This window comes from Melopsittacus undulatus, chromosome 2 (genome assembly GCF_012275295.1).
Source record: "Melopsittacus undulatus isolate bMelUnd1 chromosome 2, bMelUnd1.mat.Z, whole genome shotgun sequence".
In the NCBI taxonomy this organism is placed as follows: domain Eukaryota; kingdom Metazoa; phylum Chordata; class Aves; order Psittaciformes; family Psittaculidae; genus Melopsittacus; species Melopsittacus undulatus.
This window is the reverse complement of record NC_047528.1, coordinates 47134839-47206927: the sequence shown is the minus strand read 5'-3', so window position 1 is coordinate 47206927 and position 72089 is coordinate 47134839.

The window sequence follows — 72089 nt, the reverse complement described above, 5'->3', positions numbered from 1 at the left end:
TGAAAATACATCTGTTAATGAATTGATCTGGCTGAAGTTCTATGCAAGCTTTGCCCAACTTTTCTTGATTCCGTGACAAAAAGTTATTAAATCCTGAGGAGAGACTTTATACTCCCACATACACAGTGTTCATCATGAGAATGAAAAAAGACATCTTAAATGAAGTCATGGGTTTAAATAAATCCATGGGCTGGATTTATGAGACTGAAAAGATGAACTTGAAGGACAGTAACAATAATCTGCAAGCAAATGAGGTTTATATAATATTTACATGCATTCCTATCCTATTATGTTCTTAAAATAATTAAATATTTCTCCAGCAATACAAAAATTTTTCCTTTCTTTTTAAATTGGGGCGTGCTGTGGCAGTTAAATATTAAAGATTTAAAAAATTTACAAATAAAATCTAATTTTGTTCACTATTTAAATAAGATATTTAGAAAAAAAACAGTACTTATATACTTCTGTGCATACATAGAACTAATTTACGTTGATACTAATTTTTACAGCTTTACAGTAACACCTGTAGAAGACCCATTCTAAAAATGGCTAAAAATGTGAATGAAATGACCAGGATTCTTCCTGTATAAATCAGGCAGCTCCTTTATTTCTCCCTACTTGTTTGTGAAATAAGACTAAATCTCATCTCAAAAGCAGAAAAGTGATTTAATATTTTCATAGCTGGAAGGCTTATTAAGCTTTTCTGGTAAAAATTAAAACTGAAGTATTTCTTACTAAGACCAACCTAGTGAAAATTTCTCTTTGCTTAATAATAATGATCTTTCCCCATATTTCTACTAATTAAAAAGGTTAAAGTTTTGTGTCTTTTGCTGCTGTTTTCCCTTCACCCCCCCAACCCCCCCCCGCAATGGTAGCAACTGGCTTGTGTTAAGAATGTTGGATTTTCTTGTTTGTGGGTTGATTTTTTTATTATTACAATTTTTCCACAATTCCTTGACAAAGAAAAACAACATGTTTTTAAATTTGATGGGGGCTTTAATATATTTTTACCTTTTTTTGCTGTCTGTCCAACACTATGTAAATGTCCTTTATAACCAGGGGTATTTAAAGCTTTTTATGAGTTTGCTTTTAAAAGATTCTGGACTAAATTTTACATTGAAGATGCAACACTAAATTAGAGAAAACTTTATTTGCTGTGAACTTTCAAAATTTAAACTTAGCTTGCTAAGAAAGAAGAAGACATAAGAATGCAACTTAAATTTAGTCTGTTACAGCTAATATGATACCAAATTTACATAAATCATTTAAACAGTTACAATGAAGTGGCAAATACAGATCTAGGAGAAGAATGGATGTTCTTTTTGACCATGCCTTCCCTAAAAGATTTATAACCATACTTGCAAAAGCAATAGAAGAAAGGGGAAGATACCGAAGAAAATCAAGCTCTCCACTGTGCTAACTGCACATATCCAAAACATTTCAGAAATGAGATGCTGTAAACTGAAATAAAGCAGGAAAGCTTAAAAGCAGTGCACCACTTCTTCACGCAGTGGCCTTGGAATAATGGAAGGTCGACACCAGTGATCATCTGTCTCCATAATTTCAGTCACAATTGGCAAACACAATTTAGAAACTGCCAGGAAGTAAAATTGATCTCGCTCCCTGAGAAAGGAGATATTGGTCTCTTACAATTTCTTTACCCTACTACAACAACAAAGAAATTCAGCCACATCTGTGGCTATCCTTATGAAGTCCCAGCAACTTGAGCGTTAATGCATTTTTAAGTGATTTTCATCTACTCCAAACCGAAGTTTAAGAAATATGATACCTAGCAAAGAGAAACATAAAAAAAAAATGCATGCAATCATCTTTGAGGCTAGAATTGTTAAAAACTTGTATCTATACAGCACAGTTTTGATGACATTGAATACCTGACTTCTAGTAATATTATCTGATTTTTAGCATTGTATGACTTTTTTTTTTTTTTGCTACCAGCATGGTAAGACTAAACCAGGGATAGTAAGTGTGCATTCTACTGGAAAATAGCAGCTTTTGAAAAAAACACATTTATTTTAAAATAAACTAATTGAAAGATTATTGTCAACTGTTTCAATTTCCTGTTAAAAAGTGAAATTTGCATTAATGTACTTGAAATAAAAGGGAAAAATATCAAAATATAGAGTCTTATGTATATACTACTGAGAAAGAAGGAAGAGAGCAATGAAGACAATAAAGTTCTATCTGTTATTACAATAAAGTCAAGTAAACAAAATCATTGTGGAGCAATAACCATGGAAATATCCTCCATGATGAAAAAAGTGATAGAGATGGTGCTGTCGAAAGAAAAAATGAAATTAAAACCAACTACAACAAATATTTGTGGTGCACTAACCAAATTTTCTGTGTTGATATTGAAGAGAAATAAAGTGCAGCAGTTTTATTAGTTTAAAATTCACTAAATCAAAGGAAAGCCAATTGCTACATATTTGCATAAGTGATAGGGAGTATTCATTTAGAAAGGTATGTAGATGTTAAGATAATTACCAAAGAGAACAACCCCTCACAAATTAGCTCAGGAAGCTCTTTGCTAATGTAGAGTTCTTGAAGATTAATATTATGTAATACAGTGTGCATTCAACCTAATTTTTAGAAGCTGATCAGAAGAACTTATCTTCAGCTATATAGAAAAAAACACAATAGAGAAACCTGAATGTGATTTAATTAACAGAAGGCCTAGTCACAAGAAAGGCCAGACGGAAGAAAATATCATGGCACTAAAGCTTTTTTTGCATTACAGATAATGAAACACACCCTTATTTGATAGCTGTTGTTTATGTAAGTTCACATTTTCTTGCCATCAGATATTTTTCTAAACAACATTGATAAACTTAGCATTAGCTTATTTACAACAATAACCCAAGACAATTTCCTCAGTCAATTACTCAATTACTATCTTCATTTAATTCATTAATCTATGTCACTTCATTAAAAGGAAAGCTGAGTTATTTCAGTGTTATGCAAAATTCAATATGCTAAGAGTACCTACATTTTAGAAGAGTTAAGTACCTAAAATTAACAGCAAATTTCAGCTGTGCTTCTGTTGAAGAAATTAATTACTAATGGGTACTCTGTGTGACTTGCAATTTCATTTATTATGAGAGGATTTCAAATATTTATCACAATAATATTGTCTTTTAACAACCATTTCTACCTCTATCATCTTCCTTTTTTTTTAGATACTTATTTTGTGGCATAAATTAGCACCCTAAAATGCTTAGTAATCAGCTGATACCTATCCCAAAAAGTAAACTCTTCAAAACTGTCTATTTTTTGACTGCCAACCAATCATGTTGTGATTGTCTTGACATACCTTTTCCTGCATAGAAATGCTATACATGCAATTAGCAGTTGCCTACATACTGTGAAAAAAAGTCTCATTTTCATTTATGGACATAATATTGAATTCAGATGTCTAAATCAACAATAAAAGTAGTTTTCTAATTAGAAAGCACAGTCCCCAAGCTTCTGGAATCAAAATAATTTACTTATTCTAAAGAGAGAACCATATATTTTACAAAGAAATAGTTTAACATCTTGAAATGTCCTTACTGTGATTGTTCACTAGGAAACAGCAAGGGAAAAGAGAGACAGAGAAAAAAGAAAATAGAAAGAAAAAGAAAACTTCTAAATGCAGGAGGGCCTGTAATTCATTCACTTGTCAACAGCTTACTCATACTGTTAGCAGCATGATCTTGCTGCTTTTATCTAATAAGCCCTCAATGCCTCGTGATGCCCCTTAGCTACAAGTTCTTGAGGGCCAAGATGCCCTGCTGTGACTGGTTTTGCCATCTCCTAGGGTATCTGGAGGTGTCTATCCTAAGGTCAAGTAGAAACTTAACTAATATTTTGACTGCCTAGTTCTTTTCATATGCCTATGAATGAAGAAGTGAATCAACAGTCTGCAAAAACAGAACAACTCTACATTAGCACTATAGTTTATTAAACTGAAGAACAAAATCGTGACACAACTTTTCTGCTGGAAAAACAAATCATTCCCCAAAAGCAAACTGTGTGTTGAGAATTTTCAAAAATGCAATACTCTTTTTTTTTAAAAAAAAGGCATTTCACTAGCCTCATGATATCCTTTGTGGTAGTAAGAGCTTTCTTAATTCAATAAATTGTTTTAGCAGACTTGCAGACTTTACATTTTGTAAAGTAGTGTTTAAAAAACAAGGATATTCTGGTTTGTGGATACTCTTTCTTAAGCTGTGTTACAAATTACTTGTGTTTAGTAATATAAAAACCTACCTAAAACAACAAAAGGCAATGAAAGCCAAAGAAAGAAACAATATGATTAGTATATTCTGCCAGGGTGTCCTTAAGTTGTAATTTCTCTGGAGTTGCACTCTATGGTATCCTTCCACTGATGGAAGCCACTGATCTGGGAGTGTTAAACTCCAACAGTTTAGGATGAATCTCATAAATATGCATAAAGATCTGACTGTGGAGAGAAAAAAAATATGTGGCCACACTCTACTGAGTGGAATCCAGTGATAAAGCAAGAGGCAACGGGGTCAAACTGACACACACGAAATTATATTTAAATAACTTCTTTACTGTAAGAGTGACCAACATTGGAAGAGGTATTCTGCACTCTCAACCCATGGAGACATTAAAAACTTAACTGGATACAGCTCTGGCCAACCTTCGTTAGATGATCCTGCTTGAATAGGGGAGTTGTACTAGAAGTCTCTTCCAACTTCAGCTGTCCTATGATTTCATGTTTCTGTGACAAATATTAAAGAGAACTGAAAACACACTGAGTAAAACAAACTAAAATCTCAGACTGACATTTTGTTCAGAGTTAGAAAATGAAGCTGTAAATCCAGAGTCATTGCAGAATTTTCAAGGGGGGAAGTTTGCACTTAGACAAGAGGGACTATTCATCAGGGACTGTAGTAGATAGAACATGGGGTAATGGGTTCAAACCTACACAGGGGAGATTTAGGCTGGATGTAAAGAAAAAAGACACTGGAACAGGTTGCCCAAGGAAGCTGTTAATGCTCCATCCTTGGTAGTGTTCAAGGCCAGGCTGGACAGAGCCATGAGTAACCTGGTCTAGAGGGAGGTGTCCCTGCCCATGGCAAGGGGGTTGGAACTAAATGATCTTAAGGTCCTTATCAACCCAAACCATTCTACAATTCTGACAACCTAAATAACTATCTTTTATTTTAAATTTATTTTTTTCCATGAAGTTCACATTCTCTGCATGTCCTCTACTTCTGTAAAGACACGGAAATATAACAAAATTAAAAATATTTTGATTTGCTAAATCAAAATGCTGGTCTAAATATTTTCTAATTTTGAAGTACTTGTAGTAAAACAGAGTACTTCCAGTGACAACATTTTACAATACTTAGTCACAGGTACGGTGACATAAGTGACTTAACTTGTATGACTATGCATTAGTTTGCCACCTTTTATTATGATTGTCAAAATCCCACAAAATGTCACACTGGCTGCTTTTCTCATATGGCCCATGTGCCATAATAACTCCCTTCTTGTGTTCAAAAAGCTCCACTTTGATATCTGTTATGAACACCCTTTTCTTACTTCCCTTATTGCTGCTGAAAACTGCTCAATACTGTTCCTGCACAAAGTTTTCAGCCTGTTGTCCTTACACACTCTCCTTCATTTCTAGGTGCCTCGATTAAGTGTCTTTTGTGAGACACAATATTTGCCAGACAGATGCACAGTAACTCTGAACGCGCACTGGGATTTCGATTAAGTAAGAACTGAAATGTTAAAATAGTTTGAAATATTTCATAAGGCATTACATTGTTTTGATTCTGTATGTATTAAATATACAGTAAGTCTGTCTTTGCTGACTAGACCAGTAATGTAATGAGTATAGCTATTAATAAAATACAAATTTGCAAGAAAAGAAAGATCAATTTAAGGTTTTGCAGTCAGTTTGCAATCCACCCACCCACCCACGCTAATGTAGTGGTAGGGGAGACAGACAAAAGAAAGGGAGTTCCAAGCCTGTCATTTCTAGAAACAACTTTACTCGGTGGAAAAGAGAAGACATTTTTTACTGTCTGCTTGTGTGACTAAAATTGAAAGCTTCACAGGAAAAGAATATGTTTCTTAACTTCATGGAACACCTAAATATTCTGTGTATGCAATATCAAATTTTATTCACCACCAAAGCCAGTGACTCATTCCAATTGCTTTTCTTTTTCTGTACATATAGAAAACATGATTTTCAGAAGACTTACCTTCATGACCATAAGATTACCTCTCTTTTGTCTTCAAGTATGTCAGATGGTGGAGGTCAAAAGTTCATTTATATAAAGAAGTTTACATAAAATCCATACTAAATGAAACCAGAAGATAACACTCCTAATTTCCCATTTCCCACAAAACTTCACAGACTGCCGTAGAGGTTAGCCTGCAAAAGCACTGTTTGCTTTCTTTGTGTAAATTTTCTTTGTTGCTGTATCCAGTGTACTGTTGTAAGCCCTTTATGTTCCCACTGATAAAAATATTTTGCAAGAAGGAAGTTTTCTGCAGATGTTTGAAATAAGAAACAAGTAAGCAGGCAAAATAATGGGAACAATTTTAAATGTGAGTATGTATATCACTATAAGTTCATATATGGAGAGCTGTGAACTAATCTAGCCCATCCGGCAAGCTTCCAGCCAGGGAATCAATAATTATCCTGAAGTCTCAGCTCAGGAATAGCTCCTGGGTTTTCTTATTTACTCCCAACTCAAAGCTTAGGTGGGGAGAGTGAACTACTATTTGTACATGACTGCACTGGCACGTGCTGATGTACATCCACCAAGTGACTACAACAGTAGTGCCATTTTAAACTAATTGCAAAACAAATCCTGAAGGCACATTATTTGCAAACTACCAAAACATAATCCATGGATGGAAAAGTATTAAATACTGAGATTTGAGCTCTATTTTCTATTATTGGAAAACACAGAAAACTTCCTGATCTAAACCCTAATACAGATGAAAACTAAGAAACCTTTCAAATCCGTAATGTCCAGATTCTTTGACATGGTTCAGCCTCTGTTCTGTACTGCCCAGGTATATGTGCTCTATCTTCTCAGACTTTTCATTCCCTGTTACACAGCTCCCATGATATTGTCCAGCTTCATTGTTCCTTTTTCTACAGGACTTTTCTTAATCTGCTCTCCTAAACACTTCAGCATAGGTCCCCAAGGGTGAGTAGTATTTGCATTGACTTTCTTCTTTGCTTCTCTCTTTTGAGTAGAACTAGGAATCTGTCACAGTAATCTTGTAAAAAAAAAAAGGAAAAAAGAAAAGAGAGGATAAAGAGAATACGTAAAGCACATTAAAATTCAAGACCCTTAAAAAAATGTTGACATGGATTCAATTGTCACATGGCTGTACTGTTTGTGTGTCTGCCAATGCCCATGTGGATCATGCATGCCTAAGAATGGAAAAAATACATGAAAAAACACCATCTGAATACACTTTGTGAGAAATAGGACAAAGAGGATGTTGCTTGTTTGACATTCATGTCTACATAATACAATCAGAGGCAATCCTATGTACAATTTAATCCTGGATAATATATGAAGCGTTGGGAGTTCTGAGCACTACCTCAGCATATCTTAAGGGCAATGCACTCTGTACTGAAAATTTCACATATGCACACACTTCTGAAAGGATGTAACATTCAACATGACGTTATTTTTCAGAAGAATCTAACAATAATAAAGACAATGTTTGTAGAAGAGATTTTCCTCTGAAGTTAGGTCATGCTCCCGTTTACACACAAACCGTCTACCATACATGTATAAAACTGTTTTGTATGGAAAACACAAAAGAACTCCACACATGCTGACCTCTAAATACTAGAAGCAGCTGAGAAAAGACTAAGACTAATGTGCTTTTGGGAGAGCCTTGGGGCCAGATGCTATTTAGTCATGTAATGCTATGTAAGTATGGCATCGCTCCCAAGTTAACAAATCCAAACAACTGCCAGGCAGTATCTTTTGCTGTGCTGTATTATACAGACTTGCTGCCACAGCCCAGCATTCACACAGAGCTTGCTGCATTCAGTATGACAGCATAATCTAGGCATGCCTATGCTGAAAGATTTTCACCTTATTGTAACTATTCACTTACGGTCTCCTTGCAAAATATGTTCTAATACAGCCTTAAATCTACTTTTAAGGCAGGGTTTACAGTAAATACAGCAGGACTTACATGTTTACACCCTATTGATTTCAAGTAATATTGTCAATAATGATGTTAAAAATGTCCTAAGCTGGTGCTTGTCACTGTTAGTTAGATTTATTTTCTGCTTACAAAAAAACTCTATTTTGGTTGGAAACATTTAGAAATCTATTAGTGTGGAAAATTTTAAAACACTTAAAATCAGCAAATATTTTGCTGAATGCTTTTATTTTGTTATTACTGGAATTCTTTCTAGCAATAGTAATGTAATTTCCTGATTATAGCCAACTAAACTCAGAACTCTTATTAAAAAGAGACAGCCACATTAATTTTTTTTTAACCTTCTGTGCTCGCATCATGTACTAAGAAGTCGTTCACAAGGAACTGTACACATTCTACCTTCCCCTTAAAAAACTATATTGTCTGTTTAAACAACTTCATAAAAAAATTAATACTGGACTGTAAATTAGCTATATACATACTTAAAATAGAGAACAACCTAACAATTATATCCTTGTTTCAATTGTTTTTATCTACTTATATCAATGCATTTACACTCAAGTATAACATGTACATTAGGAAAGGCTAAACGGATGCCTTACAAGTACCATGAAGCATTATTAACGTTTCTTCTTAATTAAGAAATGAAACATGCTTCAGAGCTCATTCTGGTTTAAAACTGATTTTGCTAATATACAATTATTTTCACATCAGCATCTCCCAACTTGTAAAATTAGCTTCATAAATAGAAATAACTGATAAATACCTGTGTGAAAGTGTGTTTAGGTTTAACTACATGAAAGCACTAAAAAGCTTTGAAAAATAAGCAATTATAAATTCTTGTTCAGGTTACAAATTCAGAACATGTGTTTCTGTTTATACTAACTACAGCTGGCAAAGATATATTCAACAATCTTATGCATGTACCACTAAAGACTTTTACACACTACTTGTGCATAATTCAGGACATTCTAAATATACATTAAGAAGTCTGTAGTGATTTATGTGGTTCAAACTGTCAAATTTACTTCTGTATCTACATATATATGCATACACATACATACAGATATCTGTGTGTTCATGTGTAAGTATCTATATACAGGTCATAAAAGAATTACTACTTATTATATAAGATCCCAAAGTACAGCAATCAAAACAGTGTGGAGTATTTCCTGCTTTATGAGGTTATATGAAATATGAAATCCATTACTTCTATCATGCATAGATGCACCATGCACCTAACTGGTCCTTACTTTAACAACTGTTACTGCAATCTGTGACTCATCTTTTTCCTAGAATTTCAGGAGTAAGTTCTATCCTTCCCAGCCTCCTAAGCATGACTCATTCTATTTCCAATGTGTTCAATCCCTAATAGTATGCTTCATAAATTACATTAAATAAAGCAGCAAGCAGTTATAACTGTAGGGATTCAAAAGTTCAACATACATCTATAATCTAGCTGTACTAGCCTCTTTTTATACTCAGCATTAAACACTGAAATGTGATCAATATTAAAATGAGACTAATCATCCTTTTTAAGTGGCTGTATTACTGCATATTTTCATTTTCTAAAGAGAGGCTTGTGCAACTAGCTTAGAGACAGAAGACACATTTTTCTGATGTTTGCAGTAAAGCAGACAAATACTTTTGGAATAATTATCTTTTTTTTTATCTTCTAACCTTTTCAGATATGTATAGAAAGCAACAAAATACCTTATATTTTTTTACACTGTGTTGGTCAACTAGAACAAGGAGATACACAGGTGTCCTGATTTTGGCTGGGATAGAGTGATTTTCTTCCTAGCAGCTGGTACAGTGCTGTGTTTTGGCTTTAGCCTGAAAATAATGGTGACAACACACTCATGTTTTAGTTGTTGCTAAGTAGTGTTTATCCTGGTCAAGGACTTTTCAGTCTCTCATGCTCTGCCACTGAGGAGTGGAACAAGAAGACATGAGGGAGCAGAGACAAGACACCTGACCCAAACTAGCCAAAGGGTTATTCCACACCACAGCCCATCATGCCCAGTGTATAAGCTGGAAGGAGTCATCTGGAAGGCCCAGCAATTGTATGTGCATCACTTGTGTTCTTATCTTCCATTCTTGTGATTCTCCTCCTCATCCCACCTCAGGGAAGTTGGGGGTGAGTGAGTGGCTGTATGGTATTGAATTACTGGCTGGTTTTAAACCATGACAGCAGGTTTGGTTTGGACATACTATAATGGTACTTACCTAGCACATATTTGCACCTAAGGAGTCTACCTGGTACTATGCGTTGAGGTTTTTTTACCAGTCCAGTTTGACTGTCTCTGTACATCTTTGGCTGAAGAATTATATTCAGAATTACCCTGTTAAATGAATCAGATGGAAGAACTGTGGATGTCCTCTATCTGGAGTTCTGTAAGGCCTTTGAAACAGTTCTCCACAACATCCTTCTCTGTAATTTGGAGTGATATAGATTTGCTAAGTGGACTGTTTGGTGGATAGGAATTGGTTGGATGACTGTATCCAGAGGCTAGTGGTCAAGGGCTCTAATGTCTAGATGGAGATTAGTAACAAGTGGCATTCTTCAGGGATCCAGAATGTGATCAGTATTGTTTAATGTCTTCATCAATGACATAGACAGGAGAATTTTGTACACTCTCAGGAAGTTTGCAGATGACAACACACTGAGTGGTGCAGTTGACATGCCTATAGGATGCGATGCCATCCAAAGGGACCTGTATAAGCTCAAGAACTGTTTCCATTTCAACTTCATGAGGTTCAACAAGGCCAAGTGCAAGGTCCTGCAACTAGATCAGTGCAACCCCTGGTATCACAGGCCATGGGATCAAAGGACTGAGAAAGCAGCCCTACAGAGGACTTGGTGATACTGCTGGATGAAAAGCTGGACATGAGCTGACAATGTAGTAACTTACTATTCATTTAAATATTTGTTAAATATTATCCACTATGGTTTATGCATAGATGCTGAAGTACCAATGTGGTAACACTCACATTTGATTGGTCGTACTCCAGTCAGAACTACTAGCATCACACCTAAGACCAGCCAAAATAATATGAACAGGCTTCAGTGAAAAAGTGCAGTATTAGGGGAGAAGCATGGCAAAAAAAAAAGCAGCAACCTTATCATCTTCTTCCTCACCACTGCTGCACTGGAGAGACCATCCAGATGAAGATGCTCACCTGGGATCCGTCTCTGCTCTTCGTGGGTGGTCGGTGGAAAGAGTTTCCCTTTTCCCTTTGTCATTGTCTTTGCTTTCCCCTTTCTTCTTCCCTTTCTCATTTCCTCCTCCTTCTCTTCACCTGCCTCCCTCTCACTTTTTATTTTTTTTTCATTTTTTTCCCAGGAGTAACTTCAATAATTTAATGTCACTAGCTATGAACTCCACTAATAAATCTTTGTGTATGTGGAACTGTCTCAAGATCCTCTATGCAGCAACATGCACTACCTACAAGAAGATACTAGTTTTCCAAACCTTGTCACTTTGCATTTTCCAACTTATACGAAAATACACTCTTTTTTGGGGGTGTCTTCTACATCGTAAAATTCGTGAAATTCACCAAAAGAAACTTAAGGTCTTTTAAGGATCTTGGCAGTACAAATACTATCCTGGTATAAGAAACTAACTTGCTGTGATGCTAAATGACATTTAAACATCTGGAAAGATATTAATATACCTTTTCTTATGAAGAGATGGAACAACTTGTTTTTCATCATTCTTCCAAAGACGGACTAGTCATATTAATTTTTCACACCTGATAAATCTTTTGATAGCAGCAATAATTACATCAGCCCTCAGTATTCACTGAGATATGAAAAGAATGAGTATTGCAGCTGCCTGTCTCTATCAGCACTGAGGTGGCTGTGTACAAAGGAAAATTAAATTTACCAGCTCATTTGTTCTTAATTTAATAACTTAGATCATTGCAATTCTTCTGGTTATATTCTTTCTTTGAATCTCCTTCATTTAGTACCATCAGATTTGATGTACTCACAATCTGTTGTCAGGTTCATTCATGCTTATTTTCTCTGCTTATATCATTCAGACATTCAAAAGATTTACTGTCCTTCTTAAGCACTTTATATTTACTTACATAATATAGTCTCTAACATTAACAACTATCACTGCTTCTTATTTCCTCCCTGCTATCTGCCCTTTCTTTTTATCAACATGACCATTTTTAACTATATTATCTTATCTGGAGGAGATTCTAGAATTTCTCAGCTTTATTGGTTTTACAGCATAATTCAAAAGACAGAGTATTTCTGAGATGTCAACTGAAGTTTATTTGAAATATTTTCACCTGGATTGATCCATTCATGCATTCATCTTGCTTTGTGTTGCTTGGTTGGTTAAAGTTTACTATTTTTCCTAAGGTCACACCCCTTGTTCAAGGAAAAACACATCTTGAACATTTTAAGCTTTGTGTGTGTGTGGTAGGACAGAGATTTTCAGACATTTTGTTACTGTCATTGCCTAATCTTCTCAATGTCAAGCCTTTTCATGCTAGACAATGAGAAATGATTTATATACAGTATTCTTCTAAGATGAAATTGCAGATATTCTATTGCCTGAGAAACCATCCAACATTTTCATGCATATCAGCTGTGAATGTTTTAGAAAAAAAAACCTAATTCAAGTTTAAAGGGAGCTGAACACAGTAATCTCCTAAGAACTGTGCCCTTCACTTTGACACAGAATTTGATAGAAATTACAGTAAGGACAGTCAGGCTTCACTGTTCTCACATTCCACATAGACTTTTTTAGTTCTACATTTGGATTAATTAATCTCATTTTAATGTTTGCAGTGTCATCTGTATCCCAGCTTCTTATCTCAAGTTTCCTTTACAGGCAATAAAGAAGATAGATAAGCAGCTTCAGTACACAGCTGATCTGATCAACTTAAGCAATTTATTCTAGGATGACAAAAGTTGTACCACAAACGGACCTCTCTTGTTCTGACTACAAAGATGCTTATTCTTCCTGGACTTTAATGTAAATGTGTAAGACACGCTTAATTTTCCCACCCAGGTTTCATATGAGATGCCATCAAGCATTTGAGAGGTCCAGCTGGGGGTTATATGTAGGATGCAAGACATAAAAAACACACAAAACCTTCCAAAGTGACAGCTAGCAGTCAGGTGTGGTATCATACAGTATTGCAATGATACTAGACCCTTAGGAGTGCGTAACTGAACCAAGCACAGATGACACAGATCAATCCTATCTCTAACATGGAATCTGACGCATAGATGAAGAAAGACTATTAACTTAATTACTCTTAATTAGGGTTTTTTTTCATCAAATTCTACAATTTATCTTTCATCACTGTCTCCTCCGTGCTTTCTATGGGTAATTCTGACAAGTGATTGTGTTCAGGCTTCTGCTTTTAATTCCTGATGGTCCAGTGGCACAACAGTGTATCTTGTGCAGACAAGGCCATGAGAAGTATGGATATTCTAAGATTTCAGAGCATACTGATTAGTTTCATATGGATGATGATCAGAAAACGTAGCTGACTACCTATCCGTTTAGAGCCATAAAAGCAACGCATTACCAACTGTATCCCTCCAGTAACAGTTTGAACTGACTCGGGATATAAGTAATGAAAGAGCAGTAATAGTGTTTTCAAGCTTTTCATTCCCCATTTGAGGATTATTTCACTCAGGAAACCCTTGATCCAAGCTGTGGAAGACTTTCGCACATTTACCTTTAATCAAGGGAAAGATGTCTAGGTGTATTTCAGAGATGACTGGATTCCTTAGCTGTTTAGGTTTCCCTCTGAGTGAAGAGAGAGCTAGGGTTTGATTAGATTACACAGAATTAAGTACTGGGTATTTAAGTACTGCCTGAAGTGCTCCATGGCTTCCAGAAGCTGCCCCAAGAGGGATCAGGTTTCTCATAGGCTTGGCTTCATACATGCAAGCCTCATGCAGATGTCTCCAGTGCTCCTCAGACAACATCAGGTATTTATGAATGAGCAACTGATTTATGCTCTCATAAATGCAGTCACTGAAGCTTAAAAAGTGACCTAGCTCTCTAAATTAAGTCTTTATTTAGGATGCTCTAAACAGCTGTCCAGATCTCAGTGACTGCATTTGCTTGGCTTCAAAGGAAGCCTAACTATCTAGTTGTTACTAACACCTGCATCAGATGTCTGAAACTGGAAGTGAATTCTCCTTTTACACCTTTTTCATCTGCACAGACACAAGGATTGTCACAGCTTTTATTTCTTAATGTTTACACAATCCTTCATAACCAGCTATTAATTTTGTCTCAAATTTACTTGGAAACAAAAATTTGCCTACCCTGTCTCCTTGTTTTCAGTTTCAGATTTTTCTGCCTTTTGCTTTGTGTTTTTGCCATATTCTGATCACCTCATGTCATGGTTTGAGCATGTTTTGAGGGTGTTTTTTGTTCAAGGTTTTTTCCAGCCAGGTGGAGGAGGGGAGACAGGACACCTGACCCAGGCTAGCCAATGAGGTATTCCATACCATAGCACGTGATGCCCAGGATGCATACTGGGAAAGAGAAAGCTGGAGGGAGAGAGCTCTGGAGAAAAATGGAGGAGGGAGCACATGGTGCTCGGCCGGGCAGGGTGGAGTGAGTTATGGGTCGGTGGCTGGTGGGGTGTTGTATTCTTTTCACTTGCTGTTTGCTGTATCATTATTATCTGTAGTAGTAAATGGCAGTAGGGGTTTTGTGTTATGCCTTAGCTATTAAACCGTTCTTATCTCAATCCGTGGGGGCTACATTCTTTGGATTCTCCTTCCTAACTCTCCGGGAGTAGGGGGACTTGGTTTAAACTATGACACCTCACTGTTATGTTATTGTGTCTTCTCTGTTTACTTTTCAATGACCATATAAACCCAAACCTATGGGAAAAAAGATCAAGTGAATTAATACCAAAATAGGTGTAGCAACAAAAAAATCTTTTTTTGTTCATAGTGTTCATAGTTTCTTGATAACGCTTCTATTCAACATTAGCTTTTTAGAGTCCCAAGACAGATGTTGGTTGCTTTTCCTGAATTAAGCTACAACAGCCATGATCAAGTGTTTGACAACATTATTCCATCTGGGAGATATGATTAGAATGGACCACAGTAAAGACACCACATAACTCTTGAGTGCATTATGTATCTTAATGCAATCAAAAGATTGCTTTTTCCTTTCTTACTCTTTGAGGGAACTTCCAAGGAGTTACAGGAATAACTGAGAGACATAATCAGATATCCATTTTTTTTCCATTTAAAGGAAACCGTTTTTTAAATCACAGGAGCTTAATGTAATTTTCTGACAACATCTCATGAATTCTTATTGGGTTTTTTTTATTCTCTCTTCTTTGTTGTTGGCCCTGTTGCATCTATATTGAGGACAGAAGGACTGTCACTTGAAAGAATTTGAAATTATCATAGACTTTTAGACAGGCAACTTCAGAATGCAAGTTGGGAACATAAGGTTGGCATATCAAGGTAGGATGTAGTATGCAGTCTACTATGGTACACTAAATTACTCTGCAATTTATAAATTGTGCTATATCAGAATTTTTCCCATTCTGCTCCCTGTTTAGTTAAGGCAAAAGTTAATATACACACACAAAATGTTTATGTATAAAATATGTAGCTTTTTAAAACTACTTTTTGATCTTTAAATCTAATCAAGAATGAAATACACTGTATTCTGATATCCATTATAAAAATCTGTTTCACCATCTGATATTCTCTTACTTAAATAAAAAAAATTACATGCATAGACAAAAACATCAAACCTGCTCCAAATTTTTTTTAGACTTTTAAATATGTATCTCAGTTTTCATGTGTCCAGACTAAAATTAAGTAGGTTTTGTGAAAGCACTGGTCATCCCATGCAATAAACCTTCTTAGAATGTAAATAAATTACCGTGGTGTAGGGTGATACTTCTCTTTTAAAATGGGGTATTTTGCACTAAATATCCAGCTTTTAGCATACTTGGTTGATTGGGAAAATGAAATGTGTCTCTATCAAAACTTTCAAGCACAGGTGCTGTCTGACCACCATCTCCAGATGCATGTTCAACACTTGAACAATTTCAGGTAATGTGAAGTTACGGAGAAAGTGATTACCAGGTTTGTGTATTTAATAAGAACAGGTACGAAAATGTTTATATGAGCAAATGCCAACAGGAAAATATTAAACCATAGTATCATAGAATGGTTTGGGCTGGAAGAGATCTTCAAGATCATCTAGTTCCAACCCTTCTGTCATGGGCAGGGATGCCTTCCACTAGGCTAGCGTGCCCAAAGCCCCATCCAACCTGGTATTTAACACTTCCAGGGATGAGACATCCACAGCTTCTCTGCTTTCCCTTTTCCAATGGCACAAGCCTAATTTAAAATATTTAAAAGATTTTTTTTAAATTACGTTTGTCTATTGAATTAGTAAAATAACATGGTGTTGCACAGCACTGTTGAGTTACAGTAATACCCAGTAAGTTAATTTAACAAGAAAAAGTAACACTTTTAATGGTGAATCATATTGTTTCACTTACTAGCTCTTCTTTGTTTTGTCATGCATTGAAAACATTGATATTAACCCATTCTTATTTCAGTTTGTTACAAACAAAGTCTTCGGTTTTCAAGGATAAATTCTGCCATATAATGATAAACGATAGAGGCTCTGTTACATCCTTTTAAGGGTCTGGTTTATTCACTTGTAAATGGTGCTGTCACTAGGATCCTGCATGGGTATATTTTAATTCCAGGTGTTTCAGTAACTGTTTAAATCTAATGTCATTTGTATTTCAGAGTAACATGCAATGTATTTAGAATGTTACTTATCACTTATTTCTTTTCCCCCAAGTGTTTTTCTTTTTAACTGTACATTAAAGCATATTAAAAATTAATCCTGAGAACATTAGTTATATACCTGCTTGGAAATGGAATGCAGGCATGGGTTTTATACAATAATAGGTCTACCCATAAGGTAACTTCCATAAAAAGACTCAGCATAGTTTTTCAAATTTCTTTATATAAAGTTAAAAAGGAAAAAAAAAAACCTATGTATTTTGTTTACAAAAAAAATCACAGAAATTCTGAAGCCAGTTATTACTTTTCATGTACAAGAAAAAAAATGCACACATCATTAATTTTCCATTGTGCTTTTTAAAAGTCATTGTTTAATTAAGTGCTCTGAAATGGTACATTTTAAAAAGCCTATAAGAAGCTTCCATTTCTTTTCAATTTGAAAATATGATTCATAACCTGTTAAAAAATGTCTACAGATACTCTGTGCCTTGAAGTCTTGTATGATGTTTCCGGAGGTTGCTTAGTAAATGACTTTCTATGCATAGCATCAGTTCTGAAATGGGTTATGAGCCTAATTTAAAGACAAAATGAACATTATGAGAAATCAGCATTTTTAAATTGGGAAAGGATGGAAAACAAAGCACTGAAATTGACATATGGCTATCCTAGCAAAATTCAATTACATGTATGATGTTTAGAATTCATAGAAAAACATGTATTAACTACTTTTTTTTTTCAGTGTGAATACCACCTGCAAAAATGTTCTAGGGCTCTACTCCCTCTTCATTTTTCATTTCCTTCTTAGTTTTCTGTAAAGGGAAGAACATTTCTATAGGTATCCTACACAACTAATGGGGATTAAGGAACAATTCTGTGTAACAATTCAATCAATCTAAGGCATGTTCTGCTCTTCTTTGATATCTAAGGGAGTCTCAAAGATCAAATTATATTACTTGAATCTGGTCACCTGTGCACATAGTTAATTTACAACTTTCTTTTTCACTAACATTAAATTTTAATAAACTATCTCAAATAGTAAATTGGCCTCCCTGTGGGAAAAGTATCTATCAGGCAGCTTTATACCTGAAGCAGCCATTTGGATATTCCACAAATCTTACGTAAGGGACAGTTGCTGACTTTTCCAATTAAGCTTCTATTAGAAAGAAACAAACCCATCTATGTATTTCACCTACTTTATTCTCACCACAATAATAAAATCTGAGAAGTGTACATGGGCAGCCAATTTCAACACCATTCATGACTGAGAAACAGCCTATACTTGTGTCTGAAGCAGTAATACTGCAAAAATTCCCCCAAAATCTCTAACGTTACTACTTACTCTATTACATCTGACCCATCTAAAGCCCTTCTTAAAAGTTTAGTGCTTTTCAGAGACCCCTGACTATTTCAGTTGAAGAAACTGATGATATCTATAAAATAAACCATGTGTTGTCATTGCTGGCTGCCCTTGACAGCTGGCCTTGTTATGGTTTCTAGTTTGGATTTTCTCTGCCAGATGTTGTGCTGTTTTCATTGTTTGGCTGAACATTTAAAAGTGTTTAAAAGCAAGCTGAAACTTTTATTGTATGGCTCCATTAGAACTGGTCTGCAAGGAAAATTGAAAAGTAATTTTGCATTAAAATTCAACAGCGATTTTCCCACCTAAATTTAGACATCTTAGACACAGGGGCATTTATAAAGTAAGGTCTAACTACCCTATGCTCATCATGCAGTCAGCAGCTCCCTTATAAGTGTGCCGATCACCCAGGAGCAGAAATGCTCCCTCAGAGGTCATCCACAAATTATTGGTGGCTAAATGACTTATTCAAATGCTACGTGCACAGAAGTAAAGTTAGTGGGGATACACCTGGAAGAAAAGGCATCACTGGAATATACTCTGCAATACAGTCAGTTCCAGAAATACTGACCAGGTCTACCGAGTATGACTTCAAATGAATCAAGCTCACATTCCCGAGTCTTGGGATGACCATCACACATTTGTGTACAAACCAGATCCATTAAAATTGTCCAGGTAATGTAAAACATTATAGTATATACCATCCACATTATTCCCCTAGAAAATTGCTGCTGTATTGCTAATTATCTTCTAAAAGTAAAGGAGATCAAATGCATGTTAAGTATAAAAAAGAAAAAAAATCACAGCAACGAGAACTAAAAAATATCTGCAATATAACTGCAGAACAGTTATTCCACTGGTATAAAACTTTATTATATGAAATACTTTTGTTCATTTTCCTAATTAAATCTCAAATCCTGTTTACTTATTACGACAACCACTAGAGACCTAAGACTGTGGTCTTGATGCTATTCCTATAGTTCCAGGAGCAGAAGTTCAAGCATTCAGTTTAAATTTTTAGTGAATTACTGACTGTCATGTGCTTTTGATCCACTCAGACTTACTTGTTTGGATTTTAAGAATAAGCTAATACACATATCCTAACACAGCTTTTGTTTCTTCATCTCCAAGAACTATAATGTTAAACTGAAAACTCAGGAGAAAATGAATGCAAAACAAAGGAAGAAATGAACAAAGCCTTTTAGGTCTGCCAGTAAAGAGACTGTGGCTATGTAAGAATACAGTAACTGCATGAAATCTGATGAATGACCTTGTAAACTTGGTTTACTCTTTTATAATCAAGTTTCTCCTTCAGAAAAATCATTGCAATACTTGATTATCTTCCTGCCAAGTTCTAAACAGCACTCACTTCAAATTAAAACCAATCAAAATACATAAAGAACTTAGAGAGCAAATCTTATTATACTCTAAACTTCTTCTATCCTTGGGAAAAAAAAGATTTTGCAGACCTTTAAAAATCTTTTTGGTTTCAAAATCAGGCTTCAACTCTTATAATAATATCCCTTCTAATTATTATTGATTAGAAGAAGGTGCTACAGTAACTAGAAGTTCTGATATACCAGAGAAAACATAAATAAATACAAAAGAGCACTCAGACTGCTCTCATTCTAATAAATATTTCTGAGATAAGGTTTTGCCTGAAGTTTTGCTTAGGTACTCCTCCTATACATTTTTTAGATACCTTTAAAGCTATTGAGTTAACAGTATTAAAACATCAGCATACATTCTATTATAATCATAAAATCATAGAATAGTATGGGTTGGAAGACACCTCCAAGGGTCATCTAGTCCAACCCCCTTCTCATGAACAGGGACACCTTCAACAAGATCAGTTTGCCAGAACCACATCCAGCCTGGACTTAATGGCTCCAGAGATGGCGCCTCTACCACTTCTCTGGGCAACTTGTGCCACTATTTTATCACTCCAATTGTAAAGAACTTTTTCCTCACATCCTCTTTTAATTAAAAACCATTACCCTTCATCCTATCACAGCAGGCCCTGCTAAAAAGTCTCTCCCCATCTTTCTTACAGTCCCCTTCTAAGAACTGAAAGGCCTTAGAAATGTCTTCCCAGAGTCTTCTCCAAGCTGAACAAGCCCAACTCTCTCAGCTGTTTCTCACACAATAGATGCTCCATCCCTCTGATAATTTCTGTGGCCTTCCTTTGGACCCTCTACAACAGGTCCATGTCTTTTCTGTACTGAGGACTCCAGAGTGGGGCACAGTACTCCAGGTGAGGTCTCACCAGGGCAGAGGGGCAGAATCACCTCCCTTGACCTGCTGGCCATATTTCTTTGGATGCAGCCCAGCACACAATTGGTCTTCTGGGCTGCAAGAGCACACTGCCTGCTCATGTCTAGTCTTTCTTTGAGCAGTAACCCCAAGTCCTTGTTGCAACTGACATTTGCATACTAATGTGGCAATTCCTAATATAAAAGATAAAATCACAAGGAAATAAAATTAATCATGGCATATTTCAAGTGTAACATGCACAAGAGCATAAAGCAAGAGCTGTGCTAAAATATTATTCATCCATGCTGTCTGCATTGACAGATAGCTCAGTGCAGCAGTAGACGATGTGGAGTATAAAGTAGTCATTGCAGAGAAAATTACATTGTCACTTTGCACATTCTCAGGAGGCTGGCTTCAGATTTTTGTCCATTCATGGACGGAGTGCCCTGAAGACCCCCCTCCAGTATGTCTTCTGCTTTGGTTTCATCTGAAAGGAACCTAATTACTGTACTCAAGGATCATCCTATGATCTGAACAAAAGTATAGCTAGTGGGGAGGAACAGGAGATTTTCAAAAACAGACAGCTGACTCAGACTAAAATTGAAATTTTGTTCTCAGATAATCCTCAGAGTAAGGACTGTCACTTTTAACCTGCTATCTATAAATTTTACATTCCAAACAGACTTCTTCTTAAAATCCAACTGTTGTATCCCTTTTTCTTAACCACTTCTCTCTTGCTGTTGGCAAATTTCAATTGTTGACCACTGCAACAAAAAATGTAAGTTTAAATATTGAGTTTAATAACAAGTCTATTCACAAAAAGACAACATCAACAATAAATTGCTAGTAAAAAGTGTATGTTTTCAGAGATATCTTGTTTAAAAATGGCTGCAGTATGAATTAAATGATCTAGCTAGAAGCTGGGACTTTTCTTCATGAACATCTGACAACAGCTAGGAAACTTAAGGAAACAAAAGTTTGAACATCACACTTGAAAGTTACTTTCATTATACAGACTTCTAATAATGTCACCTTCTTGTTCTGTCAGGGATGTCAGAACTGCTTGAAAATCATTGACATGCCAGTCTATCACCTAGCCAGCACAGTACACTTTGTATCTGAACTCTATTATGTTCCAGAAGATGAAGACTTCAAACACGTATTTTTAGATGTCAAATATTTCTAATGTATATCTACCACAGCTCCTGTTCTAAAACACTGCTGTTAATCAACTGGTCAGTTAAATACATTACAAAACAGCAGAACCTCAGCACTGTGCATTTCCTTAGCTTATGAAAATGTCACAGAATCGGGCCTGTAGCAACAAATTTTGTATACTGGTCAAATCATTCTGGGTTCCACAAATATTACTCAATATCAGTCTAAGTAGGAAATGCAAGATTACATTAAGTACTGTCTTAAAATACACTATGCCAATCATTTTACAGTTCAATGAGTTAACAATAAATTTTATTTTTATTCCACATGCTTAGAAAGAAGACTTAGACTGACATTCAGAGGAATTTAGTCTGAGTTAGCAGAATTAGCTAGAAAAAATACACAAGTTTATGTATACAAGCAAACACATGATCTAGAGGTTACCAGATTGCCTGATCAACACAACACAACAAGGCAGTAAACATGTTTTTCCTGACTACAACTGAGTCTGACTTCTGCAGTCAGAGGATCTGAGGTGCCCTACATCATGCTGTGAAAGGAACACTACGAAGGGACAAACTGGGTGTTCTAGTGACAGAGACCTGGGATAGTTCCCTAGTATCAATGGGATAATTTGTGTTCATAAATTTAAATATTTAGCATAAACTCTTATATGAGTATGTGCATAATCCTTGCAATAAACATTTCAAATCTCAATGCTGTAACATAAAGTGAAAGAGCTTTTAATATAAAGAAATCCCCTATGAAGCCAAACTTCACTGAAGTTACTCCAAAGAGCTGCTGTAAGAAAGAGGGAATCTAGCTGTACCCTAGCATTGCCTAAAGCTTTCTGATTTAGGTCCTTTTCTGGAAAATGAGTTCACATGCAATTCATCTCCAAGCTGAAGAGGGCTTAGAGACAAGTCTCTGCTGCCTGAAGGAGTACGGTAAATAGGAGATAATATTTAAAGAACAACAGTTGTCTCTGTTCTCAGGAGACTGCCTATTATTCTGAATTCACGGAGACAGAGGCACCTGCTCTCCAGATTCATACTCCCACACTGCATGCGCTTGTGGTTTTGTTTACTGCACTGGATGCTTCTACACTACTCCTGCAGGAACACTGAATTGCACTACTGAGTGCTTAGGACTTCTGGATAGCCAGAATTGCTCTTTGCAGGCATATACCACCACCAATCAGTACTGCTGAGACACCCAGACCTGAACTTCCTGATTCTAGTTGCTTAGTCAAAGAATTTACGTTTTAGACATTTAAAACCCGAACTGTCCAGAGAAGGGTGTCCTTGCTGTTTTTAACATCTCCAGATCAGTTTTCAAATCCTTTTGGGCCATATGTTAAAATTCTACATTAGCAGGTTTTTTATCTCGTCTGTCCTGATTAGTCAATATCATTATGTATAAAAGGATAAGGAACACTTGTGTGTGAAACACTTCCACAAATATAGGTATGCCATGTAGGGGATATTAACACACAGAAGGACCTACAGGCTTAGATTACTTATACCAACATAGATACAGTACTTCAATATTAACACAGCAAAATTGAGTAGTCAGAAATAGACAATAAAGATTCTGGATTTTCTGCAACATTAAGTAGATTTAATTTAACATGCTTCATTTTTCCTTATTTAAAAAAAAAAAAAAACAAAACAGCATGAAAAATTATGTAATAGGTCCCAATTCAGCAAAGTCCCATTTACACAAAAAGCTTAAAGACGTGATATGGTTTAGTGTGAGGTGTCCCTGCCCATGGCAGGGAGGTTGGAACTAGATGATCTTGAGGTCCTTTCCAACCCTAACTATTCTATGATTCTATGATTCTATACTTTACCCACAAAATATCTAAGAAAATAGTAACACCTATTACAATGTATCTATGGATTTACTGTATAAAGCAACATGTTATATATAATCAATATCTACTACATTTTCATAGTAACTTATGCTATTAACAGGAGAAATTTAGTGCATTTTGAACCTCCTTCTGAAAGTTATTGAGTGCATTTTCCTCATACATGTAACTTTACTTGTTCACTCCCTCTGTTAAGTATTTTCTATGCCATAGTGTGACTCTTCAGCTTTTTTATTATGGACATTTAAAACACGCACTTAAATCTTAAGCAAATTTTATTTATACATTCATAGGTACAATATATTTGATTTATAGCACATATTGTATTGATCAAATCTCTGAGGTAAAAATAGTTTAGACAATTTTTGTCTCAGTAGTTATGAAGATGGTTCTGCTACTGCATTTCTTTTAAGCAGGATTAGGCTCTTCTACTTCTACTGTTTTTCTATTTTTTTCTTAAAATGTTTAATTAGTTAAAATAATGCCCAAGTAATTTGTGAACTGAAAATCCCTGTAATTTCTTAGCTACTAGATTCTTAACGTTCCACTTAACCCTCTAAAATGAAAACATGGTAAATATGCTCTGTTATACCAAGCTTCCTGATTGAATTTATTGTTCTACAAACAATTAAGAGAGCAACAGGACAAATACTTTAAGAATGAGTGGTGCTTATGACTTCGTGCTCCCACAGAGAAGTGAGCAAAGGGAAAGTCAAGCTGTGATATTTGCTTCAAACCAGCTTCATGACAGAGGTCATGATACTGGCATGAAGATGAGTTACTAAATCACTCACTCCTTGCCTTTCCCTTTTCTCACATGTACTTCCAGCTAGATATTCACCCTGGGACTTGTGTCAGAGTAGTTTTACAGGATGAAGGAGGGAGGCCTAGTTGAGAAGCTAAGGACTGCAAGATTACTTTTCCTGTGAGTATCTCACTGTCATATAAGAGTTTTACTTGACTAGACATGCTATTATCAGAATTATTACTGCTCCTGACACACAGAGGAATGCTGTTGGCCAAGTCACTTTAAAAAATTAAGCATTGCCTTTTCCCTTATATTTAACAAAATATTCAGATCTGGATTTTAAACTTACCAACCGATCAACTAAAGACAAAAACTAAAATAAGAAAAACCCAACAAAAGAAACACAAAATCCACACAACTCGGAAGAGAAAGTCAAACAAACACTGAGTTTATATCTGGAGAAAGAGAACTAAGGGATAATAGACCATGGCCAAATTAAAGAAGGTGGAAACAACAGTAAAACCCCATAGGTCAATAAAATATCAACATGAAATCATATAAAAAAATTTTAGGAAGTTTCACAAATTGTACTCTTACCCTATGACTATACAGTGAGCTCATTTATTATTACTTCTTTAATGATTCGCTTCTTTACAAATTACCAGTTTTACTTTCTACTGGAACAAACAGTTAATTTTCATCAGGACACGGGTCAGCAGCTCCCTGAGGCTGGAGGCCAGAAGCAGTAGGGGCTCCTGATGGGGTCATAATGGTGGGGCCACATGGCCAAGGCCTGTCCCAGTGCTCCAGCACTCCCAGGGGACAGACAAAGAATGGGAGGGGACAGTGGCCCACAGGTCACTGTCAGGTTTCTTGTTCAGACCAACAGAGTCTATGGCCAGATACAAGCACTGCTGTGACACTGCAGCTCAGGTGGACACTAAAGGCAAGACGTCTGGCTCAAAAGCAGTTCCCTAAAGAAGAAGCAGATATTGCTCAGGCATCTTCTAGTTTCTACATAAAAGCTTTTCTCACCAAAGGAGCTGAGTTTGGATTCACTTACAAAATCACAGAAGATGGGTGTGGGGTTTCTGACAAATTTTGATCTTGACTTACATTCTGTGGAATATTTAAAAATACTGCTTTCCTGTTTTGTTTTTATAAAACAGCATATAAATATACAAAACTAACTAACTAACAAAACCAGAAAAGAAATAAAATGTAAAGTGAATACAAAATATTTTAAAAGCATCAGTCCCTGTTTAATTTATGGTTCCTGGTTCCACTGTGTGTAATTTCCTTATCTTGGGCATAAAAGAACCTTGACATGAATAAAATTTATTTGCAGGAGTCAAATTCCCACATTCAATTGAATGTCAATGGACCAACAAGTTGATATGCACTTATACTACTTGCCTGTTTTAAAAGCATTTTTCAATATTACAGACAACTGATCTCTGTTTGCCTACATGCATATTTTTGTATGGTTGGAATATCTTTTATTCTTCCATTAGAAGACAATGTCCAGAAAGTTTGTTTTTATATTGTATTCCCCTTTCAAAATACATGTTTATTTCCACTATTCCTTGTTTTCTAAGAGTTTGTGATGTTCAGTCTAAAAAAACAAAGAGTGGCCAAGACTGCTGTTAGTAACTACATTAGGTATGTAAACACCAGTAATGTCCTGTATCTGCCTTTCAGTTTTGTTAGCTGGGGGAAGAAATAGCCAACCACAAAGCACTGTGGGGAGTTGACCATAGACTTCCATCAAATGCCCACCTAAGCACTCTCTCAGCCTCCTTCCCAACATGGGTGTGAAGGGGAGAAAATAAGGTGGAAAGGCTCATGGATCAAGACAGAGACAGGGGGATTGTCAGGGTCCAATTGGAGAAAAAACCCCAGTGCCGGACCCTGTTTCAGTTCGTGATCCCAAAAGTGAAATTAAGACACAAGTACTGTAATCGGACAACCAGTTTATTACAAATTACAAAAAAAGACAGTTATTGTAAAAAAGGGAAATTATTATAATAAAGGGGATAGCAATAGGACAGACTGGAAAAACCTAGAAAATGGAGCAAGAATTCAGGGTGCAGAGAGAGAGAGAGAGAGAGTTGCCACTGTGGATCCAGCAGTGTCCTGGGGATGCATTCTCATGGTTGTCAGTGGTGGGAATTCTTCAAGGTTCATAGTTGGTATCAGAGCAGAGTGCTCCCCAAGATGTCCGTCAGCAGTGGGTGTCTTCATGGAGGCATCCTTCTGGAGTTCTGTCGAAGGTCCCCTGTGAAGTGTGTCTTGTGGAGTTGCCTTCATGGCAATCTCATAGAGGGTGTCCCTTAGGGTCCATGGCAGTCATCGGCGGAGAGTGTCCCCACAGAGGTATCCTTCTGGACTCATCTTCATGGCAACGGCTCCCTGATGATGTGCCTTTTGGTGATGTCCGTTCCCCCTTTTGTAAAGAGTTCAGGAGAGTACCTCTGCTCTTCATGTCATGTATTACATGTTCCTGGTGGACCAGATTCCCTGGTCTTGCAGCCAGCTCTTCAACTGCACGTGTGCAATACACGTGTTTGCCGCAATTCTTGGGATAATGCCTCACACCAATCCCGGAGGTAATGGACGGAAGAGTCTTATCTCAACTCTTTCCCACTCATCTCTCAGGCAATGGATGGTGGAGTCCCAGTTCAGCTCCTGACCTCCCCCCCATCTCTGAGACAAAAGTTAGGTGGATTTCCATCTCAGCTTCTCAGACCAATCTTTGAGACAACGGAAGACTGAGACAAATGGAAGTCTGATTTCAGATCAGTCTCTCACAGGGATCACTTACTTATTACCATCAGAGTAAAATAGACTTGACTTGGGATACCTGGATGCCTGTAACTCCATAGGTGGTAGGAGTGCTGTGAGTTTCACAGATGCCAGGGTTGCTAGGTCATATGGGTCCCCATGTGTAGTGGGGGTGGCACAGGTAGGTCGAAGTACTCTCATGGGTGCTGGTATCTGAAATGGGGCAGCCCTTTCCTCCCCTCATGAAGGCTACCCCCACAGCCCTCTGCTACCCATGTCTGGACACCTACAAGCAGTGCAATTTCAAATGCAGATTAAGACTCTCGGTTCTAATATTAAAGTGAAGTTCTGCCTCAGCCCTTCTGTTGTGTTAACCTGAACTAGAAACAGACAATTTTCAAAGAGGGTTATACAAAGAATTGTGCAATAATACCACTTGTGGCAGATTCACCTGTACTGTATTACAAAGGATGTTTGTAATTTCTTTTAAAAAGCTCTGGTCGGCAAGAGCATTAAAAAACGTAACTGCCATGTAACTCCAAAGGGTAGACACTGGAACATGGACAAAAAGATAAATCAGATTCAAGATTAGGTAATGCTTGCAATTCTAAATAGTTACTTTTAGTAATTTCCCTCCTTTGTGCAGTCATAAATACCCAGATTATTGCACACAAGATACTACCTTTCACTTTCTTTATATGAATTAGCGTATTTACAAATAAGAATGATGAAGATTTTCCTAAATGTGATTAACTTTGACACAAAAAAATAACTGGAAAACATTCATAACAGTCCTCATCATATAAAAATATATTTTACTTTACCAAATCATACAAAGTGTCCTTCCTGCAATATAATTCTTTGCAGAGCTGCCTGAAGATCATGGGTTTTGCTGTGTGCAATTTTCTGGTTGGTTTATGTACACATTTATGATCTGAATTAAACTAGGAAATAAATCCAAAGAAACCAAAGATGCTCTCAGCTCAGGAGAACTTCTTTTCTTATCAGCTTCAACTCATGCTAGGTGGATTCATGGAGTTCTGAACCACAGGATACCCAAGGAGGCTGTGCAATCTCCGTTCTCAGAGGTGTTCAGGACTCAGCTACACAAGTTCCTGAACAGCCTCATCTAACTGGACCCTCCTTGAGGAGCCAGCATTAGTTGATTTCTGGAGATACATTGCAAAAGGAATATTGACTAAGTAATTTTCTTTTTAAAGACTTTAAAAATGACTTGCCAGGGACTGTCCATTAGGTAACTGGACCATGTTGCAGTGTAAAAACTGAGATTAAGAGTATCAGTGTGTCCTTTTCACTGATTTTACACCATCCTGATGGAAGAATGAAAATAAAAATGAAGTTTAAGTAGCAATAAAATATTTCTGTGTATCTACAACCACCACTTCTATGACTTTCTTAGGCACAATGAAAGGTTTCCCAGAAACAGCTAAATGCTTTCACCGCTGAACTGAGAAATATGACTGTTCTCTCTAATCATCTGTGTCACTTATCTCTTTGCTTAAATATTGTCAAAAGGTAGGTTGCAACACTTCACTGTCTAAAAACCATCTTACCTATGAGAAAAGATCATTATGCAATTTGTTCATTCATTAGTCATAATTCCTATATTTGGCACTGTTTCAATAATCTGTGACTTGTGCTATACTTTTTCCTTTTCACGGGAAAACACAATTAACATCGTATTATGAAATGCACACATACTTAAATTACAAGCGAACTCTCATCATAGCTTTTTCATCTATAAAACATTTTCCTTCAGAGATTTTTTTGCACTTCCTCATTTTATATGGAAGGGAAAACATTGGTATTTTTTCAGTGAAAGTTGATTTAAGAACAAAACATCACATTGTTATGCGCTGTAACTGACACATAGGCTTTCTCCATAGAGCTCCCATACCCTTACCTTCTTACACTAATAAAATGTTAATCTGTAACAGCTGTCAGAGCAAAAGGCTTGGTATACACACAGTGATGCTAAAATACCTATTTTAACCTATGTATCTATTTGTTAACTGAAAGATTGCTCTTTCATGGAGCCATTTGACCCAATTTTCTATCAACCTCTTTATTGGCAATACATAATTACTGATTTATGAAAATTGTAATACTATTTAGCACATCCCTCCCCTCATTTTTTTTTAATGAAGATTATATGTTAGACAAAATAGAGCAGAAACAGAACACCTGACCCGAACTAACCAAAGGGGTATTCCATACCACAGCACATCATGCCCACTATATAAACTGAGGGCAGTTACCCAGAAGGGCCAGATCGCTGCTCAGGTCAGGGTGGGTATCGGTTGGTGGGTGGTGAGTGGTTGTATTCTCTCCCCTTGTTATTTCCCTTGTTATTATTAGTATTGGTGGTTGTAGTAGTGGGTTTGTGTTATACCTTAGTTACTTGACTGCTCTTATCTCAACCCATGGCAGTTATGATCTTTCAATTCTCCTCCTTATCCCTCCGGCAGTGGTGGCAGGAAGAAGTGGGGGGAGTGAGCAAGCGGCTGCATGGTTCTGAGTTATCAGCTCTGCTTAAACCATGACAGCAGTTGTTTAAATGAAATTTTCATTTTGCTCAGGAATACTGTAGATTTAGTAAAAGGAAAAACAGAACATAGTAAGATTCAGAATTGTTATTTACACAGACTGCAGTATGAGAAGCTCAACAGGATCCAATCTGTAGGATTCTATGATCCTTGCAAAATTCTCTGATTCTTGCAGCCTGGAGAGCCAACCATATGCTGAGCTGTATCAAAAGGAGCGTGACCAGTAGGTCAGGGGATGCGATTCTCCTCCTCTGCTTTCATGTGATGCCACCTGGATTACTGCTTTCAGTTCCTGGGATCCCCAATACAAGAAAGATATGGACCTGCTGAAGCAAGTCCAAAGGAGGGCTATGAAAAAGATCAGAGGGCTGAGGCACCTCTCCTATGGAAACAGGCTGAGAGAGTTGAGTTTTTCAACCTGGAGGTGAGAAGGCTCCAGGGAGACCTTGTAGCAGTATTCCAGTACCTAAAAGGGGCCTACAAGAAATCTGGAGAGGGAATTCTGACAAGGGAGTGGAGCGATAGGACAAGTAATAATGGCTTTACACTGAAAGGGTGTAGATTTAGACTAGATATTAGGAAAAAATATTTACCATGAGGGTGGTGAGACACTGGAATAGAAAAGTTGTAGATGCCCCATCCCTGGCAGTGTTCAAGGCCAGGCTGGATGGGGCTTTGTCAACCCTGATCTAGTGGAAAATGTCCCTGGACATGGCAGGGAGGCTGGAAGCAGATGATCTTTAAGGTCACTTCCCACCTTCTATGCTTTTATCATGATTCTGTGTGCTAAATTACTCTATTATTAATTTTTTGGTAAATCTGTATGTGTTTTTTAACTTTAACATCTGTTCAGTTATTTTTGAAGTCTGAGGCTAAGTACAGAAAACACAGATATGCTTATTTAGGAGTTAAACCTCTAAGTTAATATGACATTCAGAGTATAGTTCATAATTTTCAGAGGCAAATCCCTTATAAATGTCTGCATATTGCAAAATGCATGGAAATAAATACGTTTTTCAGCATGCATCTCATGAATAGAAGTATGATTTTTTGTGAACTGTCCCCTCAAAAAAAAATCATACTTAGGTACATTTAATTATGACGTATTTCTCATAAACTGGACTAGTGAACAGACAGTTCCAGAGTTTCCCTTGCATCACCTCAAAAATGTATTTTTATCTTCCTATAATTAATAACAAGCAAAAGAATGATAAACAATTTTTTCAGGTATTTAGCTATCGGAATAGTCAAAAGATGAAACGTTTGAAATCCTTAACTGATAACTGGATACATGTATTCAGTGTATTTCCTAACACAGCACAATTCTTGAAGCAAATAAAGGATTATACCAGGAAGTTGTCCTCCCTGATCTGTTTTATGCTTCTCTATAGTTTAAAATAAATTTTATTTCTGCCTATCAGTTAAAAAAAATAGTTTTTTTTCCCCTCTTTTTCTTTCTTGAATGTAAAAAGATATTAATGACTCTTTTCGTTTAAAGCCAAAGACATCTTCAATCTCTTGAAATCTCATTTCCTATTCCGTTCTGGTTACGCACATCTTAATGATCTCACATATCTCTTAAACCTTAAAATTTGCCTGAATTTAAGAAATCAAGAGAAAAGATAAAAATGTATAGCTTTTACTGCCTAAAGGCAAAAACAAGAGGGAACACAATTTCCTGTATCATCTGCTGAGATGGAAAACAAGAAAAAGCTTCTTTTTTTTACTCTTCTATAGCTAAAATCTACCCATACTGAAAAATACATGTTTTTTTACATTGATTTCACTTCTTCACTACCCTACAGTCTTCTCTATAGCCTTTCAGTGCTCCCAGGAATAAAGACAGAAGTCTCACATTGAAATTATTGAGATCTTTCCATATGAATGGAGTTTTTGGATGCAATCCAACCACTGTCATTTTTGTGTGTCTGGTGAAATCAGTTCTTACCAACTGGAAGATATAAAGTGCAAAAAAGGGCATTTGAAGTCTCACTGAGAACACTTATACAGTCCTAATGGTCATTAATGAGTAGAGAAACATCTGATGGACAGCTGCACCATACAGGGAGACATGTAGGAAAAAGCGGGTTGTTTTTTTTTTGCAGAAAGATATGATCCTTTTTATTTCAACCTCCAAAAGGAAATGACAATACCTATGAATGCTACCACAAATTCATGATTAACAAGAAATCTGGCATTTCTTGATTTTAAAAAATTTTAAAGGACCAAAATAGAAGAAACCACATTTCTATTTAAAAGTCCTTAAACAACTTCCTGATATCAAGTTCTACAAACACCAGACAGCCCACGAAAAACAAATTGGCAATCAGCCAAGAAGAAGTCTGTCATTCAAAATGTCTTCCACAAATTTAATTATGTATTATGTCTATCTGACCTTTGATGATACGATATAAATGTCATACAGTAATTACTAAACCAGTCTCACATGGAAATTACAGAGCATGTGTACTGCTCTGTTTCCATTTACTCTAAAGGATTTTGAGGTGACTAGTTCAGCTGTAAACTATCACTGACCTGAAGTTGGGAGAGATGAGTCCCAAGCTCAGTGAATACCTGAAAACAAAAACATCCAAAGAGAAAAAAACCAAAGCAACTTCCATTATAATGTAGCATTATGCTCACTAAACAACATCTATAGTTACATATTGCATTCGGGATCCCATGACATTACTGGCAGTGGGCATGACGTTCACAAGTCTGTATTTACAGACACCTGAATTCCTGCAGTTGGATAAATAAAAATTTTGAGTCACAGATTCTTGTCCTGAGTAAGTCCCACAAATACAAAGTGCAATCTGATGATTTTTTTAGGTTCTAATTTTTTTGCACATCTCTGAACACATTTGTAACCAACGTTACAAAGTGTCATACTCTAGATCTTTCTGTTGTATTTCCCTACTTTCTTTCATTTTAAAATGACACAGAATGACATGTGTACAAACTGCCCATTACCCAACAGAATATTTGGTTTTGCTTCTTCACTCTCCTTTAGCATACCAAATGATTGAATCACTAATTAATCATTAATGATTTAATTACAAATTAAACATTACTTAATATCACAGAGTTTTAAACATCTGTGGAAAATTATTTATCTTTATGAAGCTTTCTATGTATGATACTTCACACCCGGCTATGTTAGCACACATTGTTATGTTCAGTTATTGGACTGGTGTGCTTCAATAAATCAAATTGATTTTCAAAGTTCTCACTATTTTTTTTCTCCACGATCTTTAAGCTTTGTCCCAGACTGCCTCTAAAACCCCTTACACTTTCAAGCAATTCAGATGTGCTAGCATACTTTGCTTCTAAATTATTTTATCCCTTTTCTGTAACAACTTTTCTCTTAAATAGATTTAGACATTCTTCAATGGATTTGCCTGTTTTGTTAGCTTAACAACTCTCATAACATTGCTGCCAGCAAAACAGAAAAACAGATTTTTTTTTAGCATAAATGTGTCTAGGCATGTTGTTTTACTTCTAAGTTAAGAGCATATGCTCTCTATTTAACTACTGCAGAGAAACATAGACTACTTGAGCACAACTTGGTATCAAAGCTCTGGAACCGAGTCTGATTTTACCATCCAGAATAGGGAACTTCTGGAAAACATAACAGTTGCCTCTATATCAAACAACTGGTCTTTTTTTTCCCCAAAGAAAACAGGATGCAGAGAAGAGTTCTGAATTCAGACGCCCATGTACACAGAACTGGGGTGCATATCTGGATGTGTAACATGGGAATATTCCATACATCAGAAATAACTTTAAAGAAAATAAGACAGATTCCTAAACTAGATGCCATACATATACTTTTATCTAGTACATTCTTCCAGGCACTCAGACACACATAAATATTTTATCTATTTCTGCTGTGATTCTGACAGTTTAAAGACCAATCACACTCACTTTCAGTCTGTACAAGACATCTAAAAACCTGTACAGAATAATGACAAGTTGCACATGTGTACCTGAATCAATTTTTATCACACTCAAAACTTCCTTATGGGCAAAAAAGAAACTCATCTTTTATGCAGACAAAAGAATTTATTGCTAGTTTAAGTAATGTTTTAGCAGTCTTTCAAAATACAAGTAGCTGTCAAGCTAATCAGAATGATACCAACAGTTCTCAAATTGTTAAATTATTCCAAATTCTCATAATTCAGTTAAGAGTATTTCGCACACAGACTTTCTAGCATCTTCCTGTATTCTCCGTTGCTATACTCATCTTTCTAAGCACTTGAAGTCAAAGATCGAGGGCCATTTTTCCTAACATGGGATGCTGTTGTGGCTTGCCAATATCCAGAGTCCTTTGTTAAGAGGACTATGGTGTAATGGTGGCAGTTTATTTTCTCTTCAGTCCTACATGTGGTGTTTTTTCATGTTTCCAAAAAGTCTGTTAATTAACACTTCTTTATGCCTGATGCACAAATTTAGTTTCAGTGATTATTAAGTTTTATTGACCCTCTACCATATGTGGTACAATTACTTGGATTGCATGTCTTTTGCATTGAGCATTCCTATCAGTAGCAGTTTCACTGGTTTACACATTAAAGCAGGTAAATGAGAATCAAATCTGCCATGTAAACACCTGTCTTTTTCAGATGTTCTTCATAATTTATATCTTTTTTTTTTATTTCATGATTTTGTGACAGAAGCAAACATTTTTTAATAGTTTCACAGTCCTTCCTATGACCCAGCTTTTCTCTTTAAACTAAATGTTTGGTTGTGAATTGTAATTCATTTACCCTAAAACAGAGGAGGCTTCTCAACAGCTATCAGTACTGGTGAGCATGTATCCCATTAAAATCAGTGTAAGTACAGTTATAACAAGGCTGGTTATGGCTGTGAAAACAGCACCTGTAAAGTTTTATTGCCTTTTTAAAAAAAAAAAACCCAAACCTAGAGTGAAGTAGTCTCTACGAAGTTTGTTAAAGGAAGAAGAAATAATCTGAAGATAGTAAAATGTAATAAAATCCAATATAATATTTGAGATTCATATGACAAAAGGTAAGATTTATTGAAAAACAAAAATACCTGTGGTTCTGTTTTGATTTTTTTTTCTGCCTGATGCAATTTCTTTCTTTTATAGCACAGACTGTCACTGTAATATATATAATATAAAGCCTCTGTTAGTTTTGACAGCAGTAATGCAGCGTTACTTCACACTTTCCTATGGGGACAGATTTATCGAAGAGCTACTGGAAGCATTCAGACACCCGCAGTAAAAGTCAAAGCATTATTAACAGATATGCAGCTTAATAACACCCTATTTTTCGCTTGGAAAATTACCATAATTTACAATAAAATTTCACCATAAGGAATTTTACCAGCACTGGTGAATACAAAAGCCAACAGCAGCATCCTGAAGACATCCTGAGTAATGAAGAAGGCTACATGACACCACTTACAACATTGGACTTCATATCATATTATGCCAGAAGATACATTTGTATGGAATATGTGCATTGTGTTTCAGGGTAACCAGAGATACACTTCAGACTGCAATGGAACTTCCATTGTAACTCAAATGATTTGGTTTTTAATTCTATTATTAATTCCACTGTAAGAATTACTTCTAAAACAGATTTAAAATATATTTTCCATCAAGTTCCCTTTAAGATATCAAAAAACTAAAAAAAAAAAAAAAAAAAAAAAAAAAGGAAAGTGTCCAGGATTTGCCTGACTGCATTTACTTGTTTGTTTATTTCATAAAACAAACAAAGCTGCAGGAAAAGCTATGGTTTGGGGGTTTTGGGGTTTTGTTTGTTTGTTTTTTAATTGATGAGTTAATTTTAGAAAGTAGGATGAACTGGTTTGCTTGGTGGACTGTACAGAAACTGGCAATAAAGACAAGTCACCTTTTATTCTTTTGCTCATGGGCAACAGCATGTATCCAAATATACGGTACTGCTTTGAGTTGCCCACTGAGAAAGCAGCTAGGGGGTGGAGCTAGTAATTCATGAACAGGAGTTGACACATGGAACTGCAAGCTGGTGCTGATGAGGCAAGCCAGCAGATTTCAACTCAAGATTTATCCCAGAGGAAGGACTGATTTTATCTTACAGAGCTGCCTAAGTTACTTTTAAAGTAACACAACTCCCTTACTTCTCTTGGTTTGGAGTCTATGTGAAAGCAGGTTTCTATATGGACTACATTTTTGTTAAAATAGTTGAGGCTGGAATTCATCTGCCATAACATGGTGTGGTGGTTTAAACCTGGGAGGCAGCTAAGCTTATTCCCCACTAGTGAACTCTCAATGCTCCCTTGCACACACACACGAACTTCCTCCTTTCTTCCTCCCCCTCTCCCCCCCCCCCCCCCCCCCCCGCTTTTATTGCTGAACACAACATCATATGGTACAGGATATCTGTTTGGTCATTCCCAGGCTTAACTCAAAACCTTCATCCCCAACTATTATTACCTCCTCCCTACCAAAGCGGTATAGGGGTTGATGGAAACAGGGAGTTGTGGTCAGTTCATAACGCCTCTATTCTGCTCCTTCTTCACACTTTTCTCCAGGTTGGCTAGGCTCTCCACAGGCAGCAGGGAACACCTGCTCTATCATGGAGCTCCTCCTCCTCTTCAAGCTTTGGTCTGCCATCTGCTCTTTCACACTCTTCTTCTCCCAACTTCTGGCTCTCCATAGCATTTTTACCCTTTCTTAAACATTTTTCTCCCGAGGCAACACCATCTTGGCTGAGGGGATCAACTATGTTCTGTGGTCAGTCCATTGGAGAAGTCTGAAACAGCTGAGCCCAACACAGGGCACCCCAGTCTCTCCTCACAGAGGTCACCCTGTAGGACCCCGCTACCAAAACTCTGGCACCTATATCCAATACACTTTAGCAGATCTTTCCTGATTTCATAAATGGCAAGACCACCTTCTCCTCTACTGTTTGTTCTTGCAAGTATCCTTTGGTCCTCACTATTTTTTGTTCGGTCATGTGATGAATGCAAAGTGGGAATTTATCTGCCAAAGACTATCCTCTCCCCCATCACACAGCAGGAGAGAAGAGAGAAGGTCAGAGATGCAGACCACTGCATTTAATGGCAGCATAGATTAACTTCAAATGAAAGGAATGCAGTGCTAAATTTTATGGTGGCAACTCTTTGGCATCAGTGAATAAAGACAGGTAAGTAGTATACCTCCCTCACGGTTGAGTAGATCTTTCTGATATCACTCATCATTCACCTTGTTTATTCTTCCATAATTACTCTGTAGGATGATCATCTTATAAGAACTCTAAATTCACACATTATGTATCATCTGGCTTGTGGGTCCTTTTCCCTTATCAGGTAATGAAAACTTACATGCATTTATCAAACACACAACTTCAAAATGTTATGGAAACATTTCAGATCCAGTAAAAAAAACTTCATGCCATTTATATTTTCCATTGGAAAGAACAGTAATGAGATATGCATAATGTGTCTGTTATTAATACATAGCAGATAAAACCCCTTGCATTACAGCTTTAAACACAGGAAAGGAATACTGAAAGTTCTAATGGAAGAACTGAAGACAGAAACTTAGAGGCTGATGAATAGAAGATATTTTTAAGATAAATCACCATTTTAAAGGAAAAAACAAGATAATAAAATTACATGATTTTTCATCACAAAATTATCAAAATAAAGCTTTTTATCTTCACTAAGCTGACAGTGCTATTAGAACTCAAACCAGGATATAATGAAATCATCAGTTTTCCGTATGCTAGATCTGATCCATCTGTCTACAAACCTGCTTGTTGAGTTTGCTATTCAATTTTTTTTCTTTCATGTGCAAACTCTTCAAAAACCAAGCCAATGAACCCCCCCCTACACCCCCTATCTCCACTGTGTTTGGTCACATGCAGGCAGAGAATAAAAATACCTGAAGACTACCTGTAACATATTTAATAAAAGACAACTCAATGGAATAAGAAGAATGCAAACAAACTGTGAAACACTTATCAATCCATACCCTAACACAGCAATCACAGGACACAAACTGTGTACCAGCTAGTAACTGTTTTGAAGAAACTGCAACAGAGTGGTCTCTGGAGGAACATGAAGGAAAAAACTAAGCTACATAGCAGCCGATAGCCTTGATTGGCAAGAGGGCTGCTCAAGGGGCTTAAAAGCTGTTCATGTTGGCATTCCTGGTCAGCACTTCTCAAAAAAAAAAAAAAAAACCAACAAATTTTCCTGGCATGTAACATTCTTGCAAGACATGTGGCAGCACACAAGCCTAAACAGCTGCTGTGTTGAGGTTTCATAACACTAAGCAGTTAAGAGATTTACAGTAACAGCCATAAGAATAGTTTCTAGCAGGCTTTTAATACAAATTACCTAAATTTTTTGTAGTCTTACATAAATATTTATTTGTGCAAGTTGAACACAGTCACATAGCTCACTCTTGACAAAGCCATAGATTACTTCTGCAGTTAATCTCATATTAAGCATATAAAATATCGCACATCACACATCAAGCATGAAGTACAAGGTACAACAGTTTCAGGTTATTTTAGAAACAGTCTTTATGCATATGAGATTAATTCTCTTTAGCAACATGAGTCTCCATCAGAATCTAGTAACTGAAGTGCTTCAGAAAAATGATCTTATAAAAGCCCAGCTTTAGCTGCCTGCCTCCTAGGCAGAACTGAAAACCTGCAATTGTGAATATGCAATTCATATATGATCCAGATGTAAAAGTGAACAACTCAGAATGGGATCTAACACAATCTGAATGATATACAAAATCATTCAGAGCTACCTAATAGAACTCTTTCTCTCCTGTGACTTTTCAAAAGTTCTCAAGGTTCTCTGCCAACTAACTCTAGAGTAAGAAAGGCTGATTCCTCCTTTGAAGAGAAGCTTATCTCTCTACATTGCCTACGAAAAAACACAAGTTACAACCTAGTTCAGATATGAGATGCTGAAGTTTAGTGGGATAAATCCCACTTCTGTAGGAACTAGTGAACAGAAATACATTATCTATCAAGACAGTAACTTAATTGCTCAGTTTTCTTACAAACTCTGGATGGTCAAACTACTAAATCAATACAGAACCAAGAGCTTTTAAGGTTGAAATATTTGATTCTCACTCAATCTGACACTCTCTTGTGTTCATGACAGAATTTGGAATTCAACAGTCCATATTATTCTGTTTCCTTTAATCCTCGATTCTCTGGATCTTTGATTATCTCATAATTAAAGAATTAAAATAGGAAGGGCAGAACAAATTTACCCTAACCCAAGTACCTAGAAGATTTACACTGGAACTTAACGTACTATCTGTATTGCCAATGAATTAAAACAGATGTTCTTCAGAGAAGAATTCACCTCATCTCTCTCAGATCTCATTAAAAACAGAATTGTTAAGGCTAACACATAGGTTTATGCACTTAACTTTTTGTGATCTAATAATCAGGTGACACTAATTCTACTAAGTCAAAATGATAGCCTTTCCTCTCACCACTAACTTGTAATTTGAAAATACTATTATTGCTAGTTCATGCCTTGTCTGCTCAGATGGTAAACAGAAACACTTAATGACTAGTCTCCTCAATATTTTAATTTGTTAATGCACTGTAATGCATTCAGATTTTTTTTCTCCTCTATTCTAAGTAATGCTCATGACTAAGCTTTTTCTTTATGCTTACATAACTTGGTAATGCTTTCAAAAAATGCTTACTGCATTAACACATGCAACACAGTATTTATTACCTTTGGAGGTAAGAGAAGTGGCACCCTGTTACTCTAAAATCACACCATACCTGAAGAACCACCCACCCTTCGCTTTATTAGCTTTGCCCTTGAGAAATATGGTAATATGCTGACCATATGGTGGTAAATGCTGGTAAAATATGCTGGTAATATGCTGGCTATATGCTGATAAAAACAAACCTGACTGTCTGAGCTTGCGTCTATTTTATTTCCTGTTTGTTCATCTCAGAAGTGATACCTGGATTAGATTTAAAGCAATCTGGGTCACAAAATAGGGAGGTGGAGTATCTCATCTACTAGATAAAGAGAGTATCATGTCACCTATCTTTTTATACCCTAAAAACAATTTGACTTTCCAAAAGGCAGATTGAGAGTGAAAATGTAATCTTGAAATATCCAGTGAGTGGCTACAAGCTTTCAGGAATAATCATAGAAATGTTACACAATTAAGAAGTTGTAAATAAGCTTTATAATTTCCCCATGCACACCTCAGGAAGGAGCTGTTTGCTGAGGGAATTATTTGCAAAAGATGTAAAACATCTTTAGTTTTTGTGATGTTATGATTCTCTATGATAGTCCCCCAGGTAAGAAAGGTTTGAAATTAAATATCTGGCAACTGCAGGGCATCTAACATTACTTATTTTGCCTAGAAATATAGTATTTAGTACAGAGAAACACAGGACTCTTTTTTTAGCTAAGGGGATAATATGTTTTTTTACTAAAATGAGGGAGAGCATTAGACATAAGTGCCTACTAGACCATGAGGAATACTGCATGAGGGAAACTTTAAAAAATAATCTTCTTTCATCTTAGCAATTGTCCTAATATATATACTGAATAAAAGAATATTGCCACATGACTCCTACTTCCAGATACAACAAATCACATTTCCATTCAAATGAAAAATAAAAGACAACAAATCAACATAATTAACTCCCACATATACACAGAATGAAACTAGTGTGCACTAATTTAACTTCACCTCAGAAACACACATCAAAATTACATTATAAAACATAACAGAAGAGTACTTTTCAAGAGATCCTGTTCTACTTTAATTCAAACCCTTCTGATCTGATGAAATCTAGTACTTTCATTGGCTCATCACTACTATTACCTAATCGCTCATTTTCTATTTTGGATTAATAAACTCAGTGGCCTAAATATTTTATTTGAACCTGGTATGGTGTATTCCCAGGTTTAAAACCAAATCTTGTTTGAATTATTTTTTTCTCTGTATTTCCAGTTCCAATTTAGCTTCACAATATTATTTTATGCAGGACTTTTGCACCTGAATTTGTCACAGGAATTTGGTATTAAAAATACATATGAAAAATGGAAAAAGGAAGACAGGAAATACCACAGCTTCTTGAACATACAGAATTTTCAATCAACAGAGTTTCAATCAATATAATCATGTGTGAAGCTTTTTATCTCAAGTCTTACACAGCTGACTGTTGTTGGCCTCAGAACTGAAAGAGTCTGATGCAAATTATCAGCTGGCCTCCAGAAACATTCCACAAGACTTCTGTTTGCTACCTTCTAGAGATGATCTAAAAGGATCTTTATATCCCAAGGAATTAAATACAGCTTCTTCAGACTAAGCAGACTGGCCAAGTTTTCTCTATTGAAAACCTTCTAAAACGTGATTTAACCAGTATATGTGTTTGGAGTAGTTCTAGCAAGAAGGAGAGGATGGATCTGAAAGCAGATCATCAATAATGTCCTCATATAGACATCCTCATTTTTTATGTTGGTACAGCTGTTGTGCAGTTCTGCACCTTTTTGTAGCTTATGTAACTGGTAACCTTTCTACTCAGAGAATGAGATCAATGATGAATGCTGATCAGGGTTGCAATGTTACTCTGTAAAACAGTACCTTCATGTTAGGAACCTTAACCAAAAAGAAATCTGTTTATAATCTGCAGCAGTAGTAATTATGGTAGTTTTCTTCCCCATTATTCTTTCAGTCATCACAGACTCATGCTCATTTGAGTCAAGATATACAAAATTTGTCATTGATACTGGAACATGCATTGCACAGCTGGAAACACCTCTTTAAGATCTAAGTATGTACAAAATTTACACAATGTACAAAAAATTAATTTCAATACAACATAAGCTATCTAAAGGTATGGGGAAGGAAAAACTTTTTATTTGCAGAGTGCCTTTGTTGACTGAGGAAAGAATAAATCTTGAGCCAGCCTGGAAAAGTTCATGGAACTTTTCCATAGCCCTCTACCTGCACCTGAATGTTCGTCAAGACCAACACAGGTGACCGTGGAATTTCACACATGTAGCAGTACATAAAGGTGTAATTTTACTAGTGTTCACAGTTTGCTTTCCCTGCCTGGTTTTATCTTTTACTCTTCCAGTTCTGATGTCCTAATATGTCAGAATAGTTAAGTATTATATTTTCTTGAGATATTCAGAAATTATTTGGCAGGGCCCTGAACAGCATAATGCAATTCTGAAGTTAATCCTTGTTTTAGCAAAGGTATGGACTAGATGACTTCAAAAAATCACTTCCAATGTAAACTGTCTTTAAATTTTCTTCAAAAAAAAAGCAACTTACATTAAAACAAAGAATAAATTGTTGAGAACCTCTGTTATTAACATCTTCAAGTTACTGTAACTGCACTGTGTAATAGAAACAAGTACATTATGGAACAACTGTTGTCAGGAATAGGTGGTGGGACAGTGAGAACTTGTTTTTGACAGGTAACACAGATATATCTGAGAGCTTACATTTACCCAGAAGTTATTACAATAGTTACTTGAGTATTGCCATGCTCTTTGCACAAAATTCAGCTAGGGACTATACAACACTATTTCTGTATAAACAAACATGCACTGACTCATACTTCCAAATACCTCCAAAAAAAGCAGAGATGTGTAGGTTTGAATATGCTTTCTCAGGTACTGCAAGCTAAAAAGTATTCCCTCTTTAACTGTAATGATTTCTAATGAATGAACATTCATAGCAAGAAAGTTCACTAATTATGCAGTAAAATTTGATTTATGTTAAATGTGAAATATTTTTTATCTTTTCAGCAGGGAATATATGTTTTTACATACTTTGTTCTCTTAAGCTTCATCTAGATAATGAACCAATTACCTATCATATTTAATCTCAGAGATATTTGTTTTCATCTAAAAAAAGCTCCATATTTAAGGAAGTTCATTTGCAATGGCAAGTGCAGTTCAGCATTTTAATGTGGAAGACTATAATGGTATTTATTTGAAACAGAGTTTGGCTTTGTGATTTAATAATTAATGGAAGAAAATTATATCAAATTTAATCATCAAAATCCTCCAGTGGAGAATATTAGTCTAAATCCTCATTATGATGCACGAAAGTGCTTGCAATATTGTTCATATGAAATTCATGATAACCCCTTTGTGTAAATTTTCCCCCAAAATCTGCGTACATTACTAAATAAAGTAAAAACTATGCAAACATATTAAAAATTTAAGTTAAACATTTAGTTCTTACTGAGAGTTTACTTTTCTTCAGGCTGTTTGCAATTTCCTGTTATCTTCATATGTTATATACTTTTTCTATTTATTTTCCATTTTTCCCATATTGTTTATATTTCCTTACAGCTCCAGTTTGAATGAAATTTCAGGAATTTGTACCAAGAACATATTTAAGAGGTAGGAATTATGTTTGTTTCTCTTATGTTAAACTTCCAGTAATAATAATTATTTTGCTTCTAGTAAATAAACATAAGAAGTCCAGCCCTCTCAAGTTGTCTGTTGATTATTGGTATAAATAATCGTAACAATCACAATGCATTATGAGGTTTTATATTCTGGCATGGCCCCATTTTTACCTACGTTCAGCTCAACATGCAAATATATATAGCTGCAGCTAAATTATAACTGCCTAGATTGACTCATCCAACCGGGTCAAAGGAACACTCCTCACGGATAGACAAGAATTCGTCAGTAGTCAACTGAAGTCTTAATAGACTAATTATGCTTATATACATATATAATTTGCTTAGATCCAATTATCACCAAAAAAAAAAAGAAAATTAAAAGCACTATTACAGAGCAAAAAAAATCAGTAACAATGAAATTAAAATCATTGTAAACAAGTTTCCTAGTGTCTACTCATTTTCTCTGATATGCTCAGTCTCTCAGTATTCTTTTGTGTACTTACCAATTGAGTTTTAAAGATATGATTAGTTTTAATGGACCATCAGTATACTGAGTCCTTCTCAGAGAAGAGTGTGATGGTGATGGTGAGGTCTTCCTCCTCACTATACAATTTGTTTGGGACTACTGTAATGTATTTTCTAAAACGTTCTACCTGTTGCACGTTTTTCAGCGCTTTGCAGTTCCACCTTACATGCATATATATGTGGTGTGTTTCTGTACACACTGAATACTTGTTTTTTGCTCTCTTTGTCACCTCTAAAATAATTCACTGTCAAGCTCACCAGGCTGGATTCCTTTAGTTACCAGTAACTGACCACTAGTGAGTTGTTCACAGCCTTGAGGCCTCTACTATTACCCCACGCCCCTGCTTTGAAGGCCTCTGCTGTCAAATACCAGCACTCTATAAGTTGCAGTTTTATTCTAGCATTGTAGGCCATAGAGAGTAACTGGGTTTTATTACTATTTAATAACTGCAAATACATCATGCATTTGTAACACAATAGTAAAAAATGAAAAACCTAAAAAAAAAAGATATAAAATTTAGCTGCTCATTTTGGAAGTAGCTGTTGCAACTAAACAGGCTAAAGCAAATCTTCACGCAAACCCAGACCAGCCCAAGTTCAGATAAGGCAAGCCTGAGAAGTTCTCATCTTGAAGCCTTCATGAGTTAGCACAAAGCTGATTACTACAGTAGTAATTCTGCCTTTGCTACTCCAGTAGACTGTAATACATTGTCTCTTACAGACCTTACAGATTTGTCATGAATTCTGATTATCAGGAAAAATGTACACAGTTTCAAACATCTGTCACTAATGTGTGTGATCATTAACAAATTACAGTCACCCAAGATTGTTTTAGGATTGAGAAAAAACAGTAACAATTAAGTTTTGCATCATGTCCTCAGTACTTCCCTGAGAATAAACTTTCCTTTAGGACATTTATAGCATCTGTTAACATACAATACCACATGGTGCACTCGTATAATACTTTCATACTCATTTCAGTCATGGAAATTTAAATACCGTCATATCATATTTGGAAGTGTTCATGTGATGAGACTGTTTCTCCAATTCTCCATACTGCTAGCCCTAAGGTTCTTATGTGATCAAATCTGATTTTTGCAATTAAATAACCAATCCCTAAGATGTTTTAGTTTTTCATGGTCAAACCCATAGTTTTATGCAAATGGCCTCCCAGACAATGATGTTATATTGCACATTCATATTCCCCTAAGTAACCTTTAGTACTGCTGCATAGTTCTTAACAAGATGCTATGTTTGTTATGAAGGAAACCAGAACTTAGGAGGAAGAGAGGAAAAAGCTTGAGAAGATGAAAAGAGGATGATGGAAGAAAGTATGATGGTATGATGCATATTCAGATCTCATGCCCAGCATGGATTAGAACACAGCACGTGTATACAGACAATTAGCTGAATAATGATACTTAGCTCTATGTCTATAAATACAGACAGAATATTTTTTTTTGAGATCATAGCATATTTAAATAATGCTTGTAAAACAAGCTACTATTTTACCTAAACACTCAAATGTGGAGGCAAGCTTAAGTTTTGGCAGTACTTGATAGTATGAGAGCCACAGAGGTCAGATTTAACATTGAAATTGAGTAAAGTTCAAAGAATATATGCAGTGTGAGGAGGTACTCATATGAAAGAAGGAAAGAATGGGATGAGAAGGGGAATCAATGACTGTCTCAGACGTCTGAGCAAAACTTCAGATGTCTAAACTCTTTTTCTGGTATTCAGGGGTGCACTCCTTTTATGTTTTCGGTAAATTTCCCACAGTATCTCAGATCTCACTGGAATTAATGGAGGCATTTATTTCAGTCAGAGAAACTTGGAAGAGGTAGAATGAAGAGCTAACCTTTAAAAAGGTTATACACCCATTTAAAAGCTATATATGCTGCCAGTTTTACTTAGTCTGAACATGCTTCACCACCCTTGTCATGCTTCACACTTCATAACCTCCCACTAAGTTTTCCAGGATTTCCTGGTCTGAGAGCTACTGGCAGTCACTTGCTTAAGTATCTCACAATTGATTTCAGTCAAAGATCAGAGTTCCTGCATAAAATTACTATGCAAGTAATTGATCAAGAAAGTAGAAAGGCAAACAAAATCATTTCGATGAAAATCAGTTTCTATTCAAACCCTTTGTGTCAGATACTTAAAAAAGACAGGTTTATAGTAATGCTCAGGCTTAGAGTCCATAGGACCAAGCCTAGTGAGGGTAAGCAGGATCAAACACATCCCTCAGGTGCTCAGGTAGGACCATAGTGAAGAGACTGGGCTGTGGTCAAACTGGGAAGGCTGTGGTCAAACTGGGAAAACCATACACATGTCGGGAACAATGAAATCCAGTACTGCTACAGCTGATACAACTGAAGATCCAGGCTGAAACTGAGCTCCTGAGCCCATGGGTAGGGTGTTTAGCTGGAGATCCCAGGTGAGGCTGATTAGGGATATTCAGGTTTACTGGTGCCCTAAGGACGACCTGCATTTCTTCTTTGTCTTCAACCTAAATCTCAAAATTACAGAATTTCTCAACTGGTATTTTATACACATGCCAATACATAGTTATTATGATTTTTTGTAATAACGAGGGGGGCGAGGAGAGAAATAAAAGGTTAATTTTGCTCACGTGTTACCAATTTTGTTACAGATGAAGGGCTTCCAACAACTTCAAGTACATTTCATTAACATTTCCTTCTAATTAATTTTGCTTTACTCTGAATCTAGCCTTATCTATGACTTTTCTTACAAACACCTTATGTAAAATTGCAGAAATCAAATAGATATAAAATGTAAATAAATTTTAATATCGTCTGCTCCTACTGGATCTAACTGCTAATGCAAGAGAAACAGGTATCAGTCCTTAATCCTAGGGAAATGGCTTGCATCCACTGTTTGAATGGGCTTGCTGCAAGCTTCAAAGATTGCCTTTTGTAGAGCAGACTGTCAGGATCCCTATTACCCCAACAATGTCATGAACTGAAAATGGCTCTACCTATTATTATTGTGCTTTCAGCAGTTTACTTCACTATCTTGCCAGTGTAAAGCTAAAGAAGGACCCAGCAGTTGCTCTGATGCTGGCACAATGTGCAGCACACTGTGTGGCACACAGTGGCATTTCCTAAACCGCGGGGATGTCACGGGAGCAGAGAGAGCCACCAGGAGCCTGCATCTTACATGACAGTGGTTGCTGAGACCTGAGCTGGGCAAGGAGCAATGGTGGCAAAGTCCCTTCCGCATCTATAAAAGAAACCCCTGGGGAGCTCTAGCGATCAGAAGGGCTGTGAAGAAGGCAGGCAGAGTGCGGTGTGTCAGCAAGGATGTGGCATGAGTTTTCTCAGCAGTTCACATGGAAAGGAGTGGGAAAGACACGGTGACAATGGATGAGGAACAGGCTGAGGTACTTAATGCCTTCTTTGCCTCAGTCTTTAATAGTAAAACTAAAATGTTCTCAGGGTACCCAGCCCCTGTGCTGGAGAACAGAGGAGCTACCATAATCCAAGGAGAAATGGTCAGTGGCCTGCTATACCCCCTGGACATATGTAAGTCTATGGGGCTGGATGGAATCCACCCAAGGATACTGAGGGAGCTGGAAGAAGTGCTCACTAAGCCACCTTCCATTATCAGTAGTCTTGGCTAACCAGGCAGATCCCAGTTGACTGGAGATTAGGAAACGTGACACCCAACTACAAGAAAGGCCGGAATGAGGACCTTGGGAACTACAGGCCTGTCAGCCTGACGTTGGTATCAGGGAAGGTTATGGAACAGATCAGCTTGAGTACCATCACTTGGCATGGACAACCAGCAAGTACACCAGTGGAACAACTTCATTATCTTATTGCTTTTGCAATCTCTTGGTAGAACTGATGGCAGGGGGAGAGGAACAACACCACAGAAGCCATGAACTGACTTTTACCCTTTGACTGTCACTTGTATTCTGAAATACAGAAAATAATGTTTAAAATAACAGTTATTGATAATGTCAAATTCTTATGTGTATTATATATTTTGAGAGTGACATAATAAGGGAAATTAAAAAGTGAATTTTCAGAGAACAATTAATACAAGGCTTGGCAGGACACTGATAAGTTTTTGTCTCCCTAAAGAAGAATAAACTATACCTAACTTATCTCAACTACTTCTTAGGACTGACTTGGTTTGACTTTTGAGCTTGAAAATGGAATTTGATTTTGAATCTGATCAACATGCTTAGATTTTGAAACACTTGAGATTCAAAAGCATAGCCTAGGAGATTTTGATCAAAACATGGTATGTACTTGCTACTGAAATACAAAACCAGTGTTACAGATCATTAACATCAAAACATGATCTTCAGCTACTTATGAGCGTTAAAGAAAACTAAGTATTTCTTGAATAAAAAAAGATTGTATCTGCTAAAGTAAAACTATATGCAAAGGAACAGCTAGTATTGTATTTATGTATGACTCCTTGTTCAAAGAGTGTCACCTAGAGCACCTTACTCAGGATTGTGTCCAGATGGCTCCTGAGTACCTCCAGGAAAGGAAACTCTACAATTTCTCTGGGCAACCAACTCCAGTGCTCAATCACCCTCACAATGAAAAAGTTCTTCCTCGAGTTCAGATAGAAGCCCCTATACTTTAGTTTATGCCTGTTGCCTCTTGTCTTATCTCCCGGCCCCACTGAGAAGAGTCTGGCTCCATCCACTTGATACCCTTCCTTCAGATACTTGGATCATTGCTAAGATCCCACCTGCGCCTTTCGTCATCCAAGCCAGACAGGCCCAGCTTCCTCAGCTTTTCCTCATGACAGAGATACTCCATAGCCTTAACCATTCCAACAGCCATAAATATTAACTTACTTTAAGACATCTTTACTAATGTAAATTTAAAATAAAATACCACAAATTAGGACAGTGTTATACAAAACCAAACCACACATAAATCCTTTTCAGTAACACAACCCAAAAATTGGTGGTAAGTGTAATGCTCATTCTAACCTTGACTCAGATTCTGGCTTTAATGAATTCTGATTATCAAGGTTTTCCTGTTCTTAACAGAGACAACCTATACATCACTGGAGACAGTATTAGAAGGAATACTTAGATTTCAGCTAGTAGAACACTATATTTAAATAGTAGTATAATCTTATTGGAACTGATATAAACTGTGTTAATTTTTAAATTAAAGTTAGACAGTGATGAAATGTACACACTTCACACTGGAACAGTTTGGAATGTGGTAATGAATGGCCTAAATGCCTCCCTCTACTGTGATAAAGCAGCTGATTAAAAACAAAAAGATGGAAATTAAGATAAAGTGGGCCCATAAGTTATTCATGAACAAGCTCAAGCGAAGGTGTGGAAACCAATTAAATGTAGAGAAAGGTATTCAAGTAAGAAAAGCAAGAGAGAATGATAAAGGTTTACTGTGTTGTTGATTTTAAAACATAAAAATAGTGTTCTTTTCCTCACAAAGTGAAGCAGTCAAAGGATTAATGAGTCTCAAAAGGAAGGAAGTGCTACAGCTGTCAGAAAACCTACTGGCTTTCCCAGTGTAATTTAATCTTTATGATCTCAAAAAAGTGCAGACCAGATATTTAATGAAATTTTTAAACACATGCTATATAGATCATGTTAAGAAGATAGTTCAATCCATTTGTATATATTTTAGATTTATCTGTTTCTTAAGGAAATATGGCTGTTCCTTGAAATGTTGCCTAGTAAAGGAATCACTATGAATATCTTAAATAACTGTATAGTTTTCATTTTGTTGTACAGATGATGTAAGACAGCCTTCTTTAATAGACAGGTTTATTTCTGTTGCAGCATGTGTCTTGCTCCCCCCCACTCTTCTTGTGCCCCAGTTCTAAGCCCAGAACTATACATTGCTGTAGAAGTCATTAAAACAATTTTAAAGTGAATCTAGTATTTGACAGACAGTTGCACTGTGACTCTCCCTCAAGACTGGAGTGACATGCTGAATTACTCAGAGTGAGTTAAAATTCTGGACACAGCATTTTCAACGATGTGAAGCTTAGGCAGCATCTTCTTAAGACATCCATATAAATAAGACTGCACCCTTTACAGCAGTAGTGGTTACTGAAGACCAGCACAAGCTTCAACAAATACTGGCTAGTTGTTGAGGGGTTTTTGTACTAAATTTCTAGAGTTGTACAAATTCAAGGTGTGCATTTTTACAACAAGATTTTTAAAGCTTGTTTTAAAAGCAATGTTCCATTTCAGAAAGGTTTAAAAAGAACCGTTCAAATCAGAACTTTAATCATTTGCAACTGTTTGATAAAATCTAATGGTTTTGACTGTCAAAGAGGGAAGAAATCTATGACAAGTTCTTACATTCAAGCAGAAATTTAAAAATACTTTTACTGCTTAAAATACTTAAAATTATGTTCTGCTTGTCTTGATTTTACTGCTTCAACAGTTAAGAATCTTATTTTTGTTTCTTCTTATTTTTTCACCCCATTACACATTTATGGTCTGGAGCTTAAAAAAAATTCTTTGTTCATACAGATTATTTATCTACTGTTTCACAGGCAGTAACACTATCTAAAGTTTAATGATTATCTCTTCCATTACATGTCATCATTTAAGGCATTCCTTGTTACATTTCCCTATGGACACACAAGGATCTCAGACTACTGTTATTTAGACTGAACCAGCAATTAAATAGAGAAGGAATTTCTAACGAAGTTCCACCTTACAAACTCTTACAGGCTAGAGGGAATCCTTCAGATGCCACTTTCCAGTGAACAATGATTCCTCATTCTCTTTCTTTACGACTGACAAACTTACTTAAAGGTCCAAGTGTTAGAAAAAAATGGTCTATAGGATCAGGAAAAAGTGAATACTTTTTCAAAACATCAGTAGGACTTCACAAGCTTCTATGCAGATTTTTCATTTTATATTGTATGTTTTAGTGATGTGACTTCTACAGCCTTAAATCTTTTCTGATTATCATTAGATCTTATCTTATAAAACAATTTCTGATATTTTAATAGCAAGACTTCTTACAACATACAAATTTGAGTATTTCTTAATAATTTCTGGAATGACAATATGACTTTGTGCTTTTCCCTTCTAGTAATGTGACATAATATAATACAGGCAATGATTATTAAATGACTATGGAGGAGTCAGGTATGTTTATTCCATTTCCTTATTACCTCATATTAATTCTTTGATCTCCTAGTACTATATATACCATTATCCAAAAGTGCCAGAAATAAAAGTGTAGCAGAAGTACAGCAGCAAACTGATTCTGCAGCAAACAACACTTAAGTGATACAGAAAGCTAGGACAGAGAAACATGATGCAAAAGAGCTTCAAAGTGTTCAATAACAACAAAGCAGCTTTGAAAAGTTGCCAGAAGAACTTACAAACTGTGGCATAAATACCTCTGTTCTTACTGCAAGGCTAACACAGAGATGGCAGAAATACAATATGCACGTCAGTGAATAAATTGTCCTTGGCTAACAGAATTTTTCTAAAGCTTTGCTAGAGTAGTTCAGAAGATACCAACATAGGATGAAACTATTCAACGCCAACAGAGTAGATATATACATGTAATATCAGGGGAAAACAGTGTCTTCACACTTGTTGTGTTCATTCATTTACACTAAGACTGCAATTTCAGAGATGCAACAAACATCAGGGACTATGGGAGGCTGGGGTGGGGTGTAGAGGGATAATTGTTGACTATTACTGAAAATATAATTCTTGTTAAACTTGGTGATGTCTGATTCCATACTCTTCTAATAAGTGTTTTAACACTCAATAATTGGAGGTTGCTATTTTCTCTAAAAAAGGGAAGTTGGCAAACAAAACTATAAAATGTCAATTAATTGTATCTTACTCTCCTTGTATCTTTCAGCCTGAACAGAGAAAAAAGACCTGAGACAGCACTCAGAGCATCCCTGACAGTTCATCATGCCTTAATGTGAGTAAGCTCACTAGCTTTGTTCTGAACTACTGCAACTATCTTTCTCAAAGTGTCTGTTATAGATGGGACTAGCCCAGAATAGCACAGACAAGCCAATGGCCTTGGAGCAGATGTCTGGCCTTCTTATTTACCAGTGCAGACACAACTTAATGGATAGTCATAATTTCTTTTTAGGTTAGATCTGACCCCTTGGCATTAATATTCTTGGTAAAAAAACCTACTCGGCAGCATGGAAAATAATCCTTATAAATAGAAAATATAAATTGGAAAGAAAACTCCCCCTACTGCCCTGTGAAGATAATATTTGACTAAAAGATCTCATTTGCAAAACTATAGAGCATCCCTCCAAGCTTTAGAAGAGAAAGACTTTCCAAATGTCTTGTGCCATATAATTCTCTGTACTGTACATTCATCAGGTTTTCCAGAAATTCCATGCAATCTGAATGTCTCACCACGCTTGTATTTTTAGGTGGTGACAAGAGAGTCTTTTATAGTGCAGAGAATGGAGAAAGCCTTGACAGCTTGTTGCAGGCAAAAAAGACTTGTGGCAGATTTCTTCCATCAAAAGACACTTTAAAAAAATCCTGACAAACGACAAAACTGGATTCTGGGAAAAAACATGTTTCCTTTAATAGTGTTTGGGAAGTAAGTTTTTAAAATGCAGTTTTGGAAAGGAGGATTCTAAGACTACCTGTAGGGAAGCAGGTGAGATACATATTTCCCTATGAAAAATGAGCTTTACAAAGAAAACTTTATCTGTCCTTGCTGCTGAGAAGATGGCACCAGGTTCTCAACAATGTATCTCTTTCCTTAGATCCTCTGCTATATACACTTATCTCAGCTTCTGCATTTGTGCTTTAATAGTTTTCCATTTGTCAGACTCTATGCTAGGAGCTCTAGGAAATTTTTTTAGAGCTTATTTATAATGGCCACTATCTTTCTATGGTGTTTTTTTAGGATGGCAGACACCATCTCTGTAAACTTTATTATCAATTACTTTGTCACAGAAACTCTTTGGTTGCAGAACGGATCAAGAAATAGTATAAATTTAAAAAGGGAGATAGTCTTTTAATACAGGAGTAAGCTAGTCATGTAAGGTGGGGTCTTGTCAACGCTGAAAAAGTAGAATACAGAAGTGGAGATAGGTTGAGAAATGAAGTGTACGGTGGGTTAAAGGACCAACGAGGGACCAATGTGGGCAGTAGCAGTGTGAGATAATTTATGTCTTTTTAGAACTTTCATGAAGTGTCATCCATAAAAACTTAAGGGGGAGGGGAGAAATTTCATGAATACTTGCAATTTTAGGAGAGACGAAAAGTAATTCACTTTGGCTGCAATCCAAAAATGATTTAAAACTTGAATTCAACACATTATCATCTTAAATGCAAAATGATAAATGTCACAACACAACATAGTAGTAAGTTTTAATTTGGGGGCTTCTATGCCTGTGGGTATCTGACAATATAAGTTGTAAATGAAGATATAATTAAACGTACTCAGATAGTATACTTCCTACATCAATCTTCTTACCTCTTTTAGAAAAAATATAGATCAATGTAATAGGAAAGAAAAAAAATTGTGAGGTTTGGTTGGATTATTCACAGTGTTTTTAATAAGAAAACTAAATATCTGCCTGTATGTGGGTTTTATTTTGGGGTTTCTGGATTGGTTTTTGGTTGTTCTTTTTTTTTTGTTTGCTTGTTTATTTTTTGTGGGTTTTTTTGATTGGTTGGTTTTGGGGATTTCCCCCCTACCCCCCCAAAAAAAAATTATAATATATTCATTACACTAAATAAGAAAAAAACACCTAGATTTTACTCTGCCAAAATCTGTGAAACAGTAAGATATTTTAGTCACACTGGGTCATTAATAATCTTCAATCTTAAACAAAAAAAAAAAAAGAATTAGAAGGAAACTTCAAACACCACTAACTGAAAATTTCAAAACCAAGAAATGCTTAATGTCAAGGCAAATTATGTTCTGCTGCTTCACCATTTCTGTTATCCGAATGGAAAACATCAGCATAGTGATGAATTTCTTGTCTTCTCAAATAGAAACCACAGTCATTGATTTAGAGCCCCAGTTCACTATAGTACAAATAAAATACATTTATATGTCACAGCAGATGTGGTAATAATCACAGACATTTAATAAAATGGTTGCTCTTTACCTGATCTCAGTATCAGATATATTTTTCAAGTAAAACCATGCCTCATTTTTGATTATAACAGTGCTACCACTTTCCCGGAACTATACATTTTTATAGCTGGTACTTATATTTCTTTGCAGGCCTAATGGGCTTGCTATATGATAAATCTGAATTTGGGCTTCTCTGAAAAGCGGGATGAAGTGAATCATGTTCTCAAAAGCAAACTGAGATCAATTTTGTCAAAAGATACATGGTTTTCAAAAAAAAGAATATTCTGGCAAACATACACATACATTCCTCCCATAAGTGTCTCCAGAAAAATCAGTTTGTCTTAATTCCCCTGTGGTTCCAAATTCAGGATTGCTTCCTGCAGAACCTAATATTGAGCAAGGGACTAATGTCAAGAAGTTGAAGTCCTGAGCTTGCCTTTACTTAATCTCAATGCTCTCTGATGTTGCACAAGTTGTGCCCCAAAGTTGAGATTTTTTTGCCCCACTGATTGTAAACTGAGGCTAGACTGATGAGTTCACACATATATATTTGCATTGTACATGCTAAATATGAAAAAAACTTTTTTTTTCTGTCAGGATATGGAGCCTGAAACTTTTTATCTTCTCAGTTCCCCATTTGACAGCCCAAGGGAATCCCTTGCCCTGTGCTTGCATGGAGGTTTGTTATCTACAAAAGTTTTGCTCTAGGTTTTCTTCAAAAATTTTCAGGCCTAAGTATATTAGCATTTAACAGGGTTTGTAAGATATTGAAAATAGATACTCGTGTTCTTTTTTTCACATTTATGCTCTTCTAAATAATGAAATAAAACATACTGTTAAGGAGGTATAATCACTGAAACTTTGTTTAAAAAAAATAATTTTGTATGAAAATTCTGCTTCGGGTTTCATTTTGTTTTCATAAAAATGTGATTATTTCTATTACAATTCAGGTATAATTTTTTGAAGAATCAGTTATTTGCAAATAGTAATACAATGAAGAATGCAGGCGTGAATTATTTGTGCTGATATTATCTGACTTGCACTAGGTAAAGAAGATAAACGTTAAAAAAAAGTAATCAAATCTTGCTGACTTCAGAGATAATCATATATATAATTTAGCACAGGAACAGCTGTAGCAGATCAACCCTAAGATTCACAAAGTGTTGTATCTTTTTCCCATCAGTGAATGAAAGCGAGTATTTAAGGAAAGTTATAAGAACAAGATGTAATGTAAGTTTACTTTCCCAAAAAATATTTTCTGTTTTCAGAAGTCCCTGCTTTAGGAGCTCACTGCTCACTGTGTTGTAGCTGAGTTGGGCCAGGCCTGGCCAACAAAAGCATTTGTATACAAACATCAATTAACCCTGTAAGATACAGGAGTACATTATTTATAAGCATAGACTAGTAGCTTGATTATGAACTGTTAATCACTGAGAAAGCTGTGAATTATGAAGAAACTTATTAACGAAGGATGGAAAAGGAATAAAAGATAGATGAGAAGTTGACCCCACTGGAGATAAACTTTGGAAGATCAAGGAGAAGATATGGTAAAGTGGTGTAATCACCTATGAGCTAGAGGCCAGAGCTAGGTGAACAGAGCTGAGTTAAGTGAACAGATCAATGGAAAGCAGACAGGTCTGCTGAAGGAAGCTGCAGATAAACCTTTCCTTCAAGAAAAAGATTATGAACAACTGCTTAATTACCTGTGTGAAACTGACACTGTGATAACAGTGCATCACTGTTGCCCAAGAGGAGGCAGATGTATTGATTGCAACCAGGAGACTATTCTGTGTTGAGGACTTAACTATCCACACAACAGATAACCTCAGCAGGCTCACATCCAGTGTGCTTTTCAGGCAGCACTATGCTGCACAATCATGTGGCTGCAAGATATCCTCAGCCAACACATTCAATACAGAAACCTGCAGGCAGCTCCTACTTACTACCAGTAATTACACCACCTATGTAACTCTGCCTTTACCTAAAAGAGCAACAGGAAGCCCTCATGTGATAAATCCATTAGGAATAATTGTTTTCTTGCAATAAAGTTATGTAATAGCTAGAATGATCGAAAGGGAGTTCCTTTCCACAGGCCGAATCTGTGCAGCACATTGAAACCTTTCCCCTTAACTCACAGAGGTTTGACTAGGGACCTGCAGGCCACAGAGAATAAATGGGGGTGGGGAGGGAGGAGGGAATATATGATGGTAAGCAGTACTGGACCTTGCATTATTCATATTCCTTTCAGTATGACAGTTCCTGATTCTTAGTGCAGTTTTCTTAAGAAAATAGCTAACTGATATAAAATTCAATAGGAAAAAGTTTGAAGCAAATTGAAAATTAAATACAATTTATTTTCTGTAAAATGTAGTTGAAAATTTGCTTTTATTTACATGAAAATGGAATAGACCAATGCATATTTCTCTTTCTCTACAGCATTTAAATCCAAAACAGCTTTTACTTTCTTCCTTCCTGGTACTGTATTTATTGTTTTCAAATCAAATTTTTCCTGTTGTTGGTTAACAGCATGGATTCTTTGGATAACTAATTATTACAAAGACTGAGGAAAGGTAGCCTCATGCCTAGGTAACCAAGACCCATAAAATGAAGATGTAAAGTCAAATGTCTAATTTCTTACAGTAAAAGAATTACTGGAAAAGACCAATGACACTAAGAGCAATCATTATATCCAAATTAGAGTCTGGAGAGCTGACGTGATGTAAAAATGTGGTTAAGTGTTTTATTAGAGGTTCTGTAAATGTCGAACTCCATAAAAACAAAAAGGTGATATAAAAGAATGGCAGGAAGTAATTCATTAGAATATGTATCCAAGTTATCAAGTCTGCAAACCTTTTTCCAAACATTAAACCTCGTAAAACGCTCTGCTAAACAGAAAAAAGGGCCTCTAAATGGAGATCAGTGCAGACACTCAGCAAGAATTTGACCTTCTACGGGTCTGTAATAGGAACTGTAAAATTAGGACATTATATACATACTCACAGTTTCTTTTACTTGCTAAATGTATTATCATAATGCAGTTCACAGCAGTCTTGGAAACAAGAAGGATACGGTTTCTGAAGTTCCAATTTACAAAATAACACTTCCCATAAATGCATGAAAAGCATAAAACTGTATTTTATTATATTCAAGAAATCACCTCTAAAATAACATTGATTTTTTCTTCTTATAGAAATATTCAATCATTCTTTGTAAACAAGTCTCTGATGTGTATTAGAGATTTTCATTGCTGGTTAACACAGCACTGACAAAAGCCAGCAACTGTCTATGGAATAACTCAAAACAATTCCACTGTGTCTAAAAGTAAGATAAAACTCACTGGACAGCTCATGAGAATATCTGCCCATTATGTTAATTTACTTGAAGAAACCTATCTACGATGTAGTCATTTTCATCAGGATGAGGTGAGTCACATACTGTCAAGTGACTTTCTCCCCTTCCTATAAATCTGTCCTAGGGTAACAAGCTCAGATGTCTCCAGGAAACATTTACTAAGATGAATACTACTCCATTATCCATAGTTATGCAAAATATACCTGAACTGCATCTGCTCTGCTCCTTTCTAATTTTGCTCGTGGCAAGTCTCACAGCAAGTGGTGTTTAAAAAAAAAAAACAGCCAAAGTCTTTTATAAGCAAATATTGTACTTTCTGCAAACAGTTCTTAGATGAAACAAGGACTGATTTTACTCATATATTTTCTTATTGTCCTGTAGAAGCAAACGTACGTCATCACGATTTCTTTTTTCTTTTTTTTTTTTGTTGTATCACTCATTAATGTTATCCAATTATCCTAGGTTATGAAAAAAACCAAACCACCAAGCAAACCCAAAGCAAACTGAAGACTTGGATATTTTGCTCAGTTAAATGACTTAGAATCATAAAATCACAAAATCATATAATAGTTAGGGTTGGAAAGGACTTTAAGATCATCATGTTCAAACCCCCCTGCCATGGGCAGGCATGCCTCATACTAAACTGTGTCACCCAAGGTTCTGTCCAACCTGGCCCTGAACACGGCCAAGGATGGAACATTCACAACTTCCTCGGGCAACCCTCACCACCCTTATAGTAAAGAACCCTTATATCTAATCTAAACTTCTCCTGTTTAAGCTTGAACCCACTACCCCTTGTCCTGTCACTACAGTCCCTAATGAAGAGTCCCTCCCCAGCATCCTTATAGGCCCCCTTCAGATACTGAAGACTTCACTGCTTTTCAATTTGATACACAAATTCAAATGCAACACAAAATAAGTCTAGTCCATAGTCTAAACTGATTCTCTTGATGTGCCAATGAGGAACTGATGTTTTCTGATGTAATTCTGCGGTTCCTTTTTACTCTATTTGCCCAACAACATCCTACTGACTTTAACAGTTAAAGCCAAGCATATGACTTAGCACATCTAAATCACGTCATGGAAATCTGACGTATTAAATTGGTTATCAAAAAATACTATATCTTAGACTCCTTTTAAGCTCCATACAGAACAACTGACACCTCCAAATCTGGTTCATCTGCCTTTACAAGAGATGCTCTCAACAGTTGATACATCAATCAAACTTTTAGTTGCCTATTTCTCTACTGATTATATGACGAAAATAAAATCACATGCTCAAACTTAAGTCAGAGATGGCTGGAGCTAGGTAAGATAACTTGCATACTGGAAGGGATTATGATTCTTTAAGGCTTTCTCACTCCAATTCCCTCACCTTCAATGGGAACGGAAAAGGGGCAGAAGAGAGGATGCAGAGTTGACAGAAGCTGTGGGCTCTGAAGTTTAAAAAAAGCAAGCTTTTCAGCTTGACTGAAAATGCAAGAGTTAAAGCAAGCAGTTCTGACCTAGACACCGCAGAGGACAGCGATAATTGCAAAGTAATTATTTTTGGCTTAACTAGAAAAGGAACAAACAGACAAAACAGAAACTGAATCAAGACAGGACTTGGTTTAGGATTTTCTTCTTTATGACCTGTATTTCAGTCTGAAAATAGAACACAAGACAAAATGCATATACAATTTGTCAAATAATTTTCTTTATGTATGAGTATATAAATATTGCATTCTTTTGTAGGCCGCTAATGGAATTCTCCTGTAATGTCTGCCCTGAATTAGAAGAGTTAGTTTTCTTAATTATACGTATGTCAGTCCACAAGCACAACTTCATGAGTCATTAAAATATTGCAGAAACTTCCATTCCTTTTTTCCTTTTTTTGTAGTCCAGCTACAGTATACTAATGAAACTGGTTGATCTCTCACTCTCAGAATTCCTTACAAGCTGCACTCTTGTGATTATAAAAGAACAGTCTTGAGACCTAATGTGGTGAAGTTTCAAATTTATATTCACAATAAACAGAAAGATGCTCTGATACAGATGGAGATCTGGTCCTTTCCCATTTTGAGGGAGTACTGAGACTTTGAAATCTACCCAGTTATCCCTCCTTCTCCTCCCTTTTTGTGGAATTTTTACCCTTTCTTAAATAGTTTCCCTGAGGTGCCATCATCCTGTCCAAGGGGCTTAGCTGTATCCTATGGTGGGATCACTGGAGCTGGCTGGAGTCAGGTCTGTCCAACATGGGGCAGCCCTAGCCTCTTCTCACAGAGGTCACCCTTGCAGCCCCCTTGCTACTAACACCTTTGCACCTGCACCAAACACAGCATCCCACTGGTATTTTAATATCTGTCCATTAAACATCACCCAAGTATAAATTTCCTGGGACATGAGGAGTGGGCAGAATACATTCTGATTAGAGTATGTGATAAAAAGAGTCCTGTCACTTCCACAGGAAAGGAGTGTTTTATTCACTTGTAGTCCAGCTGAGGAGTAATGGTATTTGGAGTCACGTAAGTACATTTATAGCAACAGCTACAATTCACCATTTGCAAACTACGTGACCACTCATCTGTATAAAGCCTCCCAGGGTATTTGTGAATAAATGCTGCCCACACTGAGGATTTGTTCTGACAACAAAAAATTGGACAATTCTTACAATGGGGTTATATTTGCAAAGTTCAGGTGTTTAACTTTAGTCAAAACTGTGTTTGAATACTTAAAAGAAAAAACAATGCACACTGTATCCCTGTATACCTATCCTCTTCTTGAGGATGAAGCACCTTATTCTAGTCCTGGTATTTGGTGAATGCTCTCAGTATGCCTAGGATAGGTGTTTTCTCCCATCTACTCCCTTTATTCTGTCTCTTTTTTTGGTTCTGCACTTTCTAACTGAATACAGTCTTCTTCTTACTGGTGGCTATTTGTTCTTCCTAAAATCTTAGAATAGCTGTGTAGTTTTCAGGTTAATAAAGCATCTAAAACCCTGACAACCTGAATGTGCAATCAGTGATCTTTGAGATTTTTCTGTTTTATATATTCTTTCACTATGGGTATATTTATACAGTAAACAAGGACTGGGGTTAGCCTATTTGTATGTTTGATTTACTTTTTGTAACATACTTGCTGCATTTTGCCCTGTTAAAGAAAGCAAGGTCAAATTATGCACATACTCAGGCTCAGAAGTGTTGTAGTGTGTGCTGATCTTTAGCTTCTGTGGAAATGGATGTCCATCAGGCACTGATGCCAGTTACCTGTCTTAGCTGACCTCAGCCTCCTACCCGACATCAAATTGACCTCAGGGCTTGCTGCTCTGTACAACTGCATGACTGTTGTAGGCAAAGAACAAGTACTTATTATATTCACTGTTGTCAGTTTATGCACAGTAGCATAATGAATGTATTAAATTTTCCAGAAAACTAAGGCCATAAAGAGGTATCCATAACTAATGCTAGTCATCATGCATTAGGATGCATCTGAATCTGTTTAGCCAGTCAGATAATTTTTTTGTCAAGCTGTTGCTATGTTACCTCATTTTATGTACTACTATGCAATTCAGAAATATAGTCAAACTGCAAATAAAATTTACTGTGTCAAGCTTCCTGCTGAAAAAAATACCTTGCAGAGATGCAAGGTATTTTCACTGTTCCCCCATACAAATTGTTTTCACTCAAATTATGGAAACTGACACTGATTTTTTTCCCCCAGATTTCATAGTAATGCAACTCATTAAGACACTTTACCTAAAAACAAACCCTAAAGACAAAATTTCAATTTAGTTAGAGAAATAACAGGTTTTTAAGAAGTCCCACAAGAAAGATCCTGCAACAGAAATGTCACCTACAACTCTAGCCATGAATAATCCAGGAAAATTGAGACTGTATGTTCTTCTGGTATCTGTCCCTTGCATATCAACATAACGATGTCTCCCGATAAGTAATGTAACAGGCTGTTGTTATGCTAGGAGAGAAGCTTACATATATCCTGTCTTTAAACATTCATCACTGCTACTCAGTTTATTTCTGTATCATGTTCTCATCTATATCAAGATAACGGAATATAAACAAACTGTAGGACTGCAGTGAACTTGATGCAGAAAACAGCAAAACAGCATCCTTTGTCATAACTCAACTATTTCCAAGAAATTATTTTATTTTGAAGAAGCTGAGACATGAAAAAAGGGGAGTAATATGTGAGAAACTTACTGATGACATTGTATATGTGTAGTTTGTATACACAGAAGAAATAAACTAACAACTTTCAAGTTCTAAGGAATATCTGTAGAATGATGCGGGGTGGGGGGAAGCATAGTGACACTCTACAAGACAGAAATAGCAAATTTATTGGGGGAGGAGAAGTTAAAAAAAATTTATAGTAGTAAGAACTGGTAAAACCAAAAACTTCACAGTGAAGAAAAAAGCTAGAAATGTATGCAGACACAAGAAGGATTTTTCACGAAGTGTAGACAGCTGCATAGTAGACATCTATGTCTAAAGTAGCATACTGGTTTTGGCTGGGATAGAGTTACTTTTCTTCATAGTAGCTTGTATAGTGCTATGTTCTGGATTTGTGATGACAGGTGTGTCAATAACACAAGTGTTATTAAAGAGAAGAAGTAATGGGCTTAAGTTACTCCTGGGACAAATCTGGACAAAAGACAAAAAGTGTTCACAGTGAGAACAACCAGGCATTGGAATAATCTACCAGGGAGAAGAGGTGGATTCCGCAACACTGGACATTTTTAATGTTGGCTGGACAAGGTGCTGAGCCATGTAGTCCAGACCATGCCTCTGCTTGAAAAGTTATACCAGATGATCCTTAAGGTCCCTTCCAATCCGGTATTCTATGATTCAACGTTTTAGCTACTGCAAAACAGTCCATATACAGTATCCAGGCTTTCGCTGCTCCTCACACTTCCCAACCAAGTGAGTAGAGATGGGCAACAAGAATTTGGGAGGAGACATAGCTGGGACAACTGACCTCAGCTTGGCAAGGAATATCCCATATTGTATGACAGTGTGCTTAACAATAAAAGGTGTAGGGAAAAGAAGGAGCAAGCGAGGGGGAACATTCAGATTTATGGAGTTTGTCTGCTCAACTAACCTTCACATGTGATGGAGCCTTGCTTTCCCAGAGATGGCTGAACACCTGCCTACATGCCAATGGGAATTAGGAAATAAATTCCTTATTTTGCTTCACTTGCTCATGCACTTTTTGTTTTTCCTATTAAACAGCTTTCATCTAAACTCACAAGTTTTCTGAATTTTACTCTTCTGATTCTCTCCCATCCCAGTGGGGTGGAATAAGCGACTGGCTGTGTGGTGTTTAGCTGCCTTGCTGAGATTAAACCAACACATAGTCACTCCAGCCTCTCATAAGAAAATGCAAAGGAATGGATACTTGTCTGTGATTCATTGAAAACAGGTGCATTCCATTGTTCTGGTGAATTATGTCTGAACATTATGAATAAGGTGGCCAGTTCAGATGTGGGCAATAAATATTGGTGAAATGAACTCTAACCAGAAGGCATGAAAACAACAGCACATTCAGGAGAGTAAAGCAGACATTATGCACTGAGCCTTGTTAAGTCTTCTGGGTTAGCTCTCTAAGGCTGGCTCTAATTAACTATGACTTATTTAATTATACCCAAGCAACACATGTAACCCTTGAAATACTGTCAATGCTGGCATGGCAAAAATTTTCCTTACCTAAAAAAGATAAGCTTCTTTCTGATCTTTCTGTTTCTGTGTTGTTTTACTTCAGTATCACTGTAGTTTCCACCATATTACAATTATTGTTTGTGGAAAAAAAAAAAAGAAGATTGTTCTATTTACATGTCAGCATTCCAAGTATCCATGGGTCTGGTGCAGCAGTCTGAAAATCAAACTGTACATGACAAAGTTACAAGGAATTTCTACAGAACTGTAGTGATTAAGTGCCAGACAAGCCACAAACGGGACAATAAAAATATAATGCCAGGTCAGCTCAGTATTTCTCAGTGGTTCATGGAAGTTAATGAGGAATGAACAGAATGCATTTTGTAATCACAGCACAAGTGATTAGATCAACGCCACACATTCTCAGTAATGAAGAATAGTAATATTATACTGATGTTAAGAACACAAGGGGGAGATTATCTCTTCTGAAGATCATTATGATTAGAGACTGAATACACTAAATTCTGTAGCAAGCTTGTTTACTGGAGAGTAAAAGGCGGCCAACAGGTGTAAGTTTCAACATCTGCTTAACACAAGTACTCTGATCCTAAATGATATAAGCTTTCCTACTTAGCTTCCCTTACACATATTTTTATTAACATGGAATTTCATTCATCATCTTCCATGTCACTCTTTCCAAATTACAACCAGTAACATTTTTCTATGTTTATACCTTTTGTTTTGAGCAAAAGGAATTTTAATCTTTCCTTTAAATATCTTGTTTTTCAAGATCAAAGAATGATGGTAATAACATTAATGAGAAAAAATATATTAAAGATCTCTGAGAATTCTGTCATAATGTCAATAGCTCCATAAGATCAACAGCGGTAAAATAAATGGGTACTCCAGCTTTGAAACATCACTGCAGCTTCCTATCAAACTTTGAGAAAATGAGCTCCTCAAATAAACCTATTAATCCCAGTAAACTTTGAGTGCTAGTGTTTTAGTCTGAAGTTACAGGGAATTTTGAAGGGAATTTGAACAAAGTTATTTACTCAGGACTGCAGGAAGATGATGACTACATAACCACTGGAGGCCCTTTACAACCTGAACTATTCAGTGATCCTATGATGAATACCAGCATATTGTGAAGGAGAATTGTGACAAATACTGACAAAACACCTCTACTATGCTCAAGGCCTCATTTAGTACACTTGGGCTATTGTATGACTACAAAATTCTTCGTTTGCTCTTAATTCAGGAAAGACTACAAAAACAAAGTAAAGGACATTAAGATTTGAGCATGCTTTTTCTGTTTTTCAATTCAGTTTGACACCAGTTTTCAACAGTATACATACCAATCGAGCTCTGCTATTCTGCCTTCTCTTGTTGCTCAGGCTCACAAAAGACAGTCTCCAGCAGCACAGATAGTCTGGGTGTCCATACTATTCTGTTTATTCTCTTCAGGGCTTCACTCCACTAATTCTTCAGTGAAACTGGCTGGAGGGAAAATGAACTCATCCCATACACCTTCTGTCATGACGCTGGTAGTCTTGTTATTGCTGTTCCCTCACGGATCCTGTTCACCCACTCACTGCTATTTGTGGTGATGGATGATTTGGCACCCCCTAAAATCTCTTCCTGTATCTTCCCCTATAACAAGAATTCTAGGCTCTGTTTCCCATGCCATGTTTGCCTCACAAAGTTATAGGTGATTTTGGCATTCCCAATAAATGAAGTTTTGGTTTTCTTAAGTCTGTGATGTATCTTTAATTTAAATGCAGATTTTTCACTGTTGTCCATTACCTTGTGCCTTCTTCCTAGATATGTTGTGTGGAGTGCTACAGAAAGGATAAAGGACTGCAAAGATTCCATGGCACTTCGTGAGCTGGCAGCGTGCCTCAGAAATACTATCTTGTTCTGGGAAGAAAAGTTGCAGATTTTTCTTGTGCAGGGTGGGAGGATAGAAAGTTGTTTTTTTTAACTGACTCTGGAGCAGAATGTGTGAGATGCGAGAAGCTAGGAAAGTGTAGTCTTCAAGGCAGTTCAGCCAGAAGCTGAGGGATATAACCAATGATCATTTCTCACAGGAACCGTAAAGGAAAAGGAATGTAAAGAAGTCAGAAGTTTTTGCTTCGTCAGGGGAGAAGCTTGGTTTTCTTTGGCAAGAGTTGTGAAAACTTGTTTTCTGATCTTCAGGGCCTAATTAGCTGGAACTGCTTACTTAGTCATTATGATGGTTTTTTTTTAGCCCCTCAGAGACAGAACAACAAGACAGACCAACTTCAGCATTTTCCCACCAGCTCCTAAAGAACTGCAGAGCAAACAAATCTTTCCTCATTCTCCCTGTTGCTTTCTCCTGCTTGGCAAGCTGTAGCCATTTTACCAATACACTTTTCCCCAGCTAACTGCTTGGTCCTATAAGTAAGCTGTCTTTTCCTGCTGAGACAGGAATCTCAGGTATATGCAACATTGCAAAAAAGGTCAAAAAAGACAAAGACAACCAGGAAACACAAAGTCAGTTGCTATGTCTATGCAAAAGACTGATAAGATATAATTTGGTTATGAAGAGGAAAAATGAAGGGGGGTGGGGGGAAACAAATTAAGAGAGGCAGGTGTTGGCAGTCTGTTTCCTTCATTCACCCTATGACATTTCCCAATAGTTACATTTCTCAAGTCCCATTTAGTCCCAACTTGGATATCCAGCATTACTGTGTACCCCCTTTGAATGATGGTACACAGAAAAAAGTGTGATAGATACAACAATCAACACAGCAGGTTACTTTGTCCTAGAAGGGTGTCAGGCTTGCCTAACATCTGAATCCCATCATTTCTTTATGCTTCAGTTACTGTTTACTCAATTTAAAACATGTAAGATGTCCAAGGAACAGGGACTGGAATCCGGAATTCCTATGCAAGTTATACCCTTCATATTGAACCAAGAACTTAACCTACATTTTTTGCAAAGATTCTTTCTCTCTCCTGTGTACTTACACCAAGAGAACAGCCATGCAGCCCAGCTTGTTACTCTCCTTGGAAAAGATGTGAATATATATTTTTGCAAAAGAAAAAAAAAAAACAGAAAAAAACCTACCCATCACAAAAAACAACCAACAACAAAAAAGAAACCAACCAACAAAACATCAAAAAAAGAAAGAAAAAAAAAACAGAGAAGATTTGCTTTTTGCTGGAAGGTGTGTGTTCATCCACATACTCTATAAAACAAGCATGCTGTGCAACTTCAGCCTTGGCTGAGAACTAGGAATTAGCTTTAAGAGCATAAGTAGTGTAGAGTATGGCCCCAATAGCTTCATGCATTGAAGACCAGATTTTACCTTCTGGATCACTATATCATCAATAGGAAACTCTGAAAGGATTCAGGGACTAAAAAAAGACTGCCCGTAATTTCATGTGGAATACTTGAAACATAAATGTCTGTAATTTGCCACATCAAATCTTACAGGACTCTTTGGCTAGGGAAATTTGTGATTAGATATAAACTTCTCAATCTGTCTCATACTTCCAGGTACTAGAACATAATATGATGCTGACAGTCTATCAATTTCTTCTTCAGGGTTACTCGGTTAGTATAGAATTCACAGAATCACAGAATCACAAGGGTTGGAAGGGACCTCAAAAGATCATCTAGTCCAACCCCCCTGCAAGTTTGCTGATTGCCGCGGCCAGGTGGAGGGGAGAAAACACCGACACGATGTAGATTCACAAAATGCTCCCTTTATTGATTACAAGGCTGCTCTTAATATACTGTCTTACACGCAATCACGCATTACTTGATTGGCTGCTTCACTTTGCCCGCAAGAGGTACACGCTCCACTTTGCCTCTCCTGATTGGTTTCACACCTTCGCTTCAGCTTAGCGTTACACCATGCTTCTGGCATCTTGTTATTGCTCTCCTGTTTTGCTGACCTTGATGCTTCCTCTTCCAGCCTGGGGTCAGAGGCTCACTTTCTCACAGCTTGCTGCAAGCCTGTTAAAGCGCCCATGCTCGACCCCCAACAGCTGATGACACTAAACTGGGAGGAGTGGCTGACACACCAGAAGGCTGTGTTGCCATTCAGCGAGACCTAGACAGGCTGGAGAGCTGGGCAGGGAGAAACTTGATGAAACTCAACAAGGGCAAGTGTAGAGTCTTGCATCTGGGGAAGAACAACCCCATGTACCAGTACAGGTTGGGGGCTGACCTGCTGGAAAGGAGTGAAGGGGAAAGGGACCTGGGGGTCCTGGTGGATAGGAGGATGACCATGAGCCAGTAGTGTGCCCTTGTGGCCAAGAAGGCAAATGGCATCCTAGGGTGCATTAGAAAGGGTGTGGTTAGTAGGGCAAGAGAGGTTCTCCTCCCCCTCTACTCTGCCTTGGTGAGGCTGCATCTGGAATATTGCGTCCAGTTCTGGGCCCCTCAGTTCAAGAAGGACAGGGAATTGTTTGAAAGTGTCCAGCGCAGAGCCACAAAGATGATGAAGGGAGTGGAACACCTCCCTTATGAGGAGAGGCTGAGGGAGCTGGGTCTCTTTAGCTTGGAGAAGAGGAGACTGAGGGGTGACCTCATCAGTGTTTACAAATATGTAAAGGGTGGGTGTCAGGATGATGGAGCTAGGGTTTTTTCAGTGATATGAAGTGATAAGACAAGGGGCAATGGGTGTAAACTGGAGCATAGGAGGTTCCACGTTAACATCAGGAAGAACTTCTTTACTGTGAGAGTGATAGAGTACTGGAACAGGCTGCCCAGGGAGGTTGTGGAGTCTCCTACATTGGAGATATTCAAGGCCTGCCTGGACAAGTTCCTGTGTGATGTACTCTAGGTTACCCTGCTCCACAATTTATTAGCTCATTTCTTAGCTTATGTTTCAGTCTGGTTTTGGTCCCTACAGGCTCTCCAAGACACAACAGTTAAATTAAAAATTATACAGTCTGAGAAAGATGGTGGGTTTTGTTGGGGGTTTACTGATTTTCGTTTTTTTTTAATTCAAGTTCAGCTTAAAGAAACCCTGATTAAGTCTATACATGGAGCACACAGCAAATTATTTAAAAGTATTTTTCAAGGCTGCGCAGCTAATTCTGGAGTAGTTTTTCCCAGGAAAACTGTAATCACATTTTTTGTATATAACAAAAGTTCATTAGTATGCTTCAGGGGGAAAAAAACAGATAATTTCAGAATCTTGTTTGAAGAGGGATTCCTCATAAAAAAATTAACTAATTTGGATTTATTAATTTTACTGGTAAGAATGTACATTTTGAATCCAAATTAGTCAACTTTTTGAGACACTGGATCATGCAACATTCTTTTCTACTCTTACACTGAAGATCTATTTTCATCACATTTCCCCATCACCATAAGATATGATAATTCTAAATATCTGATGTGTTCTAATCGTTTTTTGTCATACATAAATACTGTAGATTTTTATAAGCCATGAGTGGTCATGAGTAATTTAATAAATTTGTCAAGAAACAAGAAGTAGAATTATTCTGGACAGGTGGACAGCCTAGAAGAGTTTGTTGGTGCTTATTCCTAGGAAGGTGCTAAAGAAAAGCAGCAGGGTAGCTTGTTACAGTGACTTATTATACGTGTTTACAGATGCTGGAAATCAGTGGGAGGACATTTCAAGTGGGTTACAGGTACAGTAATGAGAAGATAAAATGGGATCAGAGAGGGTATTAACATCATGTCTCCATGTGGTCCCTGATATAAAGTGAGGAGAGCGGGAAGACTCCTGTAAGAAATAAGAGTGACTCCAGGTGAGGAAACTGGAGAAACCTGTAGAATCAAAGCATTTGTGCCTTTTCAGTGCTCCAGGGGCTTAGATGAAATTGTTCCATTTTGCATAAACAATAAAATATTTCCTGGCTACAAAATATACATAAAGCAAAGAAGGCACTGGATGTTCGAAGAACAGTCTGCTATAGGTGAATATCAGGTTTGAAATTGTCTAAGGAACCTGAAAGGTGCATAAATTCATGGGACCTGGTAAGATGCATCAGCAGGTCCCAAGGGAACTGGCACATACAGTTGGCCAAGTCATTAACCATCATATTTGAAAAGTCAGTCTGGTGAAGTTCCTGCTGACTGGAAATGGGGAAATATAGCCTCCATTTTTTAAGAAGGGAAAAGGGAAAAAAACAGGCCAGTCTCACCACAGTGCCCAGCAAGACCATAGAGCAGATCCTCATGGAAAATATGCTACAGCACATGGACAATAAGGTGATGATTGATCACAGCCAGCATGACTTCATCAAGGTCAAATTGTGCCTGAAAAGTCTACAAAGGGACCATTCTGTTGGTGGATACAGGAAAAGCAACTTACATCATATACCTGGAGCCCTGTGCAAGGGACAATTTACAAGGGCATGTATGGATAGGACAAGGGGGGATGTCTTTCAGCTGAAATAGGGGAGACTTAGATTAGACTTTAGGAAGAACTTCTTCACTAGAAGGGTTGTAAGGGGCAGGTACAGGTTGCCCAGAGAATTTGTGGCTGCCCCATCCCTGGAAGAATTCAAGGCCAAATTGCATGGGGCTTTGAGCACCTTTAGCACCCTGGTCTAGTGGATGCTGTCCCTGCCAGTGACAGGGGGGTGGAAGTAGAGGATCATTAAGGTCTCTTCCAACACAAACTGCTCCATGATTCTGTGATTCTGTTGTATGAAAATGAAATGCAATTAGCTTGTCAACAGGAATGCTATTATATTGTTTGTTCATTTCATCCTTATCTTGTACTGGTTTTCATGAGTCTAAAGTACAAAGTATTTATGCTAATATGATACTTTGATACAAATCAAATTAATTTAAATAGCTAAGGATTTATTATTGTATTAGGTTCTTTATGAAGTCGGCATTACATTAATGATTAAACAAATTTAACATTTTACTCTTGTTTGAAAGTGTTGGTGAATACAGGAGATTTTCACATGCAAGTGATGTGGTTTTGTTTTTAAGAGTTTTTTGGTGCTGCTGTTTTATGGTTTTTGTATGAGAGAATTAAGCATTTGTCTGATTATCAAATTCTGTAAGATATTTGCATCTTCTATCTTCTTTAAGACACTTGCCCACTGAGCTGAACATCCTAGTGAAATAAAGGCATAGAAATGTAAGCTTTGGTAATAAAACACTGTCTACATGACAGTTTTCAGTTTCTTGCCACTTGCTTCACAAAGGACATTATGTGAAGTCCTGTACCCAGTCTGTGACTGTATTCCTATGGAAGACAATTATCTCAGAAACATTCCCCCAAAAATATTTAAAATTTCCATGATCTGCAGTGAGCTCAATACTAAATTCCTATTTCATATTTAAATGCTATTTGCAGAATTCTCATCTTCTTTTATTGTTTGTTTTGAAACGTCAAGTTCTAGTGTAAAAGATGAAAATACCTATCCATTTCTTTTTTTCAAGGTTATAAGTGCTCTCCAAAGTTCCTGAAAGCTAAAAAACTGGCTCCTAAAATTTTTAAAGGCACATGTCCAGCTAATATAGCATGCTGTAAATGTAGTCGTTATGTCGGGAAACATCATAAAAGCAAGGAAGGATCTTATGCCAGAAACCTCTTCGTAGGAAACCAAATGCCTTGGTCAACCTCTACTGCAATCCGCGAATGAAATTTTTTCTTTTCCCCTTTTGTAATAAGAAACTTAAACACCTTATGCAATCTTCCCCTCCCCCCTTTTTCTTTTTTAATTTCTTTATAATCTATTATATGCAATCACCAGAAGTTTTCTCTCTTGCCCTGATGGTGGTATACCTTCAAGGCGAGTGCATAACAGATTTACACATTCTGTTTCATTGATATATAAAGCTTTCCTCATGAAAATGTCTATTTATGAGTTACTTCAGTATACTGAACTAATGCAAGGGAGAAACAGGTCCAGTTTTAACTGTCAGATCTTTCTGAATAACAGATGATTAATATGTTAAATTCATTCCTCTATGGACAAAACTTTAAAAATTCATCTGAAAATAATTTCAGCTGAAGTAATGAAGACATTCAGCTAAGCTATTATACTACTATCAAAACCAAAGTAAGAGAGTCTGTTGTTTGAAAGCAAACCTATAGAGCTTGTGAAAGTGTGTTAGGATAGTGAATTTAATAGATTAGAGCAAGTACATTGATGTTTTTCCTTCACTTTCAGCTTGTATCATAATCCATTTTTTTACTTTCTAAGTTACAGAAGTTTCTTTTGAACTGTACTTAAGTTTTACTTACTATTATTTCCACTAATGTCTTAAGATTATTATCTTATATACCTTTTAAAGTATTTCTACTTGATCTAAAGCATCCATGATACAATAGCCAACAGTGCAAAGTAACATACTAGATAAAGAAACCAAAATGCAGGTACAAAATATCACACTTTTATTTTTAGTGTGTCCAATTATAATAAACATGAAAGGGCCAGGAGTGAGTTGAAACACCAGACCTTTGGCAGGCTACCCTGCTTAAATGTCTGTGGCTCTGTTATATATCCCCCACAATGGCTTCTCCATGACAGAGCAGCTCTATGGCAAGCTTTTAAACTGGGTCAACATGACTTGGTCCGTGTCACAGGGCTTGAAAATCCCCATGATCCTTCTCTTGTATAGTGTCACATTTAATATTGCTGACAGTGCTTCAAAACATGATAAATGACATTTTGCAAAAAGAGATGTTCCATTAAAACAGGAGAGAAGTTATACAGGCTAAATATTAATTAGAATCACAAAAATCACACATTTTGTTCTACTTCAATACTTTTGGTGCCACCAGCTAAAGAGATACGATCTTTTTTTCTCCTTGCTCTTGTCATCACAATCCTGACAAACAGAGTTTAGGGCAGGTATGTCCACATTTATTATCCCCCAAAACAGTTAAGTTTACATTTTCTGGCTCACAAAGAACATGCATTATGCTGTGCATTAGCCCCGGTCATAAAGTATTAGGAAATACTATTAGTAAGTTGTGTTCGTATAGAATGGAATGGCCTCTGCCTTACAATTTGTTCAGGATTTTTCCAAGCACCAAGACACCTGCAAATTGAACTTCACTGCTGAGAAAGAAGGGAGTAATTGCATGTCCATGACAGGATCCATAGAATTCTTAAATATAGGGGGGTTTAGAAAAGAAATAAGATTTCCAAATTCCAATAGCATTACACAAAGGTAAGTTAGTTGGGTTAGAAAGGACGTGGATCTGAATATAGGAAACTATGAATGTCTTTTACATCTAACTAAACTATACAAGATGACATAAAATCTTTGGAGCTAATGTAAATACCAGATGAATATTTGTGCATTTTCTTATTTACGGATTTTCCAACTGGAAATCTTCTTGTTTCAAGATTTCAAATGTTAATAAGAAAACACTGCTAATTTAACCCTAAATATTTCTGTA